The sequence below is a fragment of the Ursus americanus genome, chromosome 25, assembly GCF_024610735.1.
Source record: "Ursus americanus isolate L20-20 chromosome 25, mUrsAme1.1.p, whole genome shotgun sequence".
Classification (NCBI taxonomy): Eukaryota; Metazoa; Chordata; class Mammalia; order Carnivora; family Ursidae; genus Ursus; species Ursus americanus.
Window position 1 is genome coordinate 6,218,674 of NC_142151.1, and position 72,089 is coordinate 6,290,762.

Sequence of the window (72,089 nt, forward strand, 5' to 3'; positions counted from 1 at the left end):
GTGGCTTTTCCTTTTTTTTTTTTTTTTTTTAGTACTTGAATATTGAGATCAGCTATAATTCAAAGCCTTGAAAGAAGGGGTCTGGTTCGTTAAATTCTAATTGCACTGATGGGAAGGCAAGATAGATGCTGTAATTAAGAAGGCCTCCCTCAGCTCTGGTGGTCAGGGTGGTGGTGGTATGGGCAGTGCTCTCCTTGCTGCGGAGAAGGAGGAGGATTTCTGTGGTATGTTCAGAGGCACCAGTGCACGCCCTCCGGCACCCCAACTTCCTGTCTGCCAAGCATCTAAAGTCTGTCATTACCCTTCTTGGGAACTTACCCAGAAGGGGAAACTTTCACCAGCTTTGGATCCTGCTCAAAGTTCAGGGAACATGTCTTCAGGGCAAATTAAATCCCCCCAAACAACTCAACTTTACATGGGAAGGATTCTCCTTTTGATTTCTTTTTAGCAATCTGGTTTTTAATAGGCCTGCGCAAAGACCCCTTCTAATACTGATACGGAAATTGCACCGCTAATGGTACTTTTTTTAATTAAACATGGTGTCCCTGAGGACTGCCTTTGAAATACTGCTTGACATTTAGGGGATGGTGCCATGATGAGGTCTGATCCCTTAGTATGGATTCAGACGGAGATACTGGGGCTCCAGGATGCTGAAAGGAGAGGGTATGAAGGATGCTGGGAAGCGACATGAGGGCCACCATGGGGAAATGCTGACAACACTACCAGTTTCCCCAAGGCCAGCCCTGAGAGTAGGATCATGTGAGCTCTGCAGTGTCTCATCGGTACTGTTGCGTTGCATGCCCAGATCTCCTTTCAGGACAGAAGGATCTGTTCCCCTCACCTGTCGGGAACGCAGCTGGCTTACAGCACCCATCTGGAATTGTCCTTGCCGAGGAGTGATGCCTCCTCATGGACATGCCCGCTTCCCAGAGGCAGCCTGTGTCTGGGGAGTGAGCACGCACAGATGTAAACACTTGGCCTTGTGACTCAATCTGGGACAGCTTGAAAGGGCCGCGTCAGCTGTAAGGGATGGGTGGGCTGAGGCCTGGTGACTGCATTGTAGCCCTCTGCTCCTCCCTGCTTCCTGCCCTTCCGCCATAGAGGTTGATACTCAAGAGCACTTTCCATGAAGTTTCCTTCACACTAATTGTCATTTCAGAATCTGCTTCCTGGAAACCTGGCCTGCAATAGCGGTTCTTCCTTTTGCTAACCCAGGGCGACTCTGCATTGGCCTCCGACACCCTTGCTACAGTTGACTGCCAGACGGCTTTTGTCCGCTCTCTCCTACCATTGCTCTTCTTTCCCTGCATGGCCACACTGGCTCATAGCTCCACGCTTTGTGAGTTCCCTTCATGTCTGAATGCATACGTGTGTGCTGGTCGCATCTTCCAAGTGCCTCCCACTCCACACCCAGCCTGGACCATCCTCATGTTCTCACTGAATCTTCTCAACATACTCCATTTCAGGCACATTCGTTCTGGGGGTAATAATTAGTGTTGCCTCTCGAGTCCGACTTCCAGAACCTTCTTGGACTTACTGATCCTCCAAGCCAGCATCAGAGAAGAATGGCAGAGACTGGGGCTGTCAGTGGGGGCTCTGAGGCAGTGAGTCCCCTTCTTGCTCTATAGGAACTCTCCTCAGCCTCCCTGCTGGGTACTGCACTTTGGGTGACGTTTAATCAGGAACACTCACAGTGCCTTCCAGTCTCACTGCTAAGCACTGGTCCTAAACGAACCGCAAGCCCAGCACTTTAGCTATCTGGTATTAATCCCATACGAAGCGGCCTAGAGAGGTTAAATCAACTGACGAGAGCCCTCGGGAAGCCACATGGGTAGGAACACATTTTAAGAAAAGGCCACACATAATGGAGTTTGGTTTGCTTATCAAAGAACAGGCAGCTAAGCTGAAAAAGGCACGTTCGCATCACAGGTAGCCTTGCAAATGTGGAATGACCCTCCAAAGGCCAGTACAGCATCTCTTGCTGAAACCACAGGGGACCAGCAGCAGCTACGCTTATTTTTAAGACTCCAAGAGTTTCTTCAGACTCCCTGGCCACCTCTCCCAGTGCCTTTCCACCGAGACAGGTAGGAAGTTCCTTCAGCTGTCCAGTCAAAACCCTCCTGGTTCCTCCAACACCTGTCCTCAATGAAGGGCAGGGAAGAGCTTGTCCTTCATTCCTCACAGACTTGCCTGCACTTGAACTGCCAGTCCTTCCTGGGAAAATGGCTTCTCCGGTGGGGTGCGTATGTGTCCACAGCACCATTCCCCGTGGCCAAGTGCCAAGTGACGAAAGTGTCGGGGCTTTTGAAATTGTCCGAGAAACTGATTTCCTTGTCAAGTCTTGTCCTGTACAGTTGGAGGGCCGAATTCTACTTTTGTGTTAGCTGCCACGCAGACCAAAGGCTGCTGACAAGGAGCTAAAGGGTTTGTGCCTGGTCTGCTTCAACCTTTCCTCAGTCCCGCACGGGGAATGCTCCTGGCTTTCGGCTTTCTTGAACTCTCTTATCGATCCTCCTTTGTGGGCCAACAGATGAAGGGCCTGGGAAATAATTCCGAGGGACATAACTCAGAGCATTCTTAAATTTGTAGCAGGAGGGGGGCCAAAGAAAAGGGAAGGCAAGGGTAGGGACGGGCAGAGTCATCCACTGACTCAGAAAATGCAGGCATATTAGAAGTCCATGAATTGGAGGCTGAGTTTCATTGGCAATATCAGAGTAGGAACAGCGTGAGATATCAGCCCTTGGCAGAGACTAGAGAATCTCCATCCATAGGATCTCACAGAAGAAAGGCTAGTCTTTCCATTACTCATTTTTGGGTATTGCACGAAGGTAGGACACAAAAGATGATAACTTCTGAAACTCCTACCTTTATTGTGTTCATCATAAGATCACTAGGTGAGTGAGTGATGGACAAGTTCAGGATATTAGTAACCCCAGATACAGCTGAAGTCAAGGGTGGTTCCCAAAGGGGAAGGGGATGAGGGGTGAGTGGGCAAAAAGAGCCGATTGTATGGTGATGGATGGTAACTAGCTTTTGGTGGTGATCATTTTGTAGTGAATACAGGTGTGACATTATAATGTTGTACACCTGGAACTTACATGTTATATACCAATTTTACCTCTATTGAAAAAAAAAGTCTTAAAAGGATTTAGGTTAAAAAAAAAAAAGTCAAGGGTAAGACAGGCGATGGGATGCCAATGAGCTTGTAAAAATCATCCAAGTACCCCAGGAAGGAGCCATGGCAATAAACTGATAGTGTGGAGCATGGAGAGCATGCTTTTGGAGACAAGAGAGCCCATTATTGGTTTTTCATTTCTAGCATTCTCTTTGGCAACCGTTTATGGTTGCCCCCTCCTCTATACCTACTTTTCCTCTCCAATACCCCCAATTTTTCTGACCAGAAGAAACCCCCCACATGCATTCCTCTACTCACAGGCAATCTGCACACCTCAGCGGAACCAGACAATGTAGATTCTCAGCCTTTTCTTTGGAACCACCTTTAGGCACTACTGGAGACACCAAAGTCTCGAATGGAAAGAGCAAACATCTCCAGCAGAGATGGAGCACTGGTGTATGACCACAGCTTTAGCCTGGAAAGCTTCCTTTTAACCTAGTCAGACTGTTAGCAGCTAGAAGATCCTGAGGCCAGGGTCCTTTACCTCTCTAGATGGCCAATTCTTCCTGTTCACTCTCGACTAATGGCACTTGCAGCGGGGTGCAATTGCCATCAATTTGGTTCTTGAGCTTGGTTCTTGAGCAAGAGGTTGGGTAGTAAATTTGCAAAGAGAGTGCTCCCACATAGTCTATTTGGTTCCTACCTTTCAGGTAGCAAGTAATGAGAATCCAGATAGCAAGGTATTATCGAAAAATTTATCTGAACCTATTAAGTTCCCAATTTTAAGTAGCAAGATTTACCTATACTTTTATTTCTTTCCATAAAAGTGTGTCTCTGTTTATAGAGGGTTTTCTGAGGGCAAACACCTTGTTTTTCTTTGTTTTTGCCTGGCTCACAATACATCTGTCTAAATACTTGAGAAATCTGGGATAGGCCGGTGATGGGTATTAAGGAGGGCACATATTGCATGGAGCACTGGGTGTTATATGCAAATAATGAATCATGGAACCCTACATCAAAAACTAAGGATGTACTGTATGGTGACTAACATAACATAACAAAAAATTATTATTAAAAATATTTTAAAAATAATAAATACTTGAGAAATCAATCAAATTGTATTAAAAGTGTTGAAAACACTGTTTTGTTTTTTTAAGATTTTATTTATTTATGTGACAGAGATAGAGATAGCCAGCGAGAGAGGGAACACAGCAGAGGAGAGGGAGAGGAAGAAGCAGGCTCCCAGCCGAGGAGCCCGATGTGGGACTCAATCCCGAAACGCCAGGATCACGCCCTGAGCCGAAGGCAGACGCTTAACGACTGCACTACCCAGGCGCCCCTGAAAACACTGTTTTGACATTGGGTTGATAAACTGGACCAGTTGGGATTGAACTCTAAAGTATAAAAAGCACATGAAAAAAAATTTTTAAATATGAAACAAAGTTCTCAATCCTGGCTGTTTGAATCATCCAGAGAAAACACACTGGTGTTCAGGCCCCACCCTAAACCAACGAAACCAAAATGGAACTTATGAAAGCTCCCAGATAATTCCAACAGGACTCCAAAGATGAGAACTACTGATCTGCCTAATTTACTGTCCTATTGGAAAGTCCCATTGTGTGCATGTCCTACTGGTAGTAAGTTTAGCCTCTACCAGTTGACACATGTTAGGGAGCTCTTCCCACTCACAGACATTTGCTTATTTGCATGGAGCCAGATAGGCAACACAGGTTTGGTGAACCATGTGGGCCATTGAGAATGTCAATAGAACTTGATTACTGTCTTCATTTCACAAGGATTTACTAAGCCCAACAGAACGCTTAGGAAAGGACCTAAGGCAAGGTGCCTTGTTTCCAGGAGAGAGAAACAAGCTAAGGCAGCACATGTAAATCTTTATGATGCAATGCATCAGCACTTACATGCCAAAGTGCATGGTGGGGATAGAAATGGTGGTAGGAGTACGGAGGAAGGGGTGTGTTATGCAGGGAGGTCGGTCTTGAGCTGGACCTCCGAGGATGAGAAGGATTTGAAGAGGTAGAGGGTAAGGGAAAGAACACTTCTCGTTCCAGGTTCCAGGAGCTAGGTACTAGGGCTTGATAGTGATAGATTTTTCTGACACCCCACTCCCAGCCCTTGAGATCTATCCAGTTCTCAGTTCTTCCTGGAGCCAGGTGAGAGTACGACAGGGATAGCAACATCTCTCGGACTTCCTTCCCCTGGTCTTCTCATCAGCTCTCCCTACTCTCACTTTTCGGCTTTTCACATCTGGCTCAGAAACTCAGCCTTTCCACCCACCCCAGTTCTCTTGATTCAGTGATAGAGCTGGACTCCTAGGCCTTATGGTCTGCTTGGTTCTTCACTCTCTTAGCTTCAGCATTTCTGAGAGTGTTAAGTGAAAGACGGTCTCTATCCTGTGTGGCTCCTGGACCTCTCTCCAGCTGGGCTAGTTAAATTTACTCTTCCCCCGATCAGCTGTACTCCTGAATTCTAAAGTGTTGTTTCAGCGAGAGCAATGAAGAAGGTAATAGTTGTCTGATCCTACAAGAGAGCCTGCCAACCTTCTTCACATCATGGAACAAATAAGAAAGATGATAATATTTACATAGTAAACAGAGTTACCTGCTCTCTACTGTCTTGCAGAGGCGACCAGCCCTGAGGACTGAGGGGATCAATATCTACCTGGAACTAAGCTTCTGCACACCAGAGGGAAAGCTGTGTCCTATACAACTGTGGTCAGCTCATGCCCTAACCTCTGCCAGCTTCCAGACCTGTGGAACTGTTCTCAGTTACCCCAAACTTTAAAAAAAAAAAAAAAAAGAGGGAAATTTAAAAAGAAACTTTACAGCCAAAGATGAGACATTTTGACTTTAAGAACTAGACTTTAATCGCTTGGTAGGACACAGAGAACTGGTTTGGACTTGAGCAAGAATGTATCTTTTGTCATAGTTCTTGGAAAAGATAAAAATCCTAAAGATGCTAAGCAGTGTTGCTTCTCCCAGTTGGGGCAGAGCACTCCTCTTGCCGGTCGATGTGTTGCCCAGCAATTTTCAGCTGGAGTCTCATCAGCCGTGGTGGAACTGTGATCAGGAAGCAGATTTCCAAACTTTAGTGGGAGCATGACAAGATGCAGGCAAGTTTCCAATGCTGCTGCTCGGAGGTTCCATCAGAGGGGCAAAATGCTCAGGGGTACATATGGAAGCCCACAGGGGATCAGGCAGGAAGTGGGCGTAAGCGCCCAAGACAAAACAGTAAAATGTCCCAACAGGTAGACAGAATGTACCAACAGGTTCGGGAGAAAGGCAGCAAACAACTCTAGAAATTTGATGTCCAGGCAGAAGGTGGATAACCGGCACTGCCTGACTTCTGAATCGCTAAGGCTAAGAATTAGCAAAGGGCTGGGTACCAGAACTACCTCTTCTCCCCCACACTGCTGCCATGCTGGGCAGGACCTGGTGGGTAGGGATTCCTGAGCCAAACCGGAGAATCAGATCACCAGGCAATATGGTTGGACCAAGGCAGGGAGAGAAAGACAAGCCTAACATTGGAGAGGAGAGGAAAGGCTAAACAAGAATATTCCAGAAATATTCCAAAAGTTACCTTTCAAAGTCAGGGACTGTGTCCTATTTATCTCTGTGTTCCTCTACCTAACACAGAGCTTGTCTAGCACAGAGTTGAATTATTATTATTTTTTTAAATGAATGGATGAATATAGGGCTGAACTGAAAGTCATAAGGATCAAGTGGCTCAAGCCAGAGTTTAGGGCTGCAGGGGATCAAATCAGGCGACTTGCCATGTTCGGTGCCCATGAGGTTCATCTGGAAGCATGCTGGGCTAGTGGCAAGCAGAGCATAACAGCCTAGAGAGAACCAAGACACGGGGCAAATGACAGCAACAACAATACCGCCTTACAATTCTGTCGTGCATTCAGGTTCACAGAGGGCACTCACATACCTTATCTGGTGCATCTGGTCTGTGCGACAAGCTCCTGAGGATAACCAAGAGTAGATTAGGGGTGCTCCCCGTCCTCAGAGCACGCTTTTCCTCCTCGAGTGCCAATCAGATGGAGTGGGAGCCAGTGGGTTGTTTACCTGTAACACATGTGGAGAGGGAAATCAGAAGGCCAACGGAAGAAACCTTGGTTCCATTCAAAGCCAACTGTGCAAGGAGCCTGGTGGAAGAGGCACCAGAGAGCCAGAATAAATATTGAACTTTCATTTTGAAACCCCGTGTTGGTGTGGCTGTTGCCATTGTGGTGGGCAAGCTGTGAGGGCTAAATATTTACAATTTCTCATTGTTCCCACCAAACTGCTGGATGCTCTCATTCTACTCTAAGTTAGGTGTTTGTTTGTTCCTTTGTTTATTCACTCATTCATTCATTTACTTACTTTCTTATTTCTAAAACTTATTCATTAGTTTGGGAAAAGGGTTGGGGGCAGGAGGAGGCAAACAGAAGTTGAGTGAAGATTCTCTTCCATCTCAGAGAAAGGAAATAAAACCACAGATGGAAAGTAAAGGTAGAAAAAGTGCTGACTGACTTCTAGATCTTTTACTCACAGTTGTATTTTTTTTAAACTTTCTATATTTTGGAATAATTTTAGATTTACCAAAATGTTGCAAAGATAGTCAAGAGAGTTCCCGTATATCACCACCCAGCTTCCCCTGATGTTAGCATCTTTCTTCCTTCCTGTGGCACATTTGTTGAAACTAAGAAATTGACATTGGCACAATACTATTAACTAAATTCCACAATTTATGTAGTGTCACCAACTTCTGCATGACTGTCCTTTTTCTGTTCTAGGATCCAACCCAGGACCCCACCTTGCATTAATTATCAGATCTTAGTTTCCTTAGATCTCTGTCAGGTTCTCAGTCGTTTCTTATTTTTTTACAACCTTGACAGTTTTAAAGAGTGATCTGTATTTTGTAGAATGTTTCTCCTTTGTGTTTATCTGATGTTTTCTCATGATGAGGCTGAGGTTATTGGCTTGGGGGAAGGATACCGTGAAAGTGATACCTTCTCACTGCATCGTCCTGGGGGATACATGCTATCAACATAACTTATTACTGGTGATACTAACCTTGATCACTGGAGTAAGGGGGTGTCTTCCCGTGGAGTTAGGTTTTTTGCTTTTTGGGTTTTTTTTTGTTTTCTGTAGGGCTGTTGTTTTTCTCTTTCTATATTCTCTTCTTTGGAAGCAAGTCACCCAGCCCAGCCCAAGCTCAAGGGGAGAGGAATTAAGCTCTGTGTCTGAGACCACAGATCCTACACATATTCTCCTGTAAGGAGATGTGTCCCCTATCTCCCCTTTATTTATTCCATGATTTACTTATATTAGCGTGTTAGTTTCTTGGGGGCTGTCTTAACAAGTCACCACAAACCAGGAAGCTTAAAAGAATAGAAACTTGTTCTTTCACAATTCGGGAGAACAGAAGTCTGAAACCAAGGTGTCAAAAGGGTTGATGGCTTCTGGAGGCTCTGGGGAGAGCTGTTCCACGCTTCTCTCCTGGCTTCTGGTCGTTGCTGGCCATGCTTGGTGTTTCTTGGCTTGTAATGGCCTCACTCCTGTCTCTGTTTCCATGTTCGTGTCACCTTCTCTGTGCATCTCTTTGTCTTTTCCTCTTCTTATAAGGACACCAGTCATTGGATTTAAGGCCCACCCTAAATTCAGAATGATTTTTTTTTTAGCAATTCTGTAACTAATTACATCTTATTTCCAAATAAATTCATGTTGTGAGATTCTGACAGATGTGAATTTTGAGGGGACACAATTCAACCCAATACAATCAGCACGGACTCATGGATATATACCTTATTCTTTATATTAGAATCTATTTCTTTACTTGTCTGTGTATTTGCTTGTTTATTTCCTCAGATTGTTCTAGCTGTGGCCCCTGAGAGCTCCTGTGGTTAGCATCTGTATCCTCTTGACATATCTGCGTCTTTCCTTCTCTTTCCTTCTCTTTTCTTTTCTCTGTCGTTGTCCCTTTCTGTGTGTGTGTGTGTTTTAGCGCTTCCTTACTTCCTACACTAAAGGATGCTCCAGGCTCGTCTTGTGTTTTCCCTGTTCCAGCCCTAGCATCAGCCATTTTCCAAGACAGCCCTGATTCTTCCATTGGAGAATGTTACTTAGAAATAAGGATCCAGGGGCGCCTGGGGGGCACAGCGGTTGAGCGTCTGCCTTCGGCTCAGGGCGTGATCCCGGCGTTCTGGGATCGAGCCCCACATCAGGCTCCTCCACTAGGAGCCTGCTTCTTCCTCTCCCACTCCCCCTGCTTGTGTTCCTTCTCTCGCTGGCTGTCTCTATCTCTGTCAAATAAATAAATAAAAATCTTTAAAAAAAAAAAAAAAAGAAAGAAGGATCCAAGTGCTAAGGGTGTTTGTTGCTACTGGGGTGTTGCTTCTTCTGGGCTCTCTGCACACAGAGTGAGGAAATGTATGCATTTGTGATCATCTGTGTCACATGTATCTATTTCTGTACCTGTAGATCTGTATACATATTCTTTAAAATTAATTCTTACTAATATCTTACTCATCAACTCTAATCACCACCCTGAACCCTAGCCTTCTTTCCAGATAACTTGTAGATTCTTTCTTGAACAGTGAGAAATTTGCTCCCATTATCCACAATTTATACTTATTTTTTCAGCCCTAGTATATACATAAAGTAGTTTCAGAATTGCTAACCACTACCTCTGTGAGAAACAAATTTTCCAACAAAAATATGGTGGGGGTTTTTTTTATAGTTCTTTTTGTCTTTAGCCTTATAATTTCCACTTAAAACACCATTTCCAGCGTTACTTAGGTCAGCTCCCTTTTCCTCTACTCCCCTTCAGTGAGGATATGTCAATACATTCACAATACAGGTAGATTGGTTTTTCAAAGTCTGCATTCCATTCTAGGATCCCTCAACAATCTGGGTTGTTTTTTTTTAATAGACTTTATTTTTTTAGAGCAGTTTCAGGTTCACAGCAAAACTGACGGGAAGGTATGAGATTTCCCATAAACTCCCTTCCCCCCTGCATGCATAGCCTCCCCACTATCAACATCCCCCACCAGAGTGCTACAGTTGTTATAATTGATGAATCTACATTGATCCATTAAAATCACCTAAAGTCCAAAATTTACATTGGGGTTCACTTTCGTATTCTACATTCTATGGGTTAGGATAAATGTGTAGACATTTATTAATTGTTACAGTACCATACACAGTATTTTCACAGCCCTAAAACCCCTCTGTGCTCTACCCATCCCTTCTTTCCTTCCTCCAGCACCTGGCAACCACTGATCTTTTTACTGTCTCAGTAGTTTTGCCTTTTCCAGAATGTCATGTAGTTGGAATCATACAATATGTAGCCTTTTCAGATTGGCTAAATTTCCTTCATGTCTTCTCATGGCTTGATAGCTCATTTCTTCTTACTGCTTGGATAATGTTCCATTGTCTGGATATACCACCATTTCTTTATCCAGTCATCTACTGAAGAACATCTTGATTGCTTTCAAGTTTTAGCATTAGGAATAAAGCTGCTAAAAACATTGTATGCAGAATTTTGTGTGGACATAAGTTTTGAACTCCTTTGGATAATGACAAATTGTGTGATCACTGGATCATAACATAGGAAAAAAAAACTATGTTTAGGTTTTCAAGAAAATGTCAAGCTGCCTTCCAAAGTGACTGTACCATTTTGCATCTCCCCAAGCAATGAATGAGAGATTCCTATTGCTCGATCTCCTCATCAGCATTTGATGTTGCCAGTGTTTGGGATTTTGGCCATTCTGATAGGTGTGTCCTAATAGATCGTCGTTCAGATTTAGATTGCCCTGATGACATGTGACGTAGAATGTATTTTCATGTACTTATTTGCTGTCTGAATGCCCTCTTTAGTGAGATATCGGTTAAGTCTTTGGCCTATTTTATGTATGTATGTATGTATGTATGTATGTATGTATGTATGTATGTATTTATGGCCCATTTCTTAAATTGGGTTGTTTGTTTTCTTATTGTTGAGTTTTAAGGGTTTTGCTGTTGTTGTTGTTGTTGTTGTTGTTGTATTTTAGATAATCACCCTTTCTTTATCCAATGTGTCTTTGCAAATATTTTCTCCCAGTCTGTGGCTTATCTTTTCATTCTCTTATCTCACGGAACAGAAATTTGTCATTTTAATGAAGTCTAACTCATCAGTCAATTCTTCAGCAGATGATGCCTATGATGATGTATCTAAAAAGAAATTACCAAACCCAAGATAATCTAGATTCTCTCCTGTATTATCTTCCAGGAGTTTTATAGTTTTGCATTGTACGTTTAGCTCTGTGATCCATTTGTGTTAACTATTATGACATGTGTAAGGTCTTGGTCTAGATTTGTTTTTGCATGTGGATGTCGCCTTGTTCTAGCACCATTTGTTGAAAAGACTGTCTTTTCTCCATTTCATTGCCTTTGCTCCTTTGTCAAATATTGGTTGACTATATTTATGTGGGTCTATTTCTGGGCTATTTTCTTTCCTTGATCTATTTTTTCTATTCGTTTGCTTATACCATACTGTCTTGATTACTGTAGTTTTATAGTAATTCTTGAAGTTGGGTATGTCTGTCATCCAAGTCTATTTTTCTACTTCAGTATTGTGTTTGCTATTCTGAGTTCTAGCCTCTCCATATAAACTTTAGAATCAGTTTGTTGATATCCACAAAATAATTGCTGGGATTTTGATTGAGATTGCATGGAATCAATAAATCAAGTTGGGGAAAATGGACATTTTGGCAATATTGAATCTTCCTATCTATGAACCTGGAATAGCTCCCATTTAGTCCTTTGGTTTCTTTTATCAAAGCTTCATAGTTTTCTTCAGAAAGATCTTGTACATATTTTATTAGAATTATACCTAAGTATTTCATTTGGTGTGGTCACGCTAATGTAAATGGTATACTGTTTTTCATTTCAAATTCTACTTGTTCATTGCTGCTTTGTAGGAAAGTGATTGACTTTTGTACATTAACCTGTAATCTATAATATTGTTCTAATGGCTTATTAGTTCTAGGATTTTTTTGTAGATTGTTCTCTATGTTTTCTACACAGATAATCGTGTTACTTGTAACAAAGATAGTTTTATTTCTTTCTTCCCAATCTGTATACCTTATTTCCTTTTCTTGTTTTATTGCATTACCAAAGACTTCCAGTATGTTGTTGAAAAGAGTGATAAGAGGGACATCCTTGCCTTGGTCTCAATCTTTGTGGGAAAACTTTGAGTTTCTCACCAGTAAGTGTGATGTTAGTTGTAAGTTTTTTGTAGATATTCTTTGTCAAGTTAAGGAAATTCCCCTCTATGCCCAGTTTACTGAGAGTTTTGTGGGTTTTTTTTCATCATGAATGTGTGTTGAATTCTGTCAAATGTATTTTCTATATTTACTGATATGATCAAGTGAATTTTCTTCCTTAGCCTGTTGATGTAATGTTACGTTACTGATTATCAAATGTTAAACTGACCTTGTATACCTAAGATAGATCCCACATGGTTATAGTGTACAAACCTTTTTATACATTGTCAGATTTGATTTGCCAATATTTTGTTGAGGACTTTTGCATCTGTGTTTATGAGAGATACTACTCTGCAGTTTTCTTTTCTTGTAATATCTATGTCTGGATTTGTATTAGGGTAATGCCAGCCTCATAAAATGAGTTAGAAAGTATTCCCTCTATATCTATCTTCTGAAAGAAATTATGGACAATTGGTATAATCTCTTCCTTGAATGTCTGATAGAATTCACTAGTGACTCCATCTGGGCCATGCTTTCTATTTTGGAAGGTTATCAGTTATTGATTCAATTTCTTTATAGACATAAACTTATTCATATTGTCCTTTTCTTCTTGGTGTGAGTTTTGGCAGAGTGGGTCTTTCAAGGAATTGGTCCATTTCATCCAGGTTATCAAATCTGTGGGCATAGTTTTTCATATCCCTTTATTATCTTTTTAATGAGATCTATAGTGATGTCTCCTCTTCTACTTCTGATATCTGTCATTTGAGTCCTCTATTTTTCATAGCCAGTCTAGAAGCTTATCAGTTTTATTGATCTCAAAAAAACCCAGCTTTTTGTTTTGTTAGTTTTCTCTACTGATTTCTTGTTTTCAATTTCATTAATTTCTACTCTAGTTTTTGTTATTTCTTTTCTTCTGCTTATTTTGGATTTAATTCACTCATTTTCTAATTTCCTAAGGTGGAAGTTTAGATTATTGATTTTCGGTCTTTCTTCTTTTGTAATATGCGCATTCAATTCTATAAATTTCCCTTTAAGCACTGTTTTTGTTGTATCCAAAAAATTTTGATAAGTTGTATTTTCATTTTTATTTTGTTATATATATATATATATATTTAAAGATTTTATTTATTTATTTGACAGAGAGACAGCCAGGTAGAGAGGGAACACAAGCAGGGGGAGTGGGAGAGGAAGAAGCAGGCTCCCAGCGGAGGAGCCTGATGCGGGGCTCAATCCCAGAATGCCAGGATCACACCCCGAGCCAAAGGCAGACGCTTAATGACTGTGCTACCCAGGCGCCCCTGTTCAAAATATTTTTAACTTTCTCTTGAGATTTCTTCTTTAAGTCATTTATTTAGAGATGTGTTGTTTAATCTCCATGTTATTTAGGGATTTTCCACCAATCCTTGTGTTATTGCTTTCTAGTTCAATTACATTATGGTAGGAGAGGAAACCTTGTGTGATTTCTATTTTTTTTAAATTTGTTAAGGTGTGTTTTATGGACAAGAATGTGGTCTATCATGGTGAATGTTCCATGTGAGCTTGAGAATATGTATTTAGTTATTGTTGAATGAAGTATTCTATAGAGGTCCATTATATCCAGTTGATTAATGGTTCTGTTGTGTTCAACTATGTTCTTACTGATTTTCTGTCTTCTGGATCTGCCCATTTCTGAGAGAGGTGTGCTGAAGTCTTCAACTCTGATAGTGAATTTATCTATTTCTCCTTACAGTCTAAGAGTTTTGGCCTTAGGTATTTTGATGCTCTATTGTTAGATAACTTTAAGAACTGTTATGTATTCTTAGAAAATTGACCCCTTTATCATTATGTTATGCCCCTCTTTATCCCTGATAACTTTCCTGCTCTGAAGTCTGCTCTGTCTGAAATTAGTATAGCTACTCCTGCTTTCTTTCGATTAGTGTTAGCAAGGTATATATTTCTCCCTGTTTACTTTTAATCTGCACGTGTCTTTATATTTAAGATGGGTTTCTTGTAGACAACATATTTGGGTCTTGTTTTTTGATCCATTCAGACAATCTCTTCTAATGGTGTGTTTTGCCAATTGACATTCAACATAATTACTGACATAGTTGGATTAATATCTAACACATTTTTTACTGTTTTCTATTTGTTATCCTTGTTCTTTGTACCTAGTTTTGTCTTCCACTCTTTTTCTGCTTTTGCGATTTAAATTGAGCATTTTAAATTATTCCATTTTCTCTCTATTCTTAGAATATGCTTTATTTGTTTGGTTGGGTATTTTGTTTGTTTGTTTTCAGTTTTTATTTAAATTCCAGTTAGTTAACATACAATGTAATATTAGTTTCAGGTGTACAGTTTAGTGATTCGGCACTTCCATACATCACCTCGTGCCCATCACAAGTGCACTCCATAATCCCCATCACCTATTTAACCCATCCCTCCACCGACCTCCCCTCTGGTAAACCATCAGTTTGTTTTTCTAAGAGTCTATTTTTTTGGTTTTCCTCTCTCTTTTTTTCCACTATGATTTTTTGTTTTGTTTCTTAAATTCCACATATGAGTAAAATCATATGGTATTTGTCTTTCTCTGACTTATTTTGCTTAGCATAATACTCTCTAGCTCCATCCATGTCGTAGCATATGCTTTCTAAACTTTTTATAGTGGTTGTCCTAGAGTTTGCAATATACATTTACAACTAATTCAAGCCTGCTTTCAAATATCACTATACCACTTCACAGGCAATGTGAATACCCTTTAACAACAAAATAATCCTAGTTCCTCCATCTCCTTTCTGGTATATTTGCTATCATTCATTTCACTTATACATAAGCATAGATATGCATAAGTATACATAAGCAAATACATTGTTGCTATTGTTTTGTTGTTATTATAATTTTAAATTAACTTATCTTAGATAAATTAAGAATAAGAAAAATACAATTTTTAATTTTACCTGCATTAATTCCTTCTCCAATGCTCTTCCTTTCTTTATGTAGATCTGAGTTTCTAAACTTTGTCATTTTCCTTCTCTCTGAAGAACTTCTAACATTTCTTACAAGGCAGATCTTCTAGTGCCAAATCACCTCAATTCTTGTTTCTCTGAGGAAGTCTTTGCTTTTCCCTCAGCTTTGAAGGATAATTTTGCAGGGTACAGAATCCTAAGCTGGTGGTTTTTTCTCTCAACACTTTAAACATCTAATTCCAGTCTCTACTTGTTTGCCTGGTTTCTGAGGAGAAATCAGATTAATTCTTTTTTATCTTTGATCCTCTATAAGTAAGGTGGGTTTTTTCCTCTGAGTTCCTCCAGTGCTTTTTCCCCCTCTTTATCTTTGATTTTCTGTAGTTTGCATATGATATGCCTAGGCTTAGTTATTTTGGCATTTATCCTGCTTGAAATTCTCTGAGCTTCCTGGATCTGTTGTTTGATTTCTGACATTACTTTGGGGGAAATTCTCAGTCATTACTGTTTCAAATATTTTTTCTCTTTCTTTCTCTTTCTTCTCCTTCTGGTATTCCCCTAACACACATTTTACACCATTTGTAGCTGTCTCACAGGTCTTCAATTGTTTTTTGGGTTTTGTTTTCAGTCTTTTTTCTCTTTGCTTTTCAGTTTGGGAGATTTACACTGAGATATTCTCAAACCCAGAGATTTTTTCTTCAGCCATGTTTTGTCTACCAGTAAGCCCATCAAAGTCATTCTTCATTTCTGTTACAGTGTTTTTCACTTCTAGCACTTCTTTTTGGTTCTTTTTAGAATTTCCATCTTTCTGCTTACATTGCCCATCTGTTCTTGCATACTATCTCTTTTATACGTTAGAGTCCTTTGCATATTAATCGTAGTTATTTTAATGCTCAGTATGATAATTTCAACATCCCTGCCATATCTGAGTCTAGTCGTGATGCTTGCTTTTTCTCTTCAAATTGTGTTTTTTTGCCCTTTGGTAGTTATATTTTTGTCTCGATTGCCAGATATAACGTACTGAGTGAAAGGAATTATAGTAAATAGGCCTTTAGTAATGTAGTGAGGTGTAGGGGCAGAGGAAGTCCTATAATTAGGATTCAATCTTTTTTTTTTATTTTAATGTTTTTTTATTATATTATGTTAGTCACCATACAGTACATCCCTGGTTTCTGATGTAAAGTTTGATGACTCATTATTTGCGTATAACAGCCAGTGCACCATGCAATACGTGCCCTCCTTACTACCCATCACCGGTCTATCCCATTCCCTCACCCCCCTCCCCTCTGAAGCCCTCAGTTTGTTTCTCATAGTCCATAGTCTCTCATGCTTCATTCCCCCTTCTGATTACCTCCCCCTTTCTTTATCCCTTTCTTCCCCTACCGATCTTCCTAGTTCTTATGTTCCATAGATGAGAGAAATCATATGATAATTGTCTTTCTCTGCTTGACTTATTTCACTTAGCATTATCTCCTCCAGTGCCGTCCATGTTGCAGCAAATGTTGAGAACTCGTTCTTTCTGGTAGCTGAGTAATATTCCACTGTATATATGGACCACATCTTCTTAATCCAGTCATCTGTTGAAGGGCATCTCGGCTCCTTCCACGATTTGGCTATTGTGGACAATGCTGCTATGAACATTGGGGTGCATATGGCCCTTCTCTTCACTACGTCTGTATCTTTGGGGTAAATATGCAGTAGTGCAATTGCTGGATCATGGGGTAGCTCTATTTTTAACTTTTTAAGGGGCATCCACACGGTTTTCCAGAGTGGCTGTACCAACTTGCATTCCCACCAACAATGTAGGAGGGATCCCATTTCTCCACATCCTCTCCAGCAGTTGTTGTTTCTTGCCTTGTCAATTTTTGCCATTCTCACTGGCGTAAGGTGGTATCTTATTGTGGTTTTGATTTGAATTTCCCTGATGGCTAATGATTTTGAACATTTTTTCATGTGTCTGTTAGCCATTTGTATGTCTTCATTGAAAAAGTGTCTGTTCATATCTTCTGCCCATTTTATGATTTATTTGTTTCTCGCATATTGAGTTTGAGAAGTTCTTTGTGGATCTTGGATACCAGTATTCAATCTTTTGATGAGCTTTTGCCTCTGAACTGAACTTCACAAGAGTTTCTCAGGTTTCCTCCTTTCTTTGAAGGGGACATGATGGGTAAAGTGGGCTGAAGTTGGGCATTTCTCTCCCCACCTGAAGCTCCAATAAAACTCCAGCAGGTTCTGGTTAAATAGTTTCACCTGAGGGTAGAACTTGTTAAGAACAGAATGCTTTGGTATATTGCAGAATGGTTCCTTTTACCCTGCCCCTGCCAGAGCAATAAGGAGCTTTTTTCCCCTTATTCACTGTGAGAAGCTGGTAGAGTTCGAGAAGGTAAAACTCACAAAAATGTGGACCCCAGTGATTGGCTTCCCCTGGAATTTTTACCTCCCAGATTTGTCCACATGAGTCTCCAGAGATTCATCGATTACACTTCAGGTTTCCTTTCTTAGCCACTGGTTCCCACAGAGGTTTCTACTCATGGATTTCTGCTAAGTTCTGATTCTCTGTATTTACCTTTCTCTCCAATTTGAGGTGTAGCAATTTGCCCTGTGACCTCACTTCTCTTATGAATCTAAGAAGAGTCATTGATTTTTCAGTTTTCCCAGCTTTTTACTGTTGTTAGGACAGAATGGTGACTTCCACACTTCTTTCATGCTGGACCAGTAACCGGAAATCTTGATTTTTAAAAATTTGTATATGGTACAGTTTCTCTTTGTGGTGTACAGGTCTAGGGCTTTTGACAAGTGCACACCGTCAGGTAATCACCATCCCTACATCATAGAGAAGAGTTCCATCACCCAAAAAATTCCCTGAACACAATCATATTTAGTCAATGACATGCACTTATCGTTTCTTAAAGATACTACTCTGAGTAGGTAACCTTCACAAAAGAGTGGTTTCCTACCCACTACTAGGAACCTTGATTGCTATGAGGTACCCAATATTTTCACTGCTTACAGTACAACATGTGGGGTGGCAATTAAAGAGGAGGTGGAAAAAAAATGAAGTTGTAGGAACCTGAACATTTTATGACAAAATCAATCTTTCTGAAAGCTGTTTATAACTCTAATGATTTATGAATTTAATGTAGCAATAAACAATTAATTACTAAATTCTCATATAGTCATCTGGTCCTAGGCAATTTGAGAAAGTCAGGAGACATACTAGGATGAGAAAGGTGGGGTTAATAGGAGGCACTTCTGGTTAAAGGTGTAGGTTTGAGCACATCAACATTTATGTCCATTTCCCTCCTGACACCCACTCACATGACAGAGCAGAATAACAAGATATACCCTACAAGGACAACAAGAGGGGCCCATACACACAAAAGTCTTCACTAAAGGGGACTATCCCTAGACAGTCTAATGGCTAACTCCCTCCCTCTTTCTGGTCTCTGCTCAAATACCGCATTTTCAATGTAGCTCACCGTGTTCACCCTATTTAAAATTAACCTGACACCTCCCCCCACAACACACATTTCTGATTACTTTTTCTTGCTCTAAAAATATCATGCATAACATAACTATTTGTTATGCCTACTGCTTGTTCCATTCACCGATAAGGACCTTGAATATTATTGATCACATCACAGATAATAAATTCTTTGTCAAATGAATAAATGATGATTGTGGTCAGTGGAAAAATTAGTGGGTAGATGAGAACTGACTTAACAGAGCAGAGAGATCCGTCAATGCCTGTGGTAGAGGGACTAACAGGAAAACTGTCCAGTAAAACCCAGGAGTTAGAAGCACCAGGCATCTCTGAAGGTGGAGCTATAAGCTGGGGATTGTTAACAGATTGATTATATGAGGATCCTTCTCCCACCCAGGCAACCACAAAACTCCTTTCCCACCCTTTTTCCCACTAGCAGAGGATCAGAGAAGATCCCTCTCCTGGGAAATTGACTGACCAAGATAAAGACTCACAGACATTGGTATTTGAGGAACAATAAGCAATGTCTAAAAGTGAAAAATCCAGAAATAGCAGAATAACTATGAATTACATAGTACTATCTGACTTTTCTTGGCGGGGGGGGGGGGCTGTGTGACATTTTATTCTCATATTGTAGAGGAAGATCTCCATAACAGATATAGTCTGTTTCAAACAGGTCTCCACAATACATCAGGCTTGGAGTTGACCCAACCTTCTTGGTCTAGTGGACATGTATAATGATGGAAGAGGTAAACACTTTATTCTGTTTTTGCTAGGTTGCCAGTTCCTTGAACGTATTGATAAGATTGCTAATGAAACCATGTTATAAACTGAATTTTCTTCCCTTAAAAATAACCATGTTATGGGGCACATGGGCGGCTGAGTCAGTCAAGCATCTGCCTTTGGCTCAGGGCATGATCCTGAGGTCCCGGGATCAAGCCCTGAGTCAGGCTCTCTGCTCAGTAGTACTATCTGACTTTTTAAACCATGCACACATATTACCTTCACTGAAATGAAATAGACTGAAAAAAAGAGATAACCTGGGGACACCCATTTTGTTTGATATCATCAAACAATTAAATTGATTTCCCAGATAACTGAAGGTTTCCCCTGAAAAGCCACATTTTTTTTACTTTTTGTTACGTAAATATTTAAAGGTACATAAAAGTAAAGAAAAGAGGGTAGAGAACCCCACGAATCCATGATCTAGCTTTACAGTTATGTTTTTAATTTCAATATTTTCTTTTTTGTATTTTTTATCTGTTTATTTATCTTACTAGAGAATTTTAAGATAAATCCCAGACATCATACAATTTCTCCCAAAAATACTTTGTATGTATTTTAACAAGTAAAAAATTAGATCACTTATCTTATTGTAATTTCTGTAACTTTATATTTGTCTGATTCTTTTCTTGTTCTGTTATTTAAAGAATGTTTTTTTATTTGCTGTAAATTTGCAGAGTGAGGGTCCCAAGTAGATTTGCACTTATATTCACATCTGAAGGCACGTTTACCTGGTTGTCCCAGCCTTAGTGATGGGGAGCTGGATCAGTGTGGTTTCAGAGATCGTTGGTCTGACCCATCCATTACGATATTTCCCATCAGTCTTTCGCTCAATGATTTCAACATCCATTGATATCCCACTAGTTCATTAGACATTGCAAAATGCCATCCCTTCTACATGTATGAATTGATAATCTTCTATAAAATAGAACTTTCTCTCAACTATTTGCATATTCCAGGCAAAGCAGTATAAATGCTTAATACTTTCTATCAGTTTTCAGAATAATGCATTGGTGCCCTAGCAATTTCCAAAAGCATTCAGTAAGAGTTGCTTGTTGCTTTGTTTTGAAGAATCATTACAGACTTGGGTTTTAAAATCTAAGCTATTGAAACACCATTTACATAAGGTATACTGCACCCATTTTGACAAATTATAACCTGCCATACATATAACCTACAAAGCATGACCTACTATGGAACCACCACTAAAATCAAGGTACAGAACATCCCTATTACCCTCAAGGTTTTGTCGTGCCTTTTTGCAGTCAATCATCCCCTCCATTTCCAACTCCAGACAACTACAGATCTGCTTTCTTTCACTTATTAATTAGTTTTGCCTGTTCTAATCTTCAATATAAACAAAATTATACAGCATATACTCCTGTATCTGGCTTCTTTCCTATAGCATAATGTTTTTGAGATTCATCCATGGTGTTACATGTATCAGTAGTTTATTTCTTTTTTAGTACTAAGTAGCATTCCATTTTATGAATATACCATAATTTCTTTTTTTTTACATCTGTTTATCTGTTGATGGCCATTGGGGTGTTTCCAGTTTGGGGCTGTTACAAATAAAGCTTCTATAAACATTTGTGTATGAAGTCTCCTTGTGGACAAATGTTTTTCTCTTGGGTAAATATCTAGCAGTAGAATTGCTGAGTTGTATGGCAGGTGAATATTTAGCTTTATAAGAAACTGCCAAGCTGTTTTGCAAACGGTACTCTTGCATTCCCACCAGCAACTTATGAGCGTTCCAGTTGTTGGCAACCCTTGGTTTCATCAGTCTTTTTGATTTCGGCCATTCTAGAAGGTGTGAAAAAGATATCTCATTGAGATTTTAATTTGCACTTCCTTATGACAAATGAAGTTTGGAGCGTCCTTCCGTGGACCGTTTATATATCCTCTTTTGTGAAGTGTGTGTTCAAATCTTTTGCCATTTTTTACTGGGCTGCTTGTCTTATTGAGTTGTATATTCTGGATTTAAGTCCTTTGTCTGATATATGGATTGTAATATGGTCTCTTAACTCAAAAGTTTTTATATGTTTGATGTGTTTCAGTCCACTGCAGTCATTATTCTTTTTAATGTTCATATTGCCCTATCTTTAAGGAAAAGCTTTTTTTTAAAAAAAAAAGAACATGTTTGAGCCATTTTATATGGGGATATGTCAGAAACGCAACCCCATGTTTTTAAACAAAACCCATTTAGCCCACAATTTAATTTTTTTTTTTTTTTGGTAAGTCATGAGTGTTATCTTACAAATACCAATTCCCTTTGGGTCTGATGAGGGAGAAGTTGCTGACCACTTCTTTAATAAATGATGCCCACCACTGTGGGATATGACTAAGGAAATAAAAATGGTTTCATAACATGCATGCCAGAACTTCTTAAATAAAACGTGGCTTGTTCTTCATACGACTTAAGAGACTATCAGGCTATCCCAGACAAGTTGATTGATGCAGTTCAGCACATTTTTGAACTCTTCTTTGGAAGGTCTTCAGGTGCCATTCAGGAGACTCACAGGAAAATCAACTTGTGCCCATCGACCATACTTAGAAGCTCTTTAAATGTGAGCTTTGACTCTGAGCCAAGCATAGGACTTGATGCTTCAATCTATGGTCACACTTAATCCTACACAAATCCTGGGAGATGGGCATAATTAGCTCTATTCCACAGATTCTGAAACTGACATGGATAAAGTGGCATGCCTAAAGCCACACAGTCACCAAGTAGCAGACAGTACACTTAAACCTGATTCTCACTGCCCCAAGCCTATTTATGCTCAGCACAATATATCCTATCACTTCCCTTCATAGTCTCTGGTTTCAGAAAAATAAAATGTACTTTAGATGGCAGATTTGCATACTGTGGCTTTTAACATGCTATGGACTCCAAGGCGTGTTTAGATGAGATATCAAAACCGTTCTTGGCAATGGCAGCTCCCAGAATAAGTCACCAGTCTCCCGGAGTGACTGCTTCAGAGAGGCCAAGGACAAGTGTTTTTCAGTGTCACTCCTTTTTATTATTTTCATACCCTCTTTTCCTCTCCCTTCCTTTCCTATTGCCTGTCAATTTTTCCTCCTGTGAATGTTTCCTGCTTTTTCTGAGCGAATGTTTTGTTCCCGCGTTTGCAGGGAGAGGGTTTGAGAAGCTACATTCAGGTCTCTCTGATCCCTGTTGACACTGAGAGACTTGAGTCTGTGGCCTGATTTTGAAAGTGCTTCGGTTTGGGACTTTACACCTTTTTGAAGTTAAATTTTTTATTTTAAGATAATTATAGATTCACATATAGTTATGAGAAACAATACAGGAAGATCCTATGTACCTTTCACCCAGTTACCCCCAGTGGTAACATCATCCGTCACACTACAATACCACAATCAGGATACTGACAACGATACAGTAAAGATAGAGAACATTTCCGCGCCCCCAAGAATCCTTCATGCTGGTCTTTTATAGCCATGCCCGCTTCCTTCCCTTACCCACCCATGGGTAATCCCAGACAGCCAGTAATTTCTTCACGTCAATAATTCTGTCATTTCAAAAACGTTATTCTAGATGGCATCACACAGTATGTAACACTTTGGACTGGCTTTTTCACTCACCATAATTCTCTAGAGAGTGTTTCAGGGGTGGTTGCACGTACAGTAATTTATTCCTTTTTATTGCTGAGTGATACTCCATGGTGTGGACAGACCACTGTTTGTTTCACTATTCACACCGTGGAGGACATCTGGGTGTTGCCAGTTGGAGGCTATTACAAATAAAGCCTCTATAAATATTCCGGTACAGGTTTTATTCTGAACATAAATTTTCATTTCTCTGGGACAAATACCCAGGAATGCCATTGCTGGCTCATGTAGTAGTTGTATATTTAATTTTAAACGGCCAAACTGTCTTCCGGAGTGGCTGTACTATTTTCCATTCCCTCCCGCAGCGGACAAGGGACCCAGATTCCCTACATCTTCACCAGCAGTGGGTGGTGTCACTTTTCTGGATGCATTATTTTGTTATAATCTTTAAATTTCAGAATCGGTTCAGACCGAGAGAGTATGAAACAGTTCCATGGAAGAAATGGAGAGATTGCCCCTCAGTTTTCATTCAGTTTTCTCTGTTGTTTCCATCTTACATCTCTAGGGTCCCCTTGTCACGACTGAAGAATCAACATCGACACCAGTTTATTCTAAATGCAACACTTACTTACTTGGATTTCACTAGATTGTCTCAGCTGTCCTTCTGTTGGGAGGGTTTCACCCAAGGTGCCACCTGACTTTTATTTATCATGTCTCCTTCACCTTTTCTGGTCTGCGATAGTTTTTTGGACTTTCCTTTCTTTTGATGACGTTAAGAGTTTTGAGGCATGCTGGCCAAGTATTTTATAGAATATCCGTCGAGTTGGGTTTGTTTTGTTTTTCTCATGGTTAGACTGAGGTCATGGGTTTGGGGAGGATTGCCACAAAGGTAAAGTGCCATCACCACCGCATCATATCAAAGGTACATGTGATCAACACGACGGATGATGTCAACCTTGATTGCCTGGGTGAGAGAGTGTCTGCCAGGTGTCTCTACTGTCAAGTTACCTTCCCTGTTCTCCTCAGTACTTTATTCTTTGAAAGCATAACGCACACTCGCAGGGTTGGGAGTTCAGCTCCATCTCTTTGACAAGGAAGCAGCTACATAAATTATTTGGGGTTCTTCTGTACTATCTTTGGTTTTTGTCATTCTGATAGATCTGTAATAATATCTCATGATTTTTATTTGCATTTCCGTAATGGCTAATGAGATCGAACATCTTCTCATGTGCTTGGTTACCATCTATAATCCTCTCAGTGAAATGGCTCTTGTCCGTTTTCTACTTGGATTGCTTTTTCGTTTGTTGTTTTACGGTTGAGTTCAGGGAGGTTTTCATACCTTCTAGATACTAATCTCTTTTCAGATAGGAAGTTTGCAGATGTTTTCTCCCAGTCTGTAGCGTGTCTTTTCATCCTCTTCACATGGTCTTTCATACAACAAAAGCTTTTAATTTTATATAGTCTAATTTATTGGTTTTCTTTTTTATGGATCATACTTTGGTGCCAAATCTAAGAACTCTCCGCTCAGCCCTGGATATAAAGATTTTTGCATATGTTTTCATCCAAAAGCTTTGTAAAAGATTAACATTTAAGTCTGTGATCCATTCTGAGTTCATGTTTTGTTTGAGGTGTGAGACTCAAGACAAGGTACATGTTTGTGTCTATGTATATCCAATTGTTTCAGCACCTTTGGTTAAAAGACTACCTTTTCCCCAACAGATCTGCTTTTGAATCTTTGTCAAAGAGAAGTGGACATACTTTCACGGGTCAGTTTCTTGGATCTGCATTCTGTTCCACTGACCTCTGTGTCTATTTTTCTGCCAATAACACATAATCTTAATTACTCTAGCTATAAAATTAGATTTAAAATTGAGCAGACTGATTTCTCCTGCTTTATTCTTCCTTTTCAGAATTGTTTTGGTAATTCTATCTTTGCTTTTCCATATAGGTTTTAGAACAATAGTATGGATATCCAACAAAAATCTTGCTGGGATTTTGATAGGAATTATATTAAATCTGTGTATCAGTTTGGGAAGATCTTTACTGTGTGGAATCTTCCAATGAATATACATAGTATGTTTCTCCGTTTATTTCAATGTTCTTCAATTTCTTTTATAAGCACTTTGTACTTTGCAGCACAGAGTTTTAAATACGTTTTGTAAGACTTACACCTAAGCATTTAATTTGTTTAGTAAGTGTAAATGGTATCGTATTATTAAATTTGGTGTCCATGTGCTTCTTGCTAGTAGGTAGAAATATAACTGATTTTTATGTGTTTATCTTGTGTCCCGAAATTTGGCTGAACTTCATAACTTAGAACATTTTTTGTACATCGTATTTTCTCTGTAGACAGACAATCATGTCATCTGCAAATAGGAACAGTTTTATTTCTTTCTTTGTGATCCATAAGCACTTTGTTTCCTTTCCCTGCCTCTGTGCACTGACTAAAATTTCCTCTGCTATGCAGAAGGATAATAGTAAGAGGGAACATCCTCACCATGTTCCTGATCTTGAGAGAAAGCATCCAACCTTTCATCATTAATCATGACCTTAGCTGTAAGTTTCTTGTAGATGGCTTTTATCAAGTTGAAGAAGTTCCAGTCCCTTCTTTTTAATTTTTTTTCTGAGAGATTTTAGCATGAATGGTTCTTGAATTTTGTCCAGTGTTTTCTACCTTGGTTAATAGAATCATGTGATATTATCCACCTTTTGCCTGTCAGTGTGATAGACTGACTTTCAAATATTGAACCAGCATTGCATCTTTAGAATAAACCCTGTTTGGTTATGGTGTACATTTCCCTTTACATACTGCTGAATTCTTTCTGCTAATATTTTGTTAAGGATTATGTGCTGAAATATTCGTCCACAGTTTTTTGTTTGTTTTGGGGGAGTTTTGGGTAGTATATTTGGTTTTCTGATCAGAGTACAACTAACTTCATAGACTATATTGGGAAATGTTTCCCCCTCTTTTATTTTCTGGAAGAGATTGTGTAGAATTAGTGTTAAGTCTTTAAATGTTTTTGTAGAATTCTCCAGTGAAACCATCTGGCTCTGGAGATTTCTTTTTCTTTTCTTTTCTTTTTTTTTTTTTTTTTTTGAGTTTAAAAATTACAAATTCAATTATCTTCATAGGTACAGGTCTTTTTAAATTTTGAATTTCATATTGAGTGAGTTGTAGTGGCTTGTATTTTCCAGGAAGTTGTCCGTTTCAACTGAATTTTCAAATTCACATGTGTAAAGCTCTTTACAGTATTCCGTTATTATCTTTCTGGGGTTGATAGGATCTGTAGTGATATCCCCTGTTTCATTCCTGATGCCTTATCACAGCTGGGCAAGAATGGGAGTCTAGGTTCCCTATTCAGCCTTTGCTGCCCTGAGGGGAGAGGAAGCCACAGTTTTTTCCTGTGGTTTTGGCTAAAGTAGTGCAGTTATTGTCTAAATGTCTTCTGTACTGTTAGACTGCCCTTTTGGCTTGAGAGAGTAGGTTTTGTTGGCTTTGTCTGTGTCTGTTGGGGTTTCCAGGTCGTTAGCGTCTTCAGTTCCGAGTCTGGGATAGATGAAGCAAGTCACCACCACCACGGCTCAGGGAGCTCACCACTGTGCCATTCCTTGGGGCCAGGGTCCCTAGCAGGTCTGTCTTCTTCTCTCCCCCTGTCAGAGTCTGCTTACAGTTCTTTTATATCTATGTCCAGGGCTTTTCATTGTACTTAGTGGGAAAAGTAGAAAAAGGTACATCTCCTCCATCTCTCTGGAAGTAGAAGTCAAGACTTCTCACTTTTAAGTAACCTGATTGATGTTTCATAGGCTCTCTTATATTTAAGAAGTTTACAAAATTAACACACTTGAACTAGGGATCAGTATGAGAAGAAAATTTAATTTAGGTCTTACTTTTACAGTGTCAGAACATCAGGACAGTAAGGATTCGAAGAAGAAAGGGAACAGAAGGAAGACGGGGCAAACCTCTGTATGTTCATGTGTCTTGTAAGACATTTCGTTTGGACAGACAAAAGAGTACTCCCGCTTCAACACCTGGAGGTTTGAAAATTAACTGATAGTTGTATGAGCTATTTGTTTTTTAAATTTGCATACACAGGACTTATTTCCATGATATCACCCCAGCGCTCAATTCTGTCCATTCATTTAGTAGGTTTGGTCAGAGATTCATATCACAGTGAGTCATATTCCATAAATGATTGCATTATCCAGTATCCCCATGAGGACTGAGGCTCTGAGGATACAATACCAAACTCCAGATGTGTAAAGACCTCTATTTCAAGAAAGAAAAATTCGCCAGTCTTCCAGGTGTTTTCAAAGAAATACTTGATCTGCTCTGGACATAACAGAGCTCTAGGTGTTTCCATTTTTATTCAGGTGTGTCGACTTTGTGCTCAATACGGCCTCAGTCTCATGGAGCTTTGAGGGATAAAGGCATGTGTGCACTGCTGGTGTAATGTGCGGCGTGGCTTTAATCAGGGTGTGAAAAGGGTGTGGGCTTGGCCGCTGTGCTCCTCCGGGGCTCCTTGGCTTTGTTCTTGTCTTTCTGCGGCCTCCCTCCCCACTCTTCCTCTCTCTGCCATTTGATGAAAGGGCAGGACTTTTGAGGACCTTTGGATCATCAAGTCTCTCTCTGGATGTGTTCTTCATTGTAAAAGTGGCAAAATGGTCATCTATAAATTTAGCCTGTCTGATTTACTGTTTCAAACTGCAAAATGATCACTGTCATGCCTTGTAGTCTTCCCTCGGTCAAAGATCGAGCTTGGGAGATTTAGAAAAATGATCATTTTGGTTGGGGAATCTACAGCTGACCCAGAAGTTGAAACATATGCTTTCTCTTGATTTTCTTCAGCTAATACTATTCTTTAGACCTCATCTTACCCATCAGTAAATCTTATGTTCTAGGGAATCTTTCAGGAATAAAAGAGGCATTATTGGTAAAGTATAGTTAGCTCCTAAGAGAATAATTGTGTGGGCCCACACACGTAAAGACAGTAATACAGGATAAAATTGTAACCAGTTGGGAATCACATTCAGTTACAACAAAAGCTTGTTATGGGGTGGGGAGGAAAACAGGTTAAATAAATAGGTTTATCTTTCCTCACATAAAAGAGGTCCAGAGGCAGGTGGGCTAAGGCCAGAATGGCAGTTCAATCATGTCATTAATATACCAAACTCTTTTGTCATTCTGCTTCATGATCCTTAATATATCGCCGCTACCCTCAAGACAGCGCCCTGATCACAAAATGGCTATTGGAGCGCCGGCTACCTTGTCTACATTCCAGACACTAAGAAAGTGAAGAGAAGAAGCAAAAGGCCTGTGCCAGCTCAGCTCATCGCTGTTTTGGAAGAACCTCCTAAAACCTCACCAAGAGCTTCTACTTACATTTCACTGGCCCAAAGTCAGCCTCGTGGGTCCCCTGCCAGCGACGGGAGGTGGAAAATGGCATTTGTTTTGCCTGAGCACGTTGCCACCCTCACACTCAAACAGGGTTGCTCTTAAGGAAGAAAGGAGAAAGGGCTATTTGGCAGAAAATCACAGCCTCTGCAACAAAAATGGTACAAATTAACTTGTGCCTTCTTTTCTATAATTAAGGATTTCGAACCGTCACACATTTGAAAGTAAGCGGTCATATCCATGGTCAAATTATTTCATTCACAGCAAGAGCGTTCTGGGATGCCTGGCCAGCTCAGTCAGAAGAGCATGTGACTCTTCATCTTGGGGTCGTGAGTTTGGGCCCCATATTGGGTGACTTAAAAATAAATAAATAAAATTAAAAAACAAATCAACAAAACACCAAAACAAAGCAAGGGCCTTCTCAAGCTGCCAGGCCGCTGGCAAAGTCCAGGGATTCCATTAAAGGGCAGAAAATATTGGTGCTTCTTCGCAAGTTCCCACTTATCCTCTGAGCTGGTTTAGCCCTAAATATCATTTCTAACAGAATTAACCCGTAGTCTCTATAGAGCAGTTTGCCACACAAAGCACCTTTGTGGTCATGACCCATTTGCTCCTCTTCACACCCTGTGAGAGGGGTGAATGGTTTCGGCCCCTTTCTGGGTGAAGAAGATCAGACTGAGATTTGCAATGACTGGCCCATGGTCACACTGCCATTGGGCTGGGATTCAAGATCTCCTGCCTCCAGCCCTGAGCTCCTTCCTTTACACCATCTATCTAATAACCACTGATGTCCATATATGTTTTCTAATGTCATAAACACACGTTTGTCTCCACAGTCTCATTCGATCCCCATGGTAACCATGTGAGGGAGACGGAGTGATTCCTGTCTTCGTCGCTTTATAGCTGTGGAAACTGAGTGGTAACAGGGATTAATCAGGGGGATGAGGGCTGGAACACAGCTTGGCAAACCCAACCCAAGGCTCTTTATAGTGGCATGACTCCCTCAGAAGAGTGGGTGTCCCTCATGAGGAGGCCCTTCTCACACACTCACACAGGCCCGTGGAGCTCCCGGGGGCTCTATCTGTACAGACTTGAGACCCCAGCTGGCTCAGACTCCACCACAACCTGGGAGGGTGCGGGCGCGGGTTGTTTCTCCACCCTCCCCGCTTCCTCTGCCTGCCCACCAAGCTCTGAGCCCCCTCACGCTCTCCGGTGGACCCCTGGGTGCCCCCAGCAGCCTCCACGTAAATCATGTGAAGGAGGCAAAAAATGTTCCCGAGGGATTGCCCTGAGAAATGTTTTCTTTTCCCAGGAGATATATTTGCCACCAGATAAAGGGGCCGTGTGGAAAACAAACTTTCCAATGCTGTGCTTGGTGTTACTGCTTGCTTTTCCCCTCTCTGCCCCCCTCTTTCTCTCTCACACACACATTCATGCGTTTGATGACACTACAGTGTAAAACTAATTCCCTTCCATGGGGATTTGCTTTCTGGAAAGCATTTCTCTCTGGGACCACCGTCTTGGTTACCTTCCTGATTCGCTATCCCCAGGCCCCACTGTGCCTCCTATTGCGCAAAGGCCCCAAACCTTGCTCACAAGTATTTCCAGGGAAGGACATATCTTAAGAAAAGCTTGCTTTGGAGAATTCTTAGTAATAGCGACCCAGATGCCTGAGAACTTGGTAAAAATCCTTAACTTCTGGCCCAATTGCCACCAGTGCCAAAGGCAGCAGATTCGGTTTGCTCAAACTCCTCCCAGCTCTGGTGGAATGAGCTTACCCAGCAGGCCCCTGAGCCCCAAGATTCCAGCAAAGACTGAGCAGAGGTTCTGTCTATTCTGCCCCTTCCTCCCCTAAAGATGCCTGCAAGTGTCAGAAGATAACTAGTTTCTAGAAGAGTTCAACACTATACATGCTTTGCTGGGTCACTAAAGAACCAACTTGAATTATCTGTGGCAAATAGGACAAGAAAGTCCATTTCCGCTTCTTCTGAGAAGCCCTCCTTGATCTGCCCAATTCGTGATGAACTCTCCTTTCAATTCCAGTATTCTGGAATACTCACTGGCTGTACCACTCATACACGAGCTGCTTTGTTTTCTTACTTAGGGTCTTCTAGGTGTGTTAGTCAAGTCTTCCCACACCTTCACAACTGTCCAGCAAGCTCCCTGTGGCCCCAGACTCACCTCAGACCTCTGGGCCTCCTCCACAGGGGCCTAGCGCAGTGTGCTGCCATCCTCGGCCTTGAGGCATTTGCTTGTTGATACATATCATCAGAATTCAATAAACTACCACTTGCCTAGCAATGTGCTGGGTATTTTGTATGTTATCTTTTTATTTGAATATTCCCTACATTGCAAGAAAGAGGTATTATTATCTCCACTTGGAAGATGAGCAAAGCGAAGTTTCATAATAATTTAGTAATTTCCCAACATCCCAAAGGAGCAGAATTTGAACCCGGGGGACGGAAGCTTTGTGGGAAACAACCCCTGGAGCAGACGATCTCCCTCTAGTCCCTGCTTGTTCGATAGTGTCCCGAAAGGCTTGCCACACCTTCAGGGGCTCCCCCTCTTCCCGAATCTCAGTGGTCTTTCTGCTAGGTCAGTGGCGCAGGAATAGAACGCCTTTGTTGGTCTGTGACTCTTGCCGTAAGGGGAATGCCCAGCCAGCAGTGGGAAGAGCAAACAGCCCCATCCTTGCTCTGTTGGTGAGCTCAATCTTCTTTCTGCTTCTTTCTCCACTTCCTCCAGGAGGCCTACCCACCTCCACCCTGGGACAGCCGGTAAAATGTCACTTCCTTCACTTAAAGGGCCTCAGTTGGTTCCTCACAGAAACCCAGAATGGTCACCCAAGAGAACTTACAAAGCACTCCTTGGATCCCTTACGTGCTGAGAAATCCAGACCAGCTGGATGACATTTTCCTCCCAATGCTCGTAAAGCTACAACAATTAAGAGAAAAGGGCTTGGCACCCTGGGCTTGGGGTGGAGTTCTCCGAGCTCTGGAAAAGCTGCCCAAGGCCCTGGGTGACCTCCCCCCTCTGCCCCCCGTGCCCCCTTGCCCCGGATGTCGGTGCCTCCCCTGCTTCCCCATGCAGTGCCAAAATGCTGTGGGTCAGTGGTCAGGGCCCTGGTTGGTTTCAGTTTCTTTTCCTTCCATCTTGCGAAGGAGGCAGTAAGACTAGATGGGAAAGCTGGGGATCCAGAGACACAGATTAAAGCCCGAGGAGAGTGAGCAGCTTTGCTGATTTCAGAGTCTGCCACTGCCTCGATCTCCCTATCTCTCCAACAGGGAGTAAAGCCCAGCATCTCTGGCCTCACGGCATGTTATGGGGCAAAGTGAATGACAGGGTAATGGCAATACTTCCCCGAATGTCCCGTGAGCCCTTGAGAATCAGCATGTAAATCATTCCTAACAGCCCCAGTGCAACAGGCTCCCGGGCTTCCTCCGTGCTCCATCAGTGGGAGTGTGCGGAGGAAATGGAATTATAAAGCTTCCCTGAGTAAACTGTAATTAGGAAGATAAATCTGCTGTGAAGACATATGTCCTAGAATTTCAGTGCTGAAAGAAACCGTAAGGTTCATTTATTATAACGACACCAAAACTAAACAGAAACCGTGTCTGGGCATCTGTTGTTTGGGGTTTTCTGCTCCTGTAGCGTTGATGAGGTCGTGGCATCATCCTCTCCCCAAAGACCACCATTTACTTCTCTAAGGATCATAATATTGTCCCACGGAGATCCCTGTAGGGTATAAGGAGGGCAGGAATCGTTATCTTAATTTTGGCAGACGCCGAACTGGACACAAAGATGTTGGGCAGCTTTGCCAAAGGCACACGGTAAACTGAAAGCAGAACCAAAATACAGTTCAGGTCTCTTTATCCCTAAAGTGGGGCCCCTCACGTCACTCCCGGGAAGGCAGAGTTCTAACAGTCCCCATCGCTAAATAAAATACGGGAGCTCCTCGTCGCAAAGTAGGATTAGAGCCGGAAAGGGGCCACTAAAATTAGATCTTGGGATTTTATAGGAAATAGTAAAAAACATGAAAAATTATACGACAGCTCATGAACATAGGCGCTGAGGAAAATAAAATGTGGGTTAGAGTTGTTATTATATGTGAAATTGTAGAATAAATAATCAAAAATTGATTTGTGTGGGCAGAATTTTTCTTGCCCAATTTTATGGTGACATATTTCAATTAATTTTTGCCTTTCAAAGTGTAGTGGGACGAAGTCCTTCAACAGTTGCCTCAGGGGTTCTTTCCTTAACCCTTTGATACTGAAAGCTTTCTCTCTGGAGGCCCGACACCCCCTTTGCGGGCCCCTGTGCACCTGTTCAGTGGCCACCTCCGCCGGGTCCTCTCCAGTTGGCTACACCTGTGACCTGCATCGTCCCCTGACGCCACTTCGGGCCACCTGAGCAGACTCGGCATCTGTTGCAAGGTTTGCAATTTTATTTTGTGAAGATACACTTGCATTAAGAAGGAACATTTGAAAAAAAAAAAAAAGAAGGAATATTTAAGGGTGAACTAATTTTCAAAAAGACCAGTTTGTTGATGAGTATTTTTTGTGTTAGAGAGACATTTCTCCCCTGGTTTATCTCATCACTCAAGGGTGGGGACAGTGAATTTTCAGATGACGAGGGCTGTTCCTCCACATGCCTCCTTATTCCTAGCCAACCCCAGGGAGATCGAGTTAGGTTGGAGTATTTCCTAGGGAGACATCTGGGTTGCTCCTACAGTCCTCATCCTTACTGATCCTCTTTAGAACCAGAACCATTGGGTTGGACTCTTCGCAGGAGCAGTTGGGCTCAGAACACCTACTTTTCTTTGCCTAGGACAGCATTTTCAGACTGAAAGTCCGCATTCCCTTGGTGCCGTGGCTGTTTTCACCAACCTTCCCCTTTGGGCTATTAGGCTGGGCTAGGACCAGGGCTGCTCAGCTAAAGAGAGGGAAGGCAGAGTCTGGTAGCTCCAGGCCGGATGGGAATGCTTCCTTACCGCCCATGTATTCATCCATTCCTTCCTTCATTCAGAGAATAGGGATCGAGTGACCCGGAAGGAAGCAGTTTCCCTCCCAGGTCAGGTGGCACTTCATCCATGCATCCGCTCGTTTGTTCAAGTAGCCATCTACCTGACACATGTTTGTTGAGCAGCTAGTAAATGATAGGCATAATTCTAAGCACTGTGAGGGTAGAAATGGGCACGACACAGACATTTTCCCCGAGGAACATAACAGGTAGTTGAAGAGATAAGATATACACATGAGATGTTAATTAATAGTTACTTAGAAGTTTCAAATAGTTGGGACCCCTGAGTGGCACAATCGGTTCAGTGTCCAACTCTTGGTTTCCCCTCAGGTCATGATCTCGGGGTCCTGGGATGGAGCCCTGGGTCAGGCTCTGCACTTGGCAGTGAGCCTGCTTGAGATTCTCGCCCTCTGCCTCTCCCACTCATGCTCTCTCTCGCTCTCTCTCTCAAATAAATAAATCACTCTTTAAAAAAGGAAGTTTTAAATAGTTATGTTTGAAAATGTATTATTATTCCTAAGTATGTCACTTTTTATCTCCCAGCCGTTCCGCCAGGTGTCAGGTGTTACCATGTACTCTGTCGATGAGCAAACTGAGGTGCAGAGCAAGGAGCTGATACTTGGTAGAGCCAGGCTCCTCCTTACTGACTCCAGTGCTCTCCAGAATACCCATTTGCTAACCTTTATTAGAATACCAGAGTCATTATTCAGCCACAGACAGGAATGAAGCACTGATGCATGCTACAATGTGCACGGACCTCAAGAACATGATGCCGAGTGCATGGCGCCAGACACAAAAGGTCACATCGTGTGTGACGCCATGTGTGTGGAATATCCAGATGAGGCAACGCCATAGAAACGGAAAGCAGATTGGTGGTTGCCAGGGGCTGGGGCCAGGGAGGAACAGGGAGGAACTGCTTAATGGTATGGGGTTTCCTTTGGGGGGATGAAATGTTTTGGAAGTAGAGCGAGGTGGTGGTTGCACAACAGCGGGAATGTACTAAATACCACTGAGTTTTCACTTTAAAATGGTAACGTTTGTGCTCTGTGATTTCACTTTGGGAAAAAAAAGAATTTCAAAGATTGGACCAGAGTTGAAGGCCTGTAGAAGAGATTGACAGGAGCCCAGGGACGATTAGGGCCCAGGGCCAAGTGCAAGTCACCGACGGACTGACCGTAGAGGTGGCACTAACTCTGGTTGGATAACGGACTTCCTCTGTCACTGAGGATGTGGAGAGGCCGGCGGCCATGTTGCCTTTCTGCCAGCTCCCCCCACAGCTCCAGGCTGTCGGGTGTCTGTCTTCCCCAGGAACCCCTAAGCTTCCGGAGAGCCGGCCCACCCACCACCCACAGCACAGTGCCTGGTATGGAGCGGGGACCAGCTCTGGCTCCTGGTCAATGGTAGTGTCATAGCGGGCATGGTGACACACAGGGGCTACACTCGTGAGCCTGGCACGCTGTGGAGACCTGCGGAATCACCATGTCCTACACCTGAAACGAACGCTACATAGGTGTCCACTATACTTCAATTAAAAAAATAGTCATAAAGATAAAACACTCGCCACAAAGAAACACCAGCACAGGCTCTCCTCCTCTTTGGCCCCTGAGGCTCTGGGGCCTCCATCCCCAGACATCAGCTCTCTGCGCGGTTGTCTTCCTCAGCTCCGCAGACTGAGTGCCAGCGACGGCCCTGGCTCCGGCCCTCAGGCCTGAGCTCTGCCTCGACCTTGCTGTTGCCCTAACAACAATGCCTCTGGGTATTTCGTCACTGCCAGAGGCCTCCATTTGTTCGGGGCCAATGATACCAATACAGGACTTTTGTGGAATGGCGGGGGGGGGGGGGGTTCTCTTGGGGAAAAAAATTGGCCACCTCTCCTTGTATTCTATAAAGAACGAAGGAACAGTGAGGATAAGCTATTTACTCCGACAAGCTCTACAGGATTTTTTAAACCTCTTCAAAGAGCTGACCATGGAATGCTGTCAGGCCTTTTACGTACAGGCCCCTTTCTGGGCACAGAGCTTGTTTCCATTTTGTATTAGGGTTTCATCCCAGAACCGCCAGGCGGTAACAACCTCCCTCATTTTGTAGATTGGAAAACTGGGGTCCAAGACTAATGACTGGTTCAAGACCCACAGAGAGGCAGTGACGTGGCCGAGAGTAGACGCAAGGTCTATTCGCTCCCTCAGCCTCCTCTGGAATGAGCTGCTGAGTCAGGCTGCGAGGGTCTCTGCTGGCGGTCTCCAGCACACAGGGACAACTGCCATCTGGAACGGGTTAGTCTCACTCCTGCCTGGAGGCTGGAGGATGGACTAAATGACCCCTGCAGGTCCCTTTCTTCCCGAGGCCTCTCCAATTACCTTCTCTAATTTCCAGCAAACATGCTTTCTCTAGGGAAAAATGAATCCGGGGCTCTAGCTTCCCTTGGGAGTCTGCAAACGATTTCACTTTCCAGTTTGGGGAATATGAGCTCCATGAGAGAAAATGCACAGCAGGCTGTCAGAAGGAAACATTTCAACAACAACACACTATATATTTAGATTCTTCCCAGCAACTCGTGCTCCTCGTGGGTGCAGCACAAACTGGGAGGCACCCTCAGTCCTCTTCCTGGGCCTCCATCCCCCTAACCCCCAAGGGCTTTTAATTGGCTGGCTTCTCTGCTCGAGGCTTGGTCCAGGCCTCACCTTAGACCACTGCCCCTCCCTACCTGGCCTGGGCGCTGGAGGTTAATGAGGCGGCTGCCAGGAGTCAAAGCTTTCTCCTTGCGGAGTGTGGACCCTTGTGCATCCCTAAGTGCGTGGGCCACTTTTTGCATGTTTTCTCCTGGTTCTTACTTCTCTGAATTTCTATTTTCTGAACCCAAGCTAGGATGCGTGGCCTGACGAAGGATCTCTCTGATGCTTTGGGCTCAAGGTTAACGATGACAGTAGCTTCTATTTAAACTATTGACTGAATGTCTATTTTGCTGAGCACCTTATGTGTGTGTTTCAATTGCTCCCACAGGAACCACATAAGGAAATGAGATTCAGAGACACTTAGCGAGTTGTCTAAGGTCACCCAGCCAGTAAGTGACAGAGCTAGGATTGCCATCTTGCCCTGACTCCAGCGCTCCCACTCTCTACCATGACACTAAACTCAGAGACGCAATTATGGGCTCTGCCAACAGTCGCAGATCATTTTGACCCCAAAACACTGGCATTTCCCAGACCTTTTTTTTTCTAAGTTTTTTATACTGTAAGTTTTTAATCATAGAGAAAAACCACAGAATAGGAAATGAGCTCCCATCCCCCAGGTCCAAAAATTACCAACATTTTGCCATACTTACTTCATCTATCCATTTCGTCTTTTTCTTTTTTTTCTATAGTACTTTAAAGAAAATTCCTAACATTGTGTCATTTTCCCCCTAAATACTTCCATATGTAGCTCTAAAGAGGGGGAAGGAGAGTGGAAGGAGCGATTACTTGCAGAATCAAAAAACCAAACACCTCACATAGATAAACACTTCTTCAGATCACCCAATACCCAGTTCAGCTCTAATTTTTCCTCCCGTCTCAAAAATGCCTCTTCACATTCAGCTTGTTTAACTCAGGATGTAAACAAGATGCGCCTCCTGCATTTGGTTTCATGTCTCCTAAGCGTCTTAATTTACACTTTCATCCTCCTTTTTCTTTTCCGTGTCACTGATTATTAAAGAAACTGTGTCCATTGTCTGGACCAATGCTTCCCAGTCTGGGTTGCTGGATTGCTTCCGTGGGGGCGTATTTGACTTGTTCCTCTATCTCCCGTATTTCCTGGAAATGTGTAGCTCCAAAACCTTGATGAGGTTCATTTAATCAGCAAGAAACCACACAGATGCTGTGGCGTCCCTTCAGGCACACAGTACCTGATTGTCCAATTTTATTTTATTTTGTTTTATTTTTTCAAGTAATCTCCACACCCAACGTGGGCTCAAACTCACAACCCTGAGATCAAGAGTCACATGCTCCACTGACTGAGCCAGCCAGGCGCCCCTCTGGTTGTCCAATCATAGTGCAGAGAAACATGAATGTGTTCGGATGGCTCCCAGATTTTTGATGGCTTAAAGACACTAATTTAAATTCCATATCATCTTAGATTATCTAGACTATCAGCTATATTCTCTCTTAAATTTTTTAAAGATTGTGTTTATTTATTTGTCAGAGAGAGAGAGAGCACAAGCAGGGGGAGCAGCAGGCAGAGGGAGAGGGAGAAGCAGGCTCCCCCTGAGCAGGGAGCCTGATGTGGGGCTCAATCCCAGGACCCTGGGACCATGACCTGAGCCGGAGGCAGACGCTTAACGGCTGAGCCACCCAGGTGCGCCTGGACTATCTTCTATATTCTCTTGAGTGGCAGGTTTAAAGACTAATCTGTGTACATGGGAAAACCACTGTTTTTCAGCTTCAATAGGGCTACAGCCTTTAGGGTCCAAAAGCCTCCTTTGTGTAGGGGAGAAGAGTCACTCCCAAGGTGTTGTGGAAGAGCTGCCCATTTATAGGGGTGGGCAATTTTTCTCTTGAATGCTCTCTTGTGGGTGTGGACCACATTCATGAGTTAATGACCCAGGAATTAGAAAGTGCCTGGCTGGCTGGCATCAGAGTGGCATCACAGAGACAGGAAGTATGGACCCTGCGTGCTGAGGGAGGCAGCTGGAGGAAGTAGCTGGAGCACAGAACATGGAGAACTACCAATATTCTCAGAGAAAATAAGCAGGGGAGACAATAACTTGGCAGAACTTGGACAAACGAAGAGCCAAATTAAAGACTCTAGGCAAGGAACTGAATTCAGAGTGAGGAACTCTAGCAAATATTGAGGAGTGCTTGGAACTTGGGGATTGTATTTGGGACCAGCCAGAAGACTTAGAATCACGGAGTCTTCAGACTGGAGGGTCCTATAAATCTCCAGTCCAACCCCCTGCTTTTGCGGATAAAGACACTGGGGCTCAAAAAAGAGGAACCACTTATTTAACACAAAGTTACAGTTGGGACAAGAATCTAGTCCCCTGTTCTCAACAAGCCCTTCCCGTCTCCCTGCTCTGCCCTGCACGTCTTCCTCAAGTCACGGTGCCCAACCCGGAGAAGTCCAGCTGGCCTGAGGTAGAGGAGGTCTGCACTGGGAAGCCAGACTTCATTTGTCGGTAAGCCAACCTAAAACGAACTTCCGTGACTAAGCCAGTTGACCATAGTTGCTTAAGTCTTTTTTTTTTAAGATTTATTTATTTATTTTAGAGAAAGAAAGAGTACACATGTGTGTGGGGGGAGGGGCAGAAGGAGAGAAAATCTCCAGCAGACTTCATGCTGAACGCAGAGCCGATGTGGGGCTCAATCTCATGACCTGAGCTGAAATCAAGAGTGGGAAGCTTAACCGACTGAGCCACCTAGGCACCCCTTTGCTTAAGTCTTTTTTCTTTTTTTTTAAAGATTTTATTTATTTGACAGAGAGAGAGAGAGAGAGAGACAGCCAGCGAGAGAGGGAATACAAGCGGGGGGAGTGGGAGAGGAAGAAGCAGGCTCCCAGCAGAGCAGGGAGCCCGATGCGGGGCTCAATCCCAGGACCCTGGGATCACGCCCTGAGCCAAAGGCAGACGCTTAATGACTGAGCCACCCAGGCGCCCCCCTTTGCTTAAGTCTTGATGGCTTGTCTCACTGTGTGAACTATTAATACTGATAATGATGTGCTGTGCGCGAACGTAACTACAGAAGGTGTGGGGTGGGCTATATAGTCCCATGGTCTAGGTTTAAAAAATGATAGCCCTGGGGTGCCTGGCTGGCTCAGTTGGAGGAACCTTCAACTCTTGATCTTGGGGTCATGAGTTTGAGCCCCACAGTAAGTGTAGAGATTACTTAAAAAAATAAATAACTAAACTTAAAACAACAACAACAACGATAGCCCTGCAACCCTCATCCATTGTCCCATTGCAGCAATTAAGGCTGAGGACAGGGATGGACACAGACACTCCAACTGAACAGTGACGCTGCTGATTGTTCCTTGGTAAGTGATGCTCTGCCTGAGGGCTGGGACCTTGAGTCAGTCACCTATGTCTTCCTAGCACTTAGCAGAGGAAGTTGCATATAATAATAAGTGGTACTTAATAAAGATGGTTAGTTGAATGACTGAATAAATACCCAACAAGGCACATCATCTTAATCGAGTACTTATCTTAATCCATGCCTCCTTGCTGATCTCAGCATTGTGTTCCAGAATAGTAGTCTTTAGATGTCGCTTGCTTACTTAACACCCTCACCCCCCCACACACAGAATCTTAAAAATTACTTATTCTCTCAGCCATTTGTAAGTCAACGTCTAAAAGTTTACATCAAAAGTTTAAATATCTAATTAAGATGGATGTGATTTCCAGAGTAATATAAATACTGGCATTTGAAAATAAAATTCTTAAGTCACACTTTTACATGTATCCAATGGAAAATGGTTCCAATAATTATTTGATACACAACATCATCCATTAAAAAATTTATGAATAAATTCTTCTTTGTGACTGGGAATTTTATATTGTTTCCTTTCTCCTTAAAATTGCATTTTGTTGTAATTTTATTCAACAAAAATAAGTTCAGAAACATAATTTTTCAAAATTCCTGCAACTGCTATGTTTTTTTTTTTTTTTGAGAAAGAACGTGAGGGAGGGAGTGTGGGGAGGGGCAGAGAGAAAGCAGGCTCCCTGCCCAGCGTGGAGTCCAACACAGAGTTTTATTTCATAACCCTGAGATCATGACCTGAGCTGAAATCAAGAGTTGGATGCCTGATCAACTGAGCCACCCAAGTGCCCCATAACTGTTATGCTCTAATTGTCAAAATTATTATTCTGTATTAGGTTATAATAACACTTATTAGTAGTACACAACTGACCAAGACAATATAAAATATTACACAATTCAATAAGAAAAGAAACTCTCAATAAAAAGTAGTGATACATACCATATCCTGGGCATAAAACAAACCTCAACAAATTTAAAAGAATTGAAATAATATAGACCGTGTTCTCCAACCAAGTAAAATCACACTAGAAATCAATAACAGAGAGATAACAGGAAAATATCAAAACACTTCTACATAATCCATGGGAAGAGAGGAAGTCTCAAGGGAAATCCAAAAATACATTGAACTGAAAGGAAACGAAATACAACATATCAAAAGTTATGGGACACAACTAAGCAGTGCTGAGAGGAAAATATGTAGCACTAAATCCTTATTTTAGAAAAGAGGAAAGTCTCATATCAATAACCAAATCCCCCACCTCAAGAACCTAGAAAATGAAGAGCAAATAAACCCAAGGGCAAGCAGAAGGAAGAAAATGATAAAGGTAAGAAGATAAATCAATGAAATTTAAAAACAGAAAAGCAATAAAGAAAATTTGTGATATAAAGAGCGGATTCTTCAGAAATATTAATAAAATTGACAAACCTCCAGCAAGACCGACAAAGAAGAAAAAATAATGAGAGAGAGAAAAGACACAAATGATCAATATCAGGAATGAAAGTGGGGATATCCCTACAGAGTCTGAAGACACCAAAATGACAATAAAGGAATTCTAGGAACAATTCTACTCTCATACACTTGACAACTTAGATGAAATGGACCAATTTCTCAAAAACCACAACTTACAAATAATTATAAAAAGTTATAGTTCACCCAATATGAAGGAGATAATCTGAAAAACCCTATGACAGTTAAGAATTCACAATTTTTACCCCCCTCCCGCAAAATCTCCAGACCCAGATGTTCAGTGGAGAAAGTTACCAAACATTTAAAGAAGAATTAACACCAATTCCATATAATCTCTTTCAGAAAATAGAAGGGGAGGAAACACATTCTAGTTCACTTCATGAAGCTATGATTATCAAGAAACCAAAACTGACCAAAAACGAAAGAAAGAAAGAAAGAAAGAAAGAAAGAAAGAAAGAAAGAAAGAAGGAAAGAAAGAAAGAGGGAGGAAGGAAGGAAGGAAGGAAGGAAGGAAGGAAGGAAGGAAAGAAAGAAAGAAAGAAAGAAAGAAAGAAAGAAAGAAAGAAAGAAAGAAAGAAAGAAAGAAAGAAGGAAAGAAGGAAACTATAGACCAATAAACCTCATAAATATAGACAAAAATTCTTAATAAAATATTAGCAAATAGAGGTCAACAACATATAAAAAGAATTATACACCATTACTAAATGGTTTTTTTCCCAGAAATGCAACGCTGGTTCAATATTTTTAAACCATTAATGTAATCAACCATATTAAAAAGTAAAAGAAGAAAACATATATGATCATATCAACAAATGCAGAAAAAGCATTTGATAAATTTCAATATCCACTCAAAATAAAACTTCCAGGATAAAAGAAAAAGAATAAAGAGGAACTTCCTCAACTTGATGAAGAAAATCTACAAAACACCTCTATCTAACATCATAGTTAAATGTGAAAGACTAAATGCTTTCCTCCTAAAATTGGGAACAAGGCAATGATGTCTGCTTCCACTGCTCTTATTCAACATAAGTTCTTGCCAGGGCAATAAAGCAAGAAAAATAAATAAAAATCATATAGATCAGAAAAAAGATTACCCATATTTGCAGAGCACATGATTGGCTATGAAGAAAATTCCAAGGAATCTACAAAACACTACTTAGAACAAATAAATGAGTGTGGCAAGGTCACAGACTATGAGATAATCATACAAAAATCAAGAAATTGTTTCCCATGTACTGTAAATAAGCAAGTGGGCACCAAATTAAAAAATATAATACCATGTTACAATTGATCAAAAAGCCAAAATACTGATGTATAAATCTAATAAAACATGCACAGGGAGTGTATGCCTAAAATTATACAATGCTGATGATAGAAATCAATAAGATCTAAATGGAGAGACATGCTGGGTGTATGTACTGGAAGAATCAACACAACAAATATACCAATTCTCCCCAAATTAATATACTGGTACAACACACTTCTTATCAAAATCCCAACAAGATTTCTGGCAAATAGTCACAAGATTATTCTAAAATTTACATGGAAAGGCAAAGGAACTAAAACAGCCAGAACAATTTTGAAAAAGAAAAAGAAATTGGGAAAAAACATTCTCCCTGATTTGAAGACTTACTTTATAGGTACAATAAATCAATAATCAAGACTGTGTGTTATCGGTGGAAGAATAGACATAGAGAAGAATAGAACAGAACAGAGAACACAAAAATAGACCCACGCCATGTGTCCAACTCCTTTTTGTCAAAGGTACAAAAGCCACATAGTGGAGAAATATACCTTTTCAACAAATGGTGCTGGAGCAATTGGGTAGTCATAGATATATTAAAAACAAAACAAACAAAACAAACAGAACAAAAAAACAAAGAACATCAACTTAATTCTCACATGTTATACAAAAATTAACTCAAGATGGATCATGGATTCAACTGTAAATTATAAAACTATAAAATTTTTAGAAAAAAAATCACAAGGATCTAGGACTAAGCAGAGTTCTTAAACATAACACGGAAAGTGTGATCCATAAAAGGAAAAACCAATAAATTAGACTTTATCAAAATTTAAAACTTTTGCTCTGCAGAAGACCCTGCTAAGAAGATAAAAAGTCAAGCCAAAGATAGGAAGAAAATATTTGCAAACTGACAGAGTACTTAGTATCTAGAATGTATAAAGAACTCTCAGAACTTAACAGTAAAAAGAAAGCGAACAATCCAATTAGAAAATGGGCAGAAGACATGAAAAGGCGTTCTACCAAAGAGAATATACAGACAGTAAATAAGCACTTGAAAAGTTATTCAATATCATTAACCATAAAGGAAATGCAATAAAATCATAAGATATCATTATATACTCTTCAGAATCGTTAAAATAAAATACACTTGAATCAAGAAGGTAAAGATATTCTTTCTCAACACTCCAATTCGATCTCATACTGGAAGTCCCAGTTAATGCAATAAAACGAGAAAGAAAGCAAATAACACAAGAAATGAAAGTAAAAGGTATATATATTTGGAAGGAAGAACTATAACTTTCTTTGTTTGCAGATGACATGATTATTTATGTAGAAAATCCCAAAGAATTAGCAAAAGAAAACCTCTGGAACTAATAAGTGATTAAAAAGAGGTTGCAAGGTACCAGGTTAATATACAAAAGTCAATTACTTTCCTATATACCAGCAATGAATGTTTATAATTGAAAAATTAAAAACCACCACCATTTCCATTAGCACTCCTCAAAATGAAATAGTTAGATATAAATCTAAGAAAATGTGTGAGAGATGTATATGAGGAAAAATATGAAACTCTGACACAAGGAAGCAAAGATCTAAAAAAGTGAAGAGATACTCCATATTCGTAGATAGGAGGACTCAATATTGTTCAAGTATCAAAGTTCTTCCCAAATTCTCTATAGACCCAACACAATCCCACTCAAAATCCCAGCAAGTAATTTTGTGGATATCTGCAAACTGATTCTAAGTGGTTTTTTTTTTAAGATCTTATTTATTTATTCGACAGAGATAGAGACAGCCAGCGAGAGAGGGAACACAGGCAGGGGGAGTGGGAGAGGAAGAAGCAGACTCATAGTGGAAGAGCCTGATGTGGGGCTCGATCCCATAACGCCAGGATCACGCCCTGAGCTGTAGGCAGACGCTTAACCACTGTGCCACCCAGGCGCCCCTGATTCTAAGTTTATATTGAAAGACAAAAAAAGCCAGCATAGGCAACACAGTATTGAAGAACAAAGTCAGAAGACGGACACTACCTGACTTCAAGACCTACCATACAGCTACAGTAAATGTGGTGCTGGTGAAAGTAGACACAAATAGACCAGTGAAACAAAATAGAGAGACCTATACAAATAGAGTCAACTGAACTTTGGCAAAGGACCACCAGAAATTCAATGGAAAAAAAGATAGTATTTTCAACAAATATTGCTGAGAACAGTTGGACATCGACATGCAAAAAAATATAATCTAGACACAGACCTTAAACTTCCACAAAAATTAACTCAAAATGGATCATAACCCTAAATGTTAAACTCAGAACTGTAAAACTTCTACAAGATAACCTGAAGAAAACCTACATGACATCGTATTTGGCCGTGACTTTCAGATATAACACCAAAAGCTCAATCCATGAACAAAAAATCTGGTTAAGTCAGACTTCATTTAAATTAAGAACTTCTATTCCGTGAAAGACAGTGTTAAGAGAATGAAAAGCCAAGTCACAGACTGGGAGAACATCTTGGCCAACACACATCTGATAGAGGACTGTTATCTAAAATATACTAAAAAACCTCTTAAAACCCAACAATAGGAAAACAAACAATACAATTAAAAAGTGGGCAAAAGATCTGACACCTCGCCAAAATTTATATATATATAAACTTCCTCTCTTCCCATGGATTATGTAGAAGTGTTTTTATATTTTCCTGTTATCTCTCTGTTACTGATTTCTAGTGTGATTTCACTTGGTTGGAGAGCACAGTCTATATTATTTCAATTCTTTTAAATTTGTTGAGGTTTGTTTTATGACCAGGATATGGTATGTATCACTACTTTTATTGAAAGTTTCTTTTCTTATTGAATTGTGTAATATTTTGATACTGTAATGGCTGATGTATAACATTATGCATTTATCAAAACCCAAAGAACTTTAAAAGAAGGGTGAATCCTAATGTAAAATATGAACTTTAGTTAGTAATAATGTATCAATATTTATTTATGAATTTTAACAAATGTAGTCCATTAATGTAATATCTTAATAATAGGGGAAATTATATGCTGGGGAGGGGAGGTGAAAGGGGAGAGGGAATATGTTTATGGAAACTTTCTGTATTCTGTTCAGTTTTTCTGAAATCTTAAAACTGCTCTAAAGAATAATGTTCATTGATTTTTTTTTAAGTAATCTCCCATAAAGAAGAATTCCAAGAAATTTATGCAGGAACTCCTCCCTCAAAGAGGGAGAGATTAACACCTAACCCCTTGAGGGTGGTCTGCCCTTGGAAACTTGCTTCTAAAGAGTAAACAAACTGTGGAAAGGGAGAAACAGGGTAACTTGACAGCAGAGAAACCTGACAGACACTCCCTCACCCGGGTGACCAAGGTTGGCATCATACATCATGATTGCAAGTACCCTTGATATGATGTGATAGCAATGACACTTCACCTTTGTGGCGATCCTCCCCAAACCCACGGCCTCAGTCTAACCTTGAGAAAAACAAAACAAATCCAGAATGAAAGATATTCCATAAAATACCTGCCCAGCACACTTTGAAATTGTTAAGATCTTCAAAAACAAGGGAAATCTGAGAAAATGTTACAGACCAGATAAGACTAAGGAGATAGGACACAAAAAAGTAATGTGGTACCCTGGATGGAATCCCCTAACAGAAGAAGGACACTAGGGACAAACGAATGAAATCTAAATAAACTGTGGCATTTAGTTAAGAGTGATGTGTCAATGTGGGTTCCTTGGTTGTGACAGAGGACCAGACAGATGTAACATATTAACAATAGGGGAAATTGAGTGAGGGGTACATGGAACTCTCTGTTTTATCTTCGCGACTTTTCTATCTGAACTGATTCTAAAATGTAAAGTCTATTACAAAATAATGTGTTTAAAAAAGTAACACCCATGACTGATGGCAAAGATGCAGAGAAATTGTCTCTCTCATACATTGCTGGTGGAAGTGAAAAAGGGTACGAGTCACTCTGGAAGATGGTTTGGCAGTTTTTTAAAAATTAAATTTGTAACTGCTACGTGATCCCACAATTGCACTCCTGGATATTTATGCCAGAGAAATGAAAACTTACAGTCGCACAAAACCCTGTATACGCGTATTTATAGAGGCTTTACTTGTAATAGCCCCCAGCTGAAAACAACCCAGATGTCCTTTGCTGTGTGAATAAACAGATTAGAGCACATCCATACCACGGCATATCACTCAGCAAGAAAAAGGAACAGACGGACTACTGACACACACAACAGCCTGAATCAATCTCCAGGGAACACTGCTGAGTGAAAAAAGCCAATCCCCAAAGCATAGGTTGCATAGGTTGATGATTCTATTACAGAACATTCTTGAAATGACAAAATAACAGAAATGGAGACCAAATTAGTGGTTAAGGAGGGGTGGGATGGAAGAAAGGTAGATGTGTTTGTAAAAGGGTAACATGAAGAATCCTCATGATAACAGAAATATTCTGTATCTTGACTGTCTCAGTATCAATGTCCTGGTAATGATAGTGTGCTATGTAGTGTTGCAAGATGCTACTGTTGGGTAAAACTACTCAGGATATCTGTGCATTATTTCTTACAACTGCATGTGAATCTATTTCCTCCAAATAGGAAGTTCAATTAAGAATTTTTTACTTAGGGGCGCCTGGGTGGCACAGCGGTTAAGTGTCTGCCTTCAGCTCAGGGTGTGATCCCGGCGTGATGGGATCGAGCCCCACATCAGGCTCCTCCACTATGAGCCTGCTTCTTCCTCTCCCACTCCCCCTGCTTGTGTTTCCTCTCTTGCTGGCTGTCTCTATCTCTGTCGAATAAATAAATAAAATCTTTAAAAAAAAAAAGAATTTTTTACTTAAAAATTTCTTAATGAAATAGCTAAGGTGTTAATTTTTAATTACTTTATGTAGCCATGCATGATATTATTTGTTATTAGAATTAGACAGGGAGCAGTATCTATTTTATTCCTGCTTTTCATTTTCATAGAAGCAGTGCTGGGAAACTTTGTTCACATAAATAAGTTTGGAAGGAGTTTTATTATAGCAATATGATTTAACTCTCTGAACTCTTTCCAAGTTCTATGCCAAAAATAACATACTGCTCTATCATCAAGAATTATTTTTAATAATCTATCAGCTGACAACTCGATTAGGTCCTCCTCTGATATCGTTGAAAGCCAAGAATTGGAAAACAACTGACCTACAAATACCCAGGGTCCAGTCTTTGCAGTCATTAACTTTCTCGGTTTCTGAAGATTCACCTAAAATGCTTTACCAGGACTCATAAAAAGATTAAGTATCCTTGTTACTCTTTCTCTTGGAGGCACCTTCTAACACGATATACTTAGAAAGAGTGAGATAAATTGAAATATTGTTAATTTCAGTACATATTTGCCAAACACTTTTATAAAATTATTGTACATTATTATATGCTTAATTTTTACCGTTGCCAAACTTTTTCAAAGATGTAGATTTTTTTTAAAAAATTTACACTTCAGATTTAACATGGTTTATAAATAACAACCACAATCAGTCACAAACATTCACAAACCATAACCTAATCATTGAAGGCAGTCCTCATTGTAAAATTAATCACCCAGGGTAGATTTATTCTCTGTCCAAACAAAAAACAAAAAACACCCCACTTAGTCTTCATTTTTTAATCCAAATCAATGTGTGTTAACATATATCCTCATGACAAACATTCTACATTTTAATTCTAAGATGATAGATCGAGAGAGAGAGAGAGTTTGAAATCTTACCACGAACTTGTCATTTATCACCTGGTTGAAGTAATGAACTACCACCTTGAATATTTCCTATCTTCACTCACTTTATTTTTATGGAATTTGCATGGCGGCAGTATTTCCTTTGACAATCATTGGGGTATTGATGAGGAGATTCATTAAACAAAAAAATATCACATTTGCTAGCTCACTGTGCAATATACCTGAATTCAAAATATCCTCCAAATGGGACAAAGTATACCATTTCTAATACCATGCTTTGCCCTTAACAGAAATATGTATAAGATGGAAAGACACAAAGGTTTAGAGATTTACATTGTTTTTGTTAATATTTTCAGCTGTCCCTTCATGCCATGGAGGTTTTTATACTTAGCCCAAAGCACTGTAGTAAGTTTTGAGGTGAATAAAAGTTAAAAAAATTTTTTTCTTTTTTATAAAGTGAGCAAAGGGCTATTGCGAAAGAAGAGGCAAGACCTGAGAACCAGCCGATGTAGGTGCGTTGTCAAGCAGATCAGCTTTAGGGAAGGATGAAATGGAATTGAGGATCTGGAAGTTGATTCCCTTAAATCAACTCATGCCTGAATATCCCTTGGAAAGTCTTCCTGTCTCCTCAGGCAGACTCACAGTCCAGCTGGTAAACCATTATTTTCCTGTCTTGCCACCTACACACAGAAGCAGGTGTATGGAGACTTAGAATGTTATCCAAACTCAAAGAACTTCTTGCCCTTCATTTCAGCACTGTTTGAACCCTAACCAATGAACATATCTCGTTGGGTAACCAGTGCTGCTTTTATACTTAGTGCGAAGGTGACGTACTAAGAAAGAGAAGCCAAATGTCTTCAGGAAGCAATAGTCCATGACAAGAGGCCAGAGAGATGTGCATGAAGCAAACATACCACACATGAAAGGTGCATAAGAAAATGACAAAAATATTTACACTTCTTATTGAAAGGGAGGTAGGAGACTGCTAGAGGGTTGAAGGAAGTAGAAATAAGGGATCTGGAAGATTGGGGAGATATCAGGAGTTGATTGTTTCAGAGATTTAGAAATAGGCACAAATAAATTTTGATAGGGTAAGTAAGGCCAGTGAACTAATACCTTTAAAAAATGTCCACAGCTATCTCTTGGTAAATAAAATGTTTGTCATTCTTTCTTATTCATAAGTAGTATTTTGTTTTTGAGCAAAACTTCTAAATTCAATGATAGGACAGAGAGAGGGAGAGATACAGGGATAGAGAGAAGGATGGAGGGAGCGAGAGAAAAGAGAAAAGAAAAGAAAAGAAAAGAGGCATGGAGGAATGAAAGAAGGAAGGAAAACAACCAATTTGGCATCTCCTTAGAATTTCAGCTCAATTTCTACACTGGTGGTCAGATGTATTAATTTATACTAAAGTGTTAATGGCTTACACCAGGTATATCTTTCAGCTCAAAGATCCCTTCCAGTTCAAAGGCTTTGTGAAATGTTATATACATTAAGGAATCAAAGTGAAAGAAAAAAGGAATAATAAAAAGGGAAGATCAGAGTAAAGGAATGGGGGGAGACTACTGGTCCTCCTCACTTAGGCAATCCAATCAGGAAACTCTATGCAGTAGCCTAACTTACTAAGCACACCAATGGGTCCATTAGATACCATCTGCCAGTAGATGGCGGTCTTCATATTAACTGACTTCACCGGAGAAGCCCTCCTTTCCACAAGATTGTAATTGTAGGGTTGGTTAGCTTAATGCATAGGAGCAGTAGGAAGCTACCTGCACATTGTCACTTGGAGAGCCCTGGGTAAGATCTCCAGCTGCTCAAAATTAACTTCCTCACTGACCCTGCCATTTATGCCTAAAATTTAAATTTATCCAGCCCTTGGGGTCAGGGGGCAGACATGGCAGGCAGGAAGGAGAACTGAGGTTAGTCATTAACACTTTAGCAGAAATTAATATGGTATTTTAACTCAGGAGAGAAAAGATCTTGAAAAAGTATTTTAAAAGACTGGTAAGTTCTAAAAAAAGGATCTGCACAGCTTTGGTGGTTGTTTGGGTAGAACATTCTATAATGTAAGCTGGAGTAGCAGGTAGACACCTGAGTTATAACCTTAAAAAAACAAAAAAGGTAGGAAGAAAATAAATGGTGGATTGGAGCAGATCAATTTTGCCTGAGATCAGACCTGGTCTCCCCACATTGTTTCCTTCAGCTCCCATCTCACAATGGTAGACTGAGACCCCTAAGGTTTGCTGAAAAGTCCATAAACCTCACACCTTGGCTGTGTCCAGAGACTAAATAATTCCTTGTCGCTCTCTATTCTGTTGCCCACCATCCTGGATCTGTTTGAACCAGCACTTTTTCATCTTTAGGATGGCCTGAGAAGTTAGGGGACATAGACAAAGAGGGATTATTCAAAGAGGGGCCAAGACAGTGGGACCCTTGAAACTGGTACAATCCCTGCCCTATGGCACACTGGAGAAGACAGGACCTAGTCCTAACAAGATACTGTCTTCAAAATGCCAATGGCTGTCGTGTGAAACGTGTCAGACATATTCTGTGCAAGCCCGCAGGTAGAGCCAGATGGGTAGAGGAATCGATCACAATGCGATGTAAGGAAAATTCCACCTTCTGTGATGATGATTATATAATAATAGTAGCCATAATCATAATAACTCCCAAGTGTTGAACCATCACAGTGAAAAGGTCACTGTGTTTCACATGCCTGATCTCATTTAATAATTACAGCATTTCTGTGAAGTGGGTGTTATTAGGTCACCATTTATGGGTGAGGAAACAGAGAGGAGTTAAGTAACATATTAAGGGTGAACATTTAACCACTGGTGAGGCCCCTCCTTACTGAGATTGAATGGGCTGCCCTGAGAGGCAGCAAGTGGTCCCCTACAGTGGCACTGAAGCAGAGGTGGGGGACATTGGGCAGGAATGCTGTCAAGAAGTCCCATTGGATTCAAGGATCTGAAATGCCCTCCCAACCCTGAGGGCATACAGATTGTTCAGTCATTCACCAGACATGCGTGGAGTGCCAGGCAGTGTGCTAGGCACTGTGAGAGATCATGTTACCAAAAGGAAGAGGGAGAGAAGGGAGTGAGGAGAGGAAGGGGGCAGAGGAGAACCTTCTAAACAATTAAACAATGCACTTTTTTTTTTAGTACAATTGTGATAGCTACTATCTCATAGAAGTGGAGAAGTGCTGTATAATGGGGGATATGATCTAGTCTAAGGAATCAAGGGAGGTGACATCTAAGCTGTGACCTAAAAGCTGAGTGGGAGGTACTCAGTAAACAAGTAGGGAACAAAGAGGGGAAAGAGTTCCAGGCAGAGGGAACAGTCTATACCAAAATCCCAAGGCAGAAAGACCTTGGTTCTTTTGAGGCTCAGAAAGGCCAAAGTGGCGGAGTCAGAGTGGGAAAAGGGGAGCTGGTCTGAAGTCATCTGGCGAAGTAAGCAGGAGGGACCATATCGTGCAAGCGATTATAAGCCATGTTGAGACTTTGTCCTTGGACAAGGGGGTGAGGAGTGGGGTGGGATAGTTACAGGGTTTCAAGCAGGGGAGAGAGATGAAGAGTTCTGTGTTTTCAAAGGCTACCATAATTGCTTTGTGGACGTTGGAATGGAGGGATGGACAGAAGACCCCAGGAGACCAGTGGGGAGGTTGGCATAGGAATAGGAAATGGCCTTCTTTCCCAATGTTTCACAAGGCACCACCCACCCACACCCACTGGTGTGCATCTTTCTGAAGGGGAAGGAAAACCAGGAGGAGAAGACAGAAGATAGGCTTGGGACCTACTGTAGGTCTCCACAAGCCCAACCCACCAGCAGCTGTCCCTGCTGGTCAACACACTTGATGAGTTTTTCAAATCTGCATTCAGCAATTCCCAGCGTTGAGCAGGGCGTGCCTGGGGGCTCTCGTGCACCCTTCCATAATCAAGGACAGCTGTCCCGAACCGTAGCCCCAAGTGTCCACCTCCCACACTGCCCATCGCTATTGGTTCCTTCCCCATCACCCAGAGGAAGATGTGGGAAGTTGGGGCTGAAGATAAAGAATTCCAGGCAGCAGCTAGGGAGTCAAAGAGAAGGAAAATTCATTCTGCGAATTAAAGTCCCACATCAGATAATTACTCTAAATGCACAAAAGACTTAAGAATGGATGCATATTTCATGCAGATTTGCCAAATGGTGGTACCGACAGGACACGTGATATGAAGAACAAAGGGCTCTGAATGGGCTCTATTGCTGATTTCTCCCCCAACTTATTGGGTGGCCTTGGATAAGACTTTTGACCTTTCTCTCTCTGTTTCCTCACTCTCAAAGGGAGATAATAATATTTGTCACTTTTATCTTTCAAGGATGCTGTAAAGGCTCACAAGGAAAGTGTTCTGAAAGTTAAAATCTTGATACAGAAGTGAGGCAGTGGTTTGTTAGACTGAAAATCAGATGGCAGGCTTGGGAAAGAGCCAGGCTTTGCTCCAGCGGCTCATGACGTCATTTCGTGCTTTTCATTGGAAATCAAGACTTCATGTTCTAGTACATCTTAGGGTCTACAGTGCCCCCACCGGAAGCGCTTTTCTACCACTTTCCCCACACTTGTCCCTGATCCCGCAAGCCCCCAGATTTGTTAGAGGAGACCTTACCGAAGTATCTTCAATCAAGTTACAGAGCAGCTTTCCCTCTTCTCTCCTGAAGTCAGTTAAGAAATCCTTCACATACAGTCAGTGGCCGCCCTAAGCCAGTGTTCCCGCGATGCTGAAGCGGGAGAGGTCCTGAACAATAGGGACAGTGAGTGCAGTCCAAGCTTTCGTTTTGATTTGACTTCTCTAGAGATGATAGCAACCTGACTTCCTTGCTGAAAGCAGCACCCTGTCATCCCCCGCTCCTTCACTGTGGGTACAAGACCCTGCTGCATCGCTCCAAGCAGGTACCGTGTCTAAACTGTTTCACCCATCTGCTCATCGTCTGCCTCGCCACTAAAAAGAAAGCTCCTTAAGTTGAGAAGCCAAGTCTGTCTTATTCAATACTGTAGCTCCAGTACCTAAAACTATGTCTGGCACATAGTAAGTGCTCAGTGAATTTTTGATTGACCGAATGAATGGATGTTGATTTTTTTCTTAATTTGTATATTGCCTGTTATCTGTCTTCACCCACCAGAATAGGTCTGCCAGGACATCCTCAACACCTAGAACCCCAAGTGCTTGAAAAGCATTTGATGAAGGAAGGAAGGAAGGAAGGAAGGAAGGAAGGAAGGAAGGAAGGAAGGAAGAAGGGAAGGAGGAAGGAAGGAAGGAAGGAAGGAAGGAAGGAAGGAAGGAAGGAAGGAAGGCCAGAAATTCATAGAGGCTGAGGAGTCCAGAAAGAATTCCTGAAGGAAGGGGAATCTGAGCTGGTCTTAGAAGGGTTAGTCCAGTTTGGATATATCATTGTGATGTGACTGATTATTCTGTGAGATCTGATATTAACAACAACGAGTTAACATTATCAGAGGGCTTGTGTGTGAGGTATTATTTGGGGCACTTTATCACCATGTTTTATATTCCCGAGAACATATTTGGACCAGCTTATAAACCAACCTGAAATAATTTTCTGCATTAAAAAAATTCAGTTTTGACACATTCTTGTTGTGGAAGTCAACCATTGTTCCAGTGACGCTCTGAACAGCTGCGGACCAGAGGAAGCCAGAGGAAGCTCCTCCCGCCTGCTGTTTAAGCAGCTGGCGGGTTAACAGAGACCACCCCAGACCCTGCAGCTATCAGCAGCTGCTTGAGCGGATGGAAATTCTACTGCCCATCGAGTCCAACAGATGAGAACAGAGGGAGTGGACTTGGCCACTGGTATGACCCGTGTATGTCAGCCCTAACTCGGAGGAAGTTTCTGAGCCCCTAAAGGTCAACCAGTTAGCATGGTTCAGACAAGAACTCCTCAGAGTTGCGGCAAGAACTTCTGTGTGTGCCTGTCATCAGGTACCAGGAGGAGGGCCACCCCGCCTGCTGGCCTGGGGAGGTCTATTGGCGTGGCTTCACTCTAAACTTGTTTCCATACTTGCTTCAGCCCCTTGCGAGGCTACAAGGCCAAACTTCTAGATTTGTCAAGTATTGGAGGTGAAGGGAGTCAGAGAGATTATTTGGACTGAACCCCGTGTCTAAGGAATGAGCCACTCATTTGATGGAGCCTGGAGGGTCATCGTCGTGCCCCAGGCCACACAGCCAGCTGATGGCAGCTACAGAGACAAGCCTCTTAACCCAAGGGCCAGTGCTCTTGTGTCATTTTTGGACTGAAGAGGTTTCTGCAATATTATTACTAGCAGTTCTGTTGCTTTCTCTTTTTTCAAACAGCAGTCATCAGTATGCTATTAACAACACTTGGGAATAATATTAGTGAGCAAGTCTATGTCAGACTTAATGCTAAGGGTTTTACTTAAAGTTAACATTAATATTCATCATAATATGCTTTCATTTATTCAGAACGATGGAAGTTTCAGGGTGAAAGACTATCTACTGAGTGAACGACCTTGTAGAAATTGTAACCTTGTTGTAATTTAAAATGTAATTGATGACTCTCAACCCAAAAAACAAACCAGACACAGCTGAGTTTTCCTTGGGAGGTAGCACGATAGAATAGAAGATTCCCAGGCTTTGGAAGCAGACAACTTGTGTTCTAATCTAGATTCTAGACTCCACTGTCTTCTAAACGTGTGACCTCAGGCACGTTGCTTAACCTCTCTGAGCTTTGGGTCCCTCGTCTTTCAATCGAGGATAATCAAACGCATGCCATATGCTTTTTACCACATGACCCTCCGCCCTGGCCACGATAACATCCATCAGCGATGGCCTCTTGGCGTCTTCTGTAGAATGCCAGATGCCTGAAAGTAGGCTGTGAGCCGCACCAACGGGAATGTCCTGATGGGATAGTCACTAAGCCAACAGAGTTCCTGACAGGACATTTGAATGGGAGATACTCTGAGAGGATCCAGAGAGTGACGTGATCCAGAAGCCTAGAGACAGGGAGAGGGAGGCATAGACGCCATCAGTAAACAGAAACATCATGGCACAGGAAAGAGGCTCCGTCATGTGGTGGCAGCGCTGATGATAACTAGTGAAGAAGGTCCAGAGGCATTTGCAAAGAGAAGGCAGTAACGGAGGCCGTGAGGCAGGAAAAGCCCCACATAGGCAGGCCGTGAGGAAGACGGAAGGGAATTGGGGCGCCTGGGTGGCTCAGTCGGTGAGGCGTCTGCCTTCGGCTCAGGTCGTGATCCCGGGATCCTGGGATCGAGCCCCACATCCTTCGGGCTCCTTGCGCAGTGGGGGGGTCTGCTTCTCCCTCTCCCTCTGCCTGCCACTCCCCCTGTTTGTGCTCATTCTCTCTCTCTGTCAAATAAATAAATAAATAAATAAATAAATAAATAAATAAATAAATAAAATCTTACCCCCCCCCCAAAAAAAGATGAGAAGGGAATGACTCGCAGTTGTGCCCAGCATCGGGAGAGGTAGGCCAGCACATGCGGAAGACGGGCCTCTGCAGAGGGACAAGTTCCCGAGTCGCTTTAGGGTCCCTTCAGCCTCTGTGGCCTCCACTGCCTCCCCAGGCCACCACCTCAGCATACTCTGGCGGCTGCTTTTTAAAACGAGTTCTGGGTATCTTGCAGAGACAGAGAAAAAAATAAAACGTGGCGTTTCCCCTTAGGGAGTACTTAATCTCATTCTTGTAAAAGCAGAGCTAATACGGTGCGCTCACGATCAAGTCTTGTAGCTAAACCCACGCGCTTCGTAACTGAGCAGAAACGGACGTCGTTCCTAGCTCTGCCATGTGCTAACGGGGCAACTGGGGAAGAACTGGGTGATCCCTGTAGGGGTCCCCGTGTTCCCCTGTGGCACCCGAGCCCTGGGCTGGGGCAGCTTCCTCTATGATGGCCCCATCCCTACTGTCCTAATTCCCGGGCCTCCGGCCTGCTGTCCTGCTGGGATACAGCTCGCCTTGCCTTCGCTCTGTGAGACATGGGGAAAGCCCAGGGAGAGAAGATCAGAAAAACAGGTCAAGAAAGGCTGCCTCCAGTTATCACGGGGTGGGGTGGGGGGGGGGCAGAGCCCAGCTTCCCTCCTGGGGCCCGCTGGCATCGGGCCCCTGTAAGCTGCGCCTTCCCCTCCCGGCACCCGGCCTCTGCGAGCAGCTTCTCCGTGCTGGAGAGGGACCGAGGGACAGGGACGCTCCAGCTGCAGGCAAGTTCCTAGAAAGTCTAATGAAATGGATGTCATTCCTTTGCTGTGAGTAATCAGCCCAACAAAGCCCACTGGTATTTCCGAGTCCATTCCCAGTGCCCAGAGCCTGGCCCAGCAGCACAGCAGCTGCACAGAGTGGAATGCAGCTCGCCAGCACTTTGTCCTGGATTTTGCCTTTGGGAAAGTCTCTTGGCCCGGAAGTGGAGATGCACCCTGAAGGTCACTCTCATCCATGCCCTGCCTCTGGGCCTAAGTATTTTAAGACATGGGTGTTTGGAGACCCCCTTGAACCCATCCGAGTACGGGGACCAGGGAAGCGAGGGTGGGGACAGGAAAATGACTGTCCTCATCTCCTTGATCTTCCCCTGGAAGGGGCTGCAGGACAGTGAGACAGAAAAAGGGCAGCTCGGCCTCACAATAAGGTCTCTGCACCCCCCCCCCCACCTTTCTCCTTCCTCCTCCATCTTTGGTGTCCAGGACAGACCCTCCTTGCATTCCTCCCCTTCCAGGCCACGCATCAAAAGTCGGTGGCAGCCACCCTCCCTGGTTGCTTCCGGCTGCAGAGCTGCCCCTAATTCTCTGAGGAGTGGCAGCAGGGTCTTCCCTAACTGAGAGCCCATGGGCCCGGGTTGGTAGCACTGGGGAACCACGTCTTTTGCCTTAGCTCATTCTGTAGTCACAGGGGCCCCACTGGGAAGTGTTATGACCCATCTTTACCACTGGGGAAACTGAGGCACAGCAAAATTAAATGGCTTGCTCAAGCCCCCGCAGCCCGTCTTTCCACTGCCTGGATGAACCCTCTGCAACCTCCAGGCCGATTTCAAAAAGACAGCAACTCCGAGTGCTCCCTGTTCCTCAACCAGCCCCCATCCAAAATGAAAGAATGGCACCCACACAGGCCACAAGCCACAGCTCACTGCCCTGCAGCCCCAACAGGAAGACTCTGAAGTGTCCTCTCCCAAATGGGGCTGCTCGTCCTTCCGCATCATTCTCAGGCAGGCATGAACGCTTCCCCAAGCCAGCTCCCGGGCGGGAGCATTTCTTCTGCACGTGCTGCCTGCTGCAACTTCCGAGCTTCCCCCGGGTGTAAGCAGTAGCCCTGGAGGTAGCTGGGAGGGGGCATGGGGGCCAGGGGCCAGTGCCCCTCAAACCTGGCATCCTGGTAAACATCCTGATCATTTTGGATTTGCCAGCTCAGAAAAGAAGATTTTTGTAAGCACACAGTTGCCTGTGGTCAGGGGGATGATCTCAAACCGCTTCTAGTTCCTGGGCCAGCAGCCAGCTGCCTTGGATGGTCAGAAGGTGAAATTTGAATGCTGGTGAATGGGGGAGCGGAAGTTCAGCAAGGCTGAGTTAAGCCCATTCATGAAAAAGATCTAGTCTCACTTCCTTATTGCCAGGAGTCGTGTGTGGAGGGTGTGTGTGCGCGCGCACTGCCGGCTTAGGCTTACTTCTTCCCCGCCCTACCCCTTCCTCCCTCCCTTCCTTCCTTCCTTCCTCCCTTCCTCTCTTTCTCTCTCTCTCCCTTTCTTTCTCTCTCCCTTCCTCTTTCTTTCTTTCTTTCTTTCTTTCTTTCTTTCTTTCTTTCTTTCTTTCTTTCTTTCTTTCTTTCTTTTTCCTCTCTCCACAAAAATCTAAAGTTCATCCTCAGGAAATTGCCAAAGAATGTGTAGCTGGTCTGTGGTTTGCTGAAAAAAAGAAAGAAAGGAAGAAAGAAAAAGAAAGATTCATAGGAAGGCAATATCCTCTCCCTCCCTAAAAACTCCTCTCTTACACACACACACACACACACACACACGCACGCGTGCTCAGTATCACGAGTGTGAAAGGTTACGAGTCAGATACGCAGTCTGCCCTCCGGGTCTGGCAGCAGCACCCCCACACCCCAGCCCTGCTGTTCTCCCTCCCAGCCCCTGTGGCTGGAGATGATAGAGTCAGCCCCGGGTGGAAGGCCAGCACAGTCGGAGGTGAAGCAGGAGGGTGCTCAAGACTGACCTGCAGTAACTTTTCTGAGGTTTAACTCAAGACTTTCCCTTTGGGGAGAAACTCACATCAGCGGGTCCCATGGCACTCTGGCAGGCCGTGGCCACCACTAGTGGCGTGATTCCCAAGCTTCAGAAGGCCACAGTGGAGCTGTGAAACCTGAGGCCAGTTAACCTCCGGGAATGTCAGTCTCCATATCTGTAAAATGGGTGACAATCATTGTGCCATCCTCGTGGAGCACTAGTGCCCTGCTTGGGGTAACATACACAGCGGGCTTACCAGCACGGTGAGTGAGGGACGGGGAACTCTGCGTTGCTGCAGAGTACCTCTGAGACAGGGAGCTCACTATACCTCGAGGCCACCTGTTCCCTTTCTCAGTCCCACAGTAAAGACAGCACCGACTTTGCTGGGCCTTTTGTGTCTTCATAGACATGGAGGCGCCTCCTTTACCTTTAGAAATAGAAACTGGGTTGACAACCAAGAAAACAGACCTGCCCGGCTCGGCTTGACCCACTCCCTGACTCGCTGGGGCCTCACGGCCATTCCCATGAGAAAGAAGGTGTATCTCAGGGAAGGAGATGAACCCAATGTCCCCGAAATGATTAATTGGTGACGGAGATTTTAAGTGCTGACCAGCTTTTCATTGTTTCTCTCTGCCTTGAGCAAAGAAGTGCTTACAGGGCACCTGCAATGATTTCGGAGTAACCTGGGAGGAGGTGCACCTGTCCCCACAGCTGAGGCCGCCTCCATGGTAGCAGGTGGAAGAGCACTTAGGTACTTTCCCCGCCTGTAAGCAACATCCCCTGTGTGGCTGGTGCCCCGTGAAATCTCATTCTCGCTGATCCTGCACGTTGGTAAAGCAGTGTTGTGACAATCATTATTCAGGAAGTCCTCCCGAGGAGGGAATAAAGTCATCTGGAGAGGTATTACCCTTCTCTCCATTTTACAGACCAGAAGACTGATGCCCAGAGAGATCCTGGTGGTGGTTTGAAGCTGCCGCAATTCTCCAAGCTGCCGTTCCTGCTGCAACAAACCACCTGGTTTCTCCAACAGGTGCAGATGACACAGGGCGCTACTTTCATTCCGTCCTGTCCCTGGTCATTCTTCACTGAGCTGGGCAGGAGCTTCCAACCACCCTGCAAGTTCCCTCCGGAAAAAGTCCCCCCTGCCCTTGGTGTGAACTGACCCTAGGTTTGGTCACGCAATTAACATCATTGAGTGCTTCCTAGAACCCCAGGGGACCGACACTCCAAGACTACTGACCCCCAGGGTGGAGAAGGAGGGGTTCCCAACCAAAGGATCTCTCTCAGTGCCTTCATTTCCTGCCCCCTCTCCGCCCCTCCCCCATGTCCCCAAGCCATCCATTGATAGTGAAAGAGAGGAAACATCTGCTCGGGTTCAGCTCCTCTGCCCTCGGTCAGGGCGACTTATAGGAAGAGATGGTTGGAGGGATTGCAACCTTGAAATAAACCAACGGTTCAGTTGCAGTGCGCCCCCACCCTGTATCCTTCCCCCCCCGCCCCATCTCCCTCCTAGCAACAACCCCCCCCACCGACCCCCACCCCTGCCACCACCCAGCACACAGCTGCTGCCAGCACTTCCAGAAACCAGAGAAATCCATGACCAGAGTGGGGGCTCCAGGACATCTCTGCCAAGACAATGAAGATACTCATGGTCACAGCCAGGGCGGGACATCACTAGACAGTCTTCCGAAACTCCCTAAGTGTGGTCTTGCTCCGAATGTCTTCTTCATCCCCCTCTCCCTCTCTAATCACACTGAACGATCTTCTGTGGATCATTCACTCTGTGCAGGCGCTGACACAAATTGTTTTATTTAATCATCGGCCCTTCTTACAGATGACAGAGTGAAAGCACAGAAAGGTGCAGTCACTCGGCCAATGTCACACAGCTGTGAAGTGGCAGAGTTCAGATGCAAACACCACCAGACTCCAAAGCTTCTGTTTTCAGCCTCTACACCAAGCTGTCTCATGAGTGCCCCCAAATCCTTTTTTCCTCCCACTAGACCCACCGGTATTCGGGCACCAACCACCATCGTGAAACCACCGAGTCAGGGAGTGGGTCAAGCTGAGCCGGGCAGGTCTGTTTTCTTGGTTGTCAACCCAGTTTCTATTTCTAAAGGTAAAGGAGGCGCCTCCATGTCTATGAAGACACAAAAGGCCCAGCAAAGTCGGTGCTGTCTTTACTGTGGGACTGAGAAAGGGAACAGGTGGCCTCGAGGTATAGTGAGCTCCCTGTCTCAGAGGTACTCTGCAGCAACGCAGAGTTCCCCGTCCCTCACTCACCGTGCTGGTAAGCCCACTGTGTATGTTACCCTAACATTGGTATTATGCCGCCATCCTCTGCCTATCCGTCAGGAATGTTCCACTTGCTCGTTTCATTCATGTTCGAAGTGAGGACTTGAAACCTACCATGTGGTCAGCATGTGCTCCATAGTGAGGAAGAACAAAATACTTTAAACACCATTCCTAACTTCCACGAGCTATGTGGCTGTTGGGGAGCGATGATAAATGGAGCGGTGCGGAGACTAAATGTTCCCAGACCTTCGGGGAGGGGGGCTACCTAGTTAGCTCAGGCCTGCTCTCTCTCGCCTGTCTCCTGGTTCTCTTTGTGGCTTTGAAAAATAAATCCATGCTAAGCACCCAGGGTGAGGGGTGTGACATGGTGATGTTTCAGGGACAGATGAGGTCCCAGGCGCTGTTTGGTGAGGTGAGGCCTGGGCACCGTGTGGACCGTCAGCAGGCGCCCCTCTCCCCGGGGATCACGGCTGGTGACCATCTAGAGCCGAAAGGAGGACAGGAGCAAATGTCTGGTGCCAGTTAAGGAGGTCATAAATCCAAGAGACACTGGGGAAGGCGGGCGGTATGCCACAGAAGTTGCGGTTTATAAGCAGAGAGGAGATTACAAGGGGATGTTGGGCCTTGTTGGGAGACGGGGGGCTGAGTGACTGGCGAGGGACTAGCCTTGATCCTGCAGGCCACAGAGAGGTCACAATTCACACCGTGCGTCATGAGGTAGTGTTCAGAAAAGCAAAGGGAGGAGGGTGGTCTTCATGGCTATCTTGTGGCCACAGCATTCCTGACCTCTGGGCGAGACAGAAAGCAGCCATGAAGAGCTTTGGTGTTGGGCAGACCTGGGTTTGAAGCCCAGCTTCGCTGTTACTAGCCGTGTGAGCCCACGCAAGTTGTCTTAACCCTCTGAACTGTGGTTCTGTTATCTATAGGGTGGGGATAATAATACCTGCTCCACGTGTTGTGGTGAAAAGTCAATGAAACACATGCGTGAAGAATTTCACACGGGGCTTGACATACGCGAACACCCCAGAGTGGCAACTGTTATTTCCTCCTGTCTCGGGGTCTGGGCGATCGTGCCAGTTCATTCATTGGTTGGAAAGTATGAAAATGTGATTGAGTGTTTATAGACTATCTCTCTGTTCTTAAGACAGTGCCTGGGAAAATGCCCCCATCTTCAGCCGTATCGTGCTGGCGGTGAGGTGGTCTCAGTCCAACAGAGACGTCTCAAGCAGCTTGATCAATAACCAGCATTGTGCTAGAAACATGCATGATTCTGGGGACATGCACACATACTCACACATACACACACAGCCTCAGTAAATACGTGAAGAAGAATGAATCCCTCACCTATGTGGAAAGAGAACATCTTTTAAGGGCATACTGAGTGGATGGTACGTACAGCGAACGGACATGCAACTTTTTCCCACCTCCTCTGCCCCCAGGAATTTGGAAACGAGGGGAATAAAACTCAGAGAGGAAAACCATGACGTGGACCTACACTGCATTGGGGCAGGGCTTGTGATTTTCTTCAAGAGAGTGATTCTCTAGGCATCCAGCCTGCACGAGAACGGATTTGAAGGGCTATCTACAGAGAAAAAGGTCCATCCTAAGGGGGAGGTAGGTGAGCCATAGAAACAGCAAGAAAAGGGGACCTAGAGAGAAAATCCAGAGCACGGGCCTGGAGAGAGAGTATCCTGGTCCTAAATTCCGCTATGACTTTCTTGTAGAGATGGACACATCAAATTATCGTCACGTGATGTCCTTAAACATTTTGACCTTACAAGTAACGTCTGTTTCCATTTTGTGCTCACCAAGCAGCCATGTGACCATAACCTGACTTCCAGTGTACTTTATCCTCAAGAAGAGAACAGATGGTAGCCCGCGAGCAGTTCCATTTAGAAGTCCACCACTGTCCCTTGGGGCGCCTGGGTGGCTCAGTCGTTAAGCGTCTGCCTTCGGCTCAGGGCGTGATCCTGGCGTTGTGAGATCGAGCCCCACATCGGGCTCCTCCGCTAGGAACCTGCTTCTTCCTGTCCCACTCCCCCTGCTCGTGTTCCCTCTCTCGCTGGCTGTCTCTCTCTGTCAAATGAATAAATAAATTCTTAAAAAAAAAAAATTAGAAGTCCACCGCTGTCCCTGTCGGGCTGAGCCAGGCCCGTCCCCTGGGGCCCTGTGAGATCCCGTGTTTGAGCGGGAGGCTGGAGAGCCTGATGCCCACCAGGGTCACGCCACCACTAGCTTGTCCTCCCAGGAAGCCCCTCCTTCCCTGCCCCTTCTTAGGGAACTTTCAGCCTACATACCCCTATGTCAAAATACATCAGAATACATCAAAACCTTGCCAGTTAGGGGGGTGTTTGTATAAGCAAGGAAATAGAGACTACAAAGGGTTCATTAACTTGCCCGAGGGCCCTCGACTTAGTAAACCAGTCTGGATTTCAAATTTTATCTTACTCTAAAGTTCGAGTTCTTTCCATTACTTCATGCCATCTCCACCTTCGAGGACTTTCCTCTCCAGCATGTCTTTACAGGAGAATCGTGGAGGTAACCGGCTGGCTCAGTCATTAGAACTTGTGACTCTTGATTGCAGGGTCGTGAGTTCAAGCCCCGCATTGGGACTAGACCTTACTTCAAATAATCTTTTTAAATAATTTTTAAAAAGCAAGAAAAAGTGTATCGTGGGTAAGGTGGGAGAGCCTCTATGACAGGTTGCCTTCTTCACTTCCAAGGGCAGGATGGGGTAAGAACTCAGTGTGTACGGATATCCAGCTGCTCCAGCAATGGTTCAGCAAGGAGGCACGGAGGCAACGCGCCATGGCAGCCCCTTCCCTTTTATTCCACCCCTCAGTCACTCCCAGTTCCCTTGAGCCCCTTCCAGGTGGACGAATAACTCCACGCAGGGAGGACAGGATTAGGATTTCATCACTTTCTCCCAAATAATATAATCCTGTTTTAACAATTCACTTCCCTTCTGCTCCACCTTAGGACCAGAGCTCTATCAAACGTTGAAGGTCACCTGTGTGTCTCTCCCAAACCCTGTTGAACTCTCTTCCTCTCAAAAGTAACTTGCTTTTAAAAATAGCTTTGCCACTCACGAATGGATATGTCTCGAAGTAATATATTCTTTCGAATAGTTTATAATTATTTTAATTATAATAAAATCTAATTAAAATTTTAAATAAAAATTTAAATAAAAATATTTTAACTAAAATATTCTTAAAATAATATTTCTTTAAAAATCAGGATGGGGCGCCTGGATGGCTCAGTTGGCTAAGCATCTGACTTCAGTTCAGGTCATGATCTCAGAGTCCTGGGATCAAGCCCCATGTCAGGCTCTGCGCTCTGCGGGGAACCTGCTTCTCCCTTTCCCTCTCCCTCTGCCCTTATCTCCCCTGCAGGTTCTCTCTCTCAAATAAAAAAATAAAATCTCCTAAAAAATCAGGATAGATGAGATATAATTTGCATGCAGTAAAATTCACTCTTTTCAGGTTTAGCATTCTATGCATTTTGATAAGCCTCATTGTGTATCCATTACCACAAACCAGATGTAGACCACTTTTATCACCCCAAAAGTTAATTGTGTTCCTTTATGGACAGTTTCCTCCCCACTGCCTAGGTCTTGGCAATTGCTGATTTGTTTTCTAGCCCCATAATTTTGTCTTTTCCCGAATGTCATATAAAGTGGAATCATACTGGGTATAAACTTTGACTCTGGCTTTTCTCGCTTGGCATAACGCTTTTGAACATTTACCTATCGATATCTCATTCCTTTTTATTGCTGAGAGGTATTCCAATGTATCACAGTTTATCTATCCACATTGATCATTTGGGTTGTTCCCAGTTTTTGACAATTAAGAGTAAAGCTACTATAATGTGAACATAACTTTTCACGTCTCTTGGGTAAATGCCCAAGGATGGGATTGCTGGATCAGATGACAAATACAGGTTTAATTTTGCAAGAAATAGCCAAACCATTTTTTAAACTTGCCGTATGCACTTTACGTTCCTACGAGCAATATGTAAGAGTTCTAGTTGCCACCATATCTTATTGTGAGTTTTCATTTTAAACTTTCATTTGAATTTTTGTATTCCTAATGACTATCTTGAACATTTTTTTATGTGCTTTTGTGCAACTTGTATCCCTTCCTTGGGAAAGTATTTGCTGGAATCTTCTGTGCCTACTCTTTTATTGGATTGTTTGGGTTTTTTAAAAATTATTGTGTATGAGATTTTTTTCTATATTCTGGATACCGATACCTTATCAAATATATATACTGCAAATATTTTTTCTCAGTCTGTGGACTGTATTTTTATTATCCTAACAGTATCTTTCAAAGAACAGAAGTTTTTATTTTTGATGAAGTCCATTTTTTTTCTTTTATGGTGAATGCTCTTTGTGTCCTCTTTGTATAACCTGAAGTCACAAAAATTTTTTCCTGTTTTATTCTAGAAGTTTTAGGTTTTGATGTATGACCCATTTTGGTGTAGTTTTTATTTATGGTGTAGGATATGAATCAAGGTTTATTCTTTTTTCATATAGATGCCAACATGTTCCAATACCACCTATTAAAAAGTCTATCATTTCTCACTGAATTTCCTTGGTACTTTTGTAAAAAATGAGCTCATCACATCTGTGTGGGTCCATTTCTTGACTCTATTTTGTTCCACGGATCTATGTCTCTATTCTGTCCTAGACCCAACCCACAAAGTCTTGATTATTGTAACTTTTTAGTAAACCTTGGAATAAGGATATTGTTCACTTTTTGATATTTTGATAAATGGAATCAGACTGTATGCATTCTTCATTTTTTTTTACTACAATAATTTTGAGATCCATCCATGTTGATACATATACCACTAATCCCTTTATTTTAACTACGGTATAGTATTCCCTTGTACGTGCATACCAGTTTTTATCATTCTATTCTTGGGTAACATATAGATCATTTATAAGTTTCAGCTACCCCAAACTATGTTTCTGTGAACATTCTTGTACATGTCTAAGAGTTCATGTGTTTAAGAATGTCTCCAAGGATCATCGAACTTTGCATCAGAAACCAGGGATGTACTGTATGGTGACTAACATAATATAATAAAAAAAAATTAAAAAAAAAAAAAGAAAGAACATTAAACAATAAAAAAATTAAAATAAATTAAAAAAAAAAAAAAAAGAATGCCTCCAAGGTTTGAACTTATGTGTGGAATTGCTGGGTCCCTGAGCAAATGAATTTTCATCTTTTCCAGATAAGACCAAGCTGTTATCCAAAGTGATTGGACTGGGGCATGTGGGTGGCTCAGTCGGTTACATGTCTTGATTTCAGCTCAGGTCATGATCTTGGGGTCATGGAATTGAGCCCCGCATCAGGCTCCGCACTCAGCGGCGAGTCTGCTTGAGATTCTCTCCCTCTCTCTCTGCCCCTCCTCCCCTTCTAAAATAAATAAGTCTTTAAAAAACAACAACAACCAAGTTCACCCTCAATAGCAGTGCTTGAGAGTTTTCATTGCCCCACATCAACAACACAGGGTATTGCCAGACTTTTTAACTTAAAATTGTACCTCACTACTAGTGAGGGTATCAGTGAGGCTAAACATTCTTTCTCATACTTTTGACCACTCGGCTTTCCTTTTCTATAAAATGCCTGCTTGTGTCTTTTGCTCATTTTTCTAAGTTGTGTTTTTCTGAATAATTCGATGAATTCTTTATATATTTTGAATACTAACCCTTTTTGTTGTATAGGTATCATTTCCTACGGTGTGTACCTTTTTGTTTTTTAATGGTGATTTTTTATTAGAAATTCTTCATTTTGACATGGTCAAAATTATCACTCTGTTCTTTTTTGTCATTGTGCTTGTTGTGCTTTTTTTATAAAACATTTCCGTATCTTCAATTCATAAAGACACTTGCCAGCATTTTCTTGTAAAAGATTTAACATTTTGATTTTCACATTTAAATTTTTAATTCATCTGCAATGTATGTGCATATATGGTGTAAAGTACAGAAACAATTTCATTTGGATAAATTCTCCTAACACCATTTATTGGGTCATCTCTTACTTTCCCACTGACTTTCAAGGGCAGTTCTGTGACATATCGGGCTTCTAAGTATGTATGAAGTGGTTTCTGGGCTTTGTCCTGTTCCATTGCCCATCCCTTCCTCAGTACCCAACTGAGTACCACCACTTCTTTTAAGTCTTGATATCTAAAAGGATAAGTTCCTCACTTGGACTCTTCAGGGGTTTCTCAGCTATTGTTAGTCTCTTGTGCTTCAAATGCATTTTCAAATCAGGTGGCCACATCCCATGAGAAAGAAAAATCCCCACCTATTGGGATTTTTATTGCAATTTCGTTGAATCTAAAAATAAATCAAAAGGAGGAGAATCTACACTGGTACACTACTGCATCTTCCCATCCAGAGCCGGGGCTCTGCTCTTCATTTTACCTAGGTGTTCTAAATGAAGTTTGATAACTTTTTATATTAAAATTCCTCATAAAAGTCTTGCATATCTGTTAAGTATATTCCTGAGTATCTTGGTTTTCGTTGCCCTGTGTTATCTTTTTTAAATGAAATTTCCTGGGTTTCGATGGTGCATAAACATCAACTCTTGTACGGTGATCTTTTATCCGGCAACTTTGATAAACTTTGCTATTCATCCCAGTCATTTGAAGGACAATTTAGGTTTTCTATGTAAACAGTCATATAATCTGCAAATATGACAGTTTTGTTTCCTTCCTTTCCATTCTTAATAACTTTCATTTCTTTTTCTTTCATAATGGACTGGCTAGGACTCATAGCAACCTTGAATAAAAGCAATGAGAAAATAGCCTTGGCTTTTTGCTGACCTTAAAGGGAAATTTTTAAATATTTTATTATTATGTGATTACTTTAACTGTGTGTGTGTGCCCACAAGCTCACACATCCTTGAGTGTGCTAAAAAAAACACCTTATCAGGTTAAGGAAGTCACCTTTGATTCCTAGTTAGGCAAGGACTAGGACTTTTATCATAAAGCAAATATTGAATGCTATCAAACACTTTCTGTCTCCATTGAGATGCTCATACGGTTTTTCTTCTTTTAATGAGCTTTTATGTAGCAAACTAAATTTAGGGATTTTCTAAATCTAGAGAACTAAATTAAATTTGCATTTCTGAAATGAATCCAACGTGATCATAACTTATTATCTGCTTTCTGTGTGGCTTGTGTCAATGTGATAATGCTGTGTTTGGGATTTTTACATTAGTGTTCATAGCGAAATGGTTCTGTGACTTTTTTTCCTCTGACAGCTATGTCACATTTTTGGTCAAGATTATATTGTCCTCATAGAATATTTTAGGGAATAAATGTTTCCTTTTCCTCTACTCTATAGGAGGATTAAAATAATATTGGAATTATCTTTTGCTCCATTGCTTGGCATGCTCATAAAAAATCATCTGGGACTGATATTTTCTATGTAAAGATATTGTTAACTACTCATTGCCTAGATTTAATGGTTTTCCATTTTCTCTTGAGTCCATTTTGGCAATTAATAGTTTGCCAGTAATTTGTCCTTTTCATTTAAGTTTTCAAATTTATTGCCAACAAATGACTTATCATAGTTTCTCATGTTTTCATTCCTGCTGCATCAGTAGTGTATTAGTTTCCAAAGCCTGCTATGACAAAATACCCGAAACTGGGTGGCTTAAAACAACAGAAATTTATTATTTCAAAGTTCTGAAAGCTAGAAACCTGAAATCAAGGGGTTACCAGAATTGATTTCTTCTGAGGGCTCTGAAGGAGACTCTGGTTTGTGCCTCTCTTCTAGTTTCTAATGATGGATAGTAATTTGGGGCATTCCCTGGCTTGTAGACACATCACCCCATCTCTGCCTTCATCTTTACGTGGTGCTTCCCGTGTGTCTGTCTGTGTTTCTTCCCTTCTTGTAAGGACACCAGTCATAGTGGATTAGAGCCCACTTTACTGACTGCATCTTATCTTAATTACAGCTGTAAGACCCTGTTTCCTAACACAGTTACATTCATAGGTACCGGGAGTTAAACATATCTTTTGGGGGTACACAGTTCAACCCATAGCAAGTAGTCAAATCTTCTTTCTCATTTCTAATGCTGCTGTTCATGTTTTTTCTCTTTATTTGTTAATCATTCTTTTTTTTTTAAGATTTTTTATTTATCTATTTGACAGAAAGAGAGGTAGCGAGAGAGGGAACACAAGCAGGGGGAGTGGGAGAGGGAGAAGCAGGCTGAGCAGGGAGCCCGATGCGGGGCTCAATCCCAGAACGCTGGGATCGTGACCTCAGCCGAAGGCAGACACTTACCAACTGAGCCACCCAGGCACCCTTATTTCTTAGTCATTCTTGCTGGCAGTTCTCAATTTTATCAATCTTCTTAAAGAAGCATCTTTAAGTTTTGTTAATCCTATTTTATCTTTTTGTTTTGTTAATTCTGTTCTTTATTAATCATCCCTTCTACTTTTAAAAACATTATTCTTTTAATTCTATGTTTTTTATTTATTTTTTAGATTTTATTTATTTATTTGTGAGAGAGAGCACAAGAGATGGAGCATGAGCGGAGGGGGAGGGGCAAAGGGAGAGGGAGAATCATGCTTCCCACTAAACAGGGAGCCCTATGTGGGGCTCAATCCCAGGACCCTGAGATCATGACCTGAGCCAAAGGCAGACACTTAACCTACTGAGCTACCCGTGCACCCCTATTCTAATTTTTTTTAATTTGGATGTTTTCCTTGCTCGTATTCAGACTTTCTTCTTTCCTAGTATATAAATAAATGAGCTATATATTTTCCTCTAATCAATTTCTAACCACCTGTAACCACTGTTTTAAGTTTATTCCCTACAATTTAATATGCAATATTATCCTTATTAATCTATGTTAAGCATTTTCTAATTTCCATTATGATTTATTCTTTGACCCTAGAGTTCTTTAGAAGTGTGTCTTTAAATTTCCAAGATTAGAATTATTTTTTTTGTTTTGGCTTGGTTTTTGGTTACTTACTTAATTTATTTGTACTCATGTATGCAATCTATAAGATACTGAAACTTCCTGAGATTTGCTTTACGCCATAGAATGTAAACAACTATCTTTAATGTTCCAAGTATGCTTGAAAAAAAATCTCTTTTCCTTTTGTTAGGTATAATAGAATTCTATATACATACATTAGATCAAGGTTGTTAATTGTATTATTCAAATCTGTATTTTTTTACTTTCCTGTTTCTAGACCTATCAAATATTGAGAGGAAATTTTAAAGCTTCCCACTCTGATGTAGATTTGTCAGTTTCTCATTGTGGTTCTTACAATTTTGTTTTATATATTTTGAAACTATGTTACTGGTTACATACGAGTTTAAGCCTGATATATCTTTCAGGTAAATTGAACTTTTTAAAAAAAATATTTATTTAGGGGTGCCCGGGTGGCTCAGTTGGTTAAGCATCTGCTTTCAGCTCAGGCTCAGGTCCAAGGGTCTTGGGATCAAGCCCCATGATCCTTTGCTCATTGGGGAGTCTGCTTCTCCCTCTCCCTCTGCCTGCCACTCTGCCTACTTGCTCGAGAGAGAGAGAGAGAGAGAGAGAGAGAATGAGCAGGGGAAGAGACAGAAGGAGAGGGAGAAGCAGACTCCCTGCAGAGTGAGGAGCCCAACTCTGGGCTTGATTCCAAGACCCTGAGATCATGACCTGAGCCGAAATCAAGAGCTGGTCATTTAACTGACTAAGCCACCCAGGCGCCTCACAAATTGAACTTTTTAATCATTACTTTATCAATAATAAATAACTTTATTTATCAATAAATAAATAAAATATTTAATATCTCTCTTTATGTCTAATAAAGTTTTTTGCCTTATAGTACATTTTGTCTAATATTAATACAACTAAACAGCTTCCTCTTTTATTATTCTTTGTCAAGTGTATCTTCTCCCATGCTTTTGTTTTCACCCTTTTAGTGTCTTCATGTTTGAATTGTATCTCTTGAGAAAAGCATAAATCAGATATTTAAATCCAGTCTAACCTCACTTGCCCCTTCGCAACAGAGTTTAGTCTAATAATCATTCCATATCTGTACATGGGAGAGTTTACCTCATTCACATTTATAGTGATTACTGATATAGTTGGATTTATTTCTACCATATTGTTCTTTGTTTTCCCCCTCTTTTTTGCCTTTTTAAAAATAAGTTTTTCTATTTTTTTTTAGTTATTCTATTTTTTTAAGATTTTATTTATTTATTTAGGGGGGGAGGGAGAAGCAGACTCCCCCCTGAGCAGGGGACCCTGATGCAAGGCTCTATCCCAGGACCCTGGAATCGTGACCTAAGCCAAAGTTGGATGCTCAACTGACTGAGTTACCCAGGTGCTCCCTTTTTTGCCTTTTTAATTAAAAAATTTTTCACTGTATTTGTCCTTCTACTAGTTTGAAAGTTACACTCTTTTGTTTCTATTCTATAAGAGGTTATTTAATTAAAATCAAAAGTTAATATTTGTACTTATCTCTGATCAATGTACAGACCTTCACATGTTTCAGCTCTAGTTGTTATGCCTCAGTCCTACTTCTATGCATTTTTTGGTCTATTTTAGTTCTGTTGTTTAAACGCCACAAATTGTTCATTATAATTGCTGCTTTGTTCAACGTTTAGTTTCACCCATGTGTTCATCCTTTCCTTCAGTCTCTCTTCCTTTTTGCATCTCAATTCTTCCTTCTGGAATCATTCCTTCTTCCTGAGATGTATCCTAATCTAAAAGTCCCTTTAGTGAGCCTCTAGGTGTAGTAAACTCAGGTAGTTTTTGTTTGTTGAAACTATCTTTATTTTATCCATTTTTAAAAGATTTTATTTATGCGGCACGTGGGTTAAGCATCGGCCTTCAGCTCGGGTCATGATTTTAGGGTCCTGGGATTGAGCCTTGTGTCAGGCTCCTTGCTCACTAGGGAGCCTGCTTCTCCCTCTGCCTGCCACTCCCCTTGCTTGTGCTCTTTCCCTCTCTCTCTGTCAAATAAATAAATAAAATCTTTAAAAAACATAAATAAATAAAGATTTTATTTATTTATTTATTTTAGAGAGAGAGAACACGGGTGAGTAGGGGGAGGGGCAGAGGGAGAGAGAAAATCCCAAGGAGATGCTGCCCTGAGCACAGAGCCCAACATAGAGTTGGATCCCACAAACCTGAGATCATGACCTGAGCTGAAATCAAAAGTCAGGCACTCAACCAACTGAGCCACCCAGCCACCAGCTATATATATATATATATAATTAGATTGAGAGAAATTTTCTCTCAGCATACAGAAGCTTTCTTAGCTTCCTTTGTTCCTTCTAAAAAGTCATCCTATAGCTATCAATACTCTTTTCCTTCTAGCTATTAACATCTTCTCTTTGTCTTTGGTATTTTGTAGCTTTACGCTGAATATATCAGAATTTATCCTGCTTGAGATTTATGGGACTTCTGGACTCTGAAGAGCCATGTCTTTCACCTTGTTTTCCAATCTGCTAAGTTGTACATTTAAAAAGTATTCTGGGGTGCCTGGGTGACTCAGTTAGGCATCTGACTCTTGATCTCAGCTCAGGTCTTGATCTCAAGGTCGTGAGTC